The 70,965-nt window shown below is 45.1% G+C and overlaps 2 protein-coding genes across 13 annotated transcripts in view; one reads left to right on the forward strand and one right to left on the reverse strand.

The window, feature by feature from the left end:
- Nucleotides 1–9,719: 9,719 nt before the first annotated feature.
- VASH2 (vasohibin 2) lies at nucleotides 9,720–55,199 on the forward strand. 6 transcript variants are annotated; one of them, XM_057726943.1, is made up of 9 exons: nucleotides 9,720–9,913; nucleotides 10,520–10,980; nucleotides 18,904–18,992; nucleotides 22,459–22,515; nucleotides 23,013–23,087; nucleotides 39,841–40,222; nucleotides 41,411–41,526; nucleotides 44,583–44,657; nucleotides 52,313–55,199. In XM_057726943.1, the coding sequence occupies exons 2-9, from the start codon at nucleotides 10,705–10,707 to the stop codon at nucleotides 52,383–52,385; spliced, it is 1,143 nt and encodes a 380-aa protein (XP_057582926.1). In that variant the 5' UTR covers nucleotides 9,720–9,913; nucleotides 10,520–10,704; the 3' UTR covers nucleotides 52,386–55,199. The 6 variants fall into 6 exon arrangements, with proteins under 6 accessions (XP_057582926.1, XP_057582928.1, XP_057582929.1 ...); XM_057726944.1 differs by lacking the exon at nucleotides 9,720–9,913 and adding an exon at nucleotides 10,254–10,335; XM_057726945.1 differs by lacking the exon at nucleotides 44,583–44,657.
- A 2,420-nt stretch (nucleotides 55,200–57,619) lies between these two features.
- The window catches only part of ANGEL2 (angel homolog 2), a 16,142-nt gene continuing 2,796 nt past the window's right edge, over nucleotides 57,620–70,965 (reverse strand). For 4 of the 7 annotated variants that reach the window (XM_057726935.1, XM_057726942.1, XM_057726937.1 and 1 more), the window contains 7 exons: nucleotides 66,272–66,528; nucleotides 65,406–65,475; nucleotides 63,793–64,214; nucleotides 62,796–62,922; nucleotides 62,329–62,386; nucleotides 60,031–60,194; nucleotides 57,620–58,055 (listed from right to left, as the gene is read on the reverse strand). In XM_057726935.1, coding sequence (XP_057582918.1) covers nucleotides 57,904–58,055; nucleotides 60,031–60,194; nucleotides 62,329–62,386; nucleotides 62,796–62,922; nucleotides 63,793–64,214; nucleotides 65,406–65,475; nucleotides 66,272–66,528 — 1,250 coding nt within the window. In that variant the 3' untranslated portion in view covers nucleotides 57,620–57,903. Of the gene's footprint in view, nucleotides 58,056–60,030; nucleotides 60,195–60,940; nucleotides 60,997–62,328; nucleotides 62,387–62,795; nucleotides 62,923–63,792; nucleotides 64,215–65,405; nucleotides 65,476–66,271; nucleotides 66,529–70,965 lie in introns of those variants that run through there. The other 3 variants (XM_057726939.1, XM_057726941.1, XM_057726940.1) reach the window with 3 other exon arrangements.

Here is a 70,965-nt window from a genome sequence, read left to right on the forward strand (position 1 = left end):
TTTATTACATTGACGGTTTTAAGAGTATAGTATTTTGAATGGAAATTTTCTTATTTTAGATTGGTTTGATGTTTCTTCATGATTACTTTAATGTTAAGGATTGTAGCCAGAATATTGTATAGGGGACATTGTGTTTTCTGGATATCACATGTGGAGACACGTGATGTCCATCTGCCCTTAACTGGTGATATTAACTTTGATCACCTGGTCAAGGTGCTATGTAATTACTCCACTGAATAATTACCATTCTTTCCCTTGAAACTTATGAGCAATCTGGAGTAAGACACCTAAGATCGTGCAGACATCCTGTTCCTCATCAAAATGTCCCCCTAGCATGCATTTACAACTCTTGCCTGAAGAAATCTACTATGATGATTGCAAAATGATGATTTTCAAACTCTAGTACTCCTTTTACACTCTACTATAAGCAAGAGTCTTCCCTTCTTCATTTATTTATCTATTTATAATCAATACAGACTCAAGGATTCCTATTTTTCCAGTGGTTTGTATATTATTATTGTAGTTAATTATTTTGTGCTCAGATTGTCCCAGATTTGACCAATGAGAGCCCCTTCAAGTCAGCTCTTTGTCCTGGTGTCCTTGTGACATGTCCTTATCATTTATTTTTAAGCAATCACTTTCTGACATAACATATGTCACTTTCTGACATAAGATATTCTGAGCTCATCTTGTATTTACTCTGCACCCACCATGGAACCGTCCATTTCACCAAGAAGCCTTGGTTCCTTTTGGTGGGAAATGGTATTTAGATACCAAGATATGGGTTCTTGATGTGCTCATTACTACAGGAGAATCTTTGCTTCTTGACCCTTTCAGCAATGGTGTCAGTAAATGTACATATATAATACATATATACACGTAACTTAGAAATAATGGGTTCACATCAATACATATAAATCCAATTCATCCTATTGGGTTCTTTTTTGCCTCCCTCATTCCATGTTTGTATGTTCCTTCTTCTTCTTCTTCTTTGTTATGTTTTTTAAGAATAAAATACCATCATCTTTTTTCAAGAGAGGAGGTACAAATCTATTCAGTTATAAATTCCCTGTCAAGGCTGTGGCTAGTTGCAATCTCCTGGGAGACCTAAGGGAAGAGAGTCAATGGGTCAAACTATAGTCAGCTTGATTCCCACTACTACAGGTGGTTGGTTCTAAGGCTAGAATTGACATTTGTCATCTGCCTTCTCCACCACCCATTGTAGACTTCCCCCACTCTTGTCCAACACTTCAGTGGGGTTATCTAGATTGGTAGTCTTGATTGGGTGATCTTCATACCTAGAAGAGTGTCTGAAACTATTAGTTGAACTGCCCTTATAGAATTAGAATTGCTATCATTATCAAATGATTGCTTTACCAAGCATAAAGTATTAGGATATATCCCAGTGAATCCCCTGGGTTCCCTGAAATCCAGGAGGAAAAATCCAGGCTCCTTGAGGTAATTAGAATTACTATACTTTAAATCCTGTCTTTGCCCACTGGCCTGAAGTGACCAAAGCATCTAATAGCAGTCACAGCTTCCAGGTCAATGGAACCTTACTATGTCCTGTGGCAGAGCTATCTCCCTGGAAACCAGAGCCTCTCACATAACAGAGTCAAAGTTTCAGTGACAAAAAGCATAAATTCCTCAAGTAGGCCACTGGGGGCAATTGTAAAAGGGGCCACTTCTACTTCCATCTCTTGGTTCCTGGATTCATTCCTTCTAGCTACTGGGGATTAGTACCATATATTGGTCATTAGTTCAAAGTGTCTTACAACCTGGAGGACTGTGCCACAACTCTGCAAAGTGTTGTCCCCTAGCTGTGCCTTAACTGAGTTTCAACAGGCTTTTCCACCATATTATCAGGTCAGCTTATTTTGGGTGTAGGATACATGGTAAGACCAGTCATGAGCCCACTGTTGCCTCCTCTTTCACCATAAAGTGGGTCTACTGTTCTGAGGAAATGTTGTATAGGATGACATGTCAGTGGATAAGATATTCTGGAAATTCTCAAATGGTGGTTCTACCTGAAGCCCTGTGGGCAGGGAAGGCAAACAAGTACATGGTGTTTACTCTGTGGTAAAGTCAAGGCACTGCCCCTTCCAAGGTGGAAGGTCCAATATAAATTTACCTGCCAGCAGTTGGCTATCTGGCTCCCCTGAGGGATGCTGCTATATTGGGTCTCAGCATCAGTCTTTGCTGTTGGCCAGTTGGTCTCACTCAGCAACAGCAGTGGCTTTGGGCCAGATCTGGTTTAGATGTGGAAATGAGAAAGGGTCTATGATTTTTCACTACGGTGACTGAAGTTGGCCTTCTGCTCACAGTTCTCTGTTCTTTCTGATTATAAGCAACACTCTAATTGGCTGCTCATCTATCTCACACCTGGTAGGGTGACCATCCATGGGTATCAGTTTGACTGGGATGGTACTGGCGTGCACTTATTTCCCCCATGTTATCATTAGTAGCACGCTTTTCACTCTTAAAAGTGGCTCAATTTAGACAATAAATTCTATGAATACCCTCCCCCTAAGAACACCATGCTTCATTATTCAAACACCAGGAGTCCCTGCAGACAACGTCACCCTGATCTTCCCTCCTACTTGCTGTCCATTGTGGTAAATATTCCACCTTGTCCTTTATGATTAAGTTCTCCCACCTAGACTTTGAAATTCTGTGATTTTTATCAACTCCACTAAAAGTATGGAGCTCACTTCCACAGCAGCTTTCCCCCCTACCATCGACCCTGGGCTACAAGGAGAGCCACTACCACATGCTCAAAAAACCTCCTTGCTAGTACACTATTGCTTTAGTGAAGGGAGTGTCCTCTGGGCTGGCCCAGGGAACTAGTCAGTGGTGGGTTCTTGAGACATATATTATGATAGACACTTCTAATAGTCCCTCCTTCCTGAGTCTTCTGACCCTTTCCTCAACACTACACAAGGAAGTCTGGCTTTGCCACTTTGCTTACTGCAGGCCATTGCTGAGACCAGGCTTCAGAGAGCCATCTCAACAGACTATCCAGACAAACTCCAAGCATCCCTGCTAAAACATTAAATCTTGAGTTCTGTGTGAGTATCCCCAAATTAGTGAATTCTCCCAGTTGAGCTTCCTGCTTCACCCCCATCCCCAAATATAACATCGTCAAGATCCACTCCCACACACATTTCTAGAGTTCCTGCCAGTACACATTAGCCAAGTCCCACAAGATCTTTGGCAGGTATGCTTTTTCTCCCTGGAACAGGACTTTTTCTTCCCAGTGTGGGCTGTGCTACAACTTGACTCTGGGTTTTGGCGGAGGCAGTAAGTAGTGGGGCCAGGTCTGGAGGAGAAGAAGCCATGGAGAAGGGGACCTTCTTTGGGCAGGAACATTCAGGGGATTTGAAGGACCAAGGTGCCCATCCATTGAGACATGCCCATCCCAGGTCCCGGGGTCTCAGTCTTTCCCTGCAGGGCTCTGCTTTCACATGGATGCCTATCAAGGCCATGCATTTAGTCTTCTTTGCAGTTCTGCTATCCTGTGATCAGTTCCTGGGCTTGATTTTAAGTCTATCCTAAGGTTTCAGGAAATAAGACTTCTTTTCTTTTCTTTTTTTTTAATTTTTTTATAATAAACTGCATATATTTAGAGTGTACAATTTGGCATCCCAATCTCCCAGTTCATCCCCCCCAGCCCTCCCCCCTTTCCCCACTTGGTGTCCATATGTTTGTTCTCTACATCTGTGAATAAGACTTTCTTTTAAAGCTGTAGAGGCTCTCTGGCTTTCAGAGCATTCCATGAGTTGGTAATTAACGGTTCTTCTTCTTCTTTTTTTTTTTTATAAATTTATTATTTATTTATTGGCTGCTTTGGATCTTGGTTGCTGTACGCGGGCTTTCTCTAGTTGCCTTGAGTGGGGGCTACTCTTCCTTGTGGTGCCCGGGCTTCTCACTGTGGTGGCTTCTCTTGTTGCCGAGCACAGGCCCTAGGCTCTCGGGCTTCAGTAGTTGCAACATATGGGCTCAGTAGTTGTGGCACTTGGGCTTAGTTGCTCCACAGCATGTGGGATCTTCCCGGGCCAGGGATGGAACCCGTGTCCCCTGCATTGGCAGGTGGATTTTTAACCGTGGTGCCACCAGGGAAGTCTGGTAATTAATGGTTCTGAGCTTGTCATTTTCTGTTTCCAAGGTTTCTGGTACCTTATCATTATCATTGTTTCCCAACTGATTGAGTGCCACCGCCACTTGGTCTCCCACTGTCTCCTTCTCCACCCAATTCACCCCAGTTAAACAAGGGAAAGCTGTGGTGCTATATCAAAGCTATTGGCATCCCTCTCATCACCAGCAAAGGACTCTATTGATTTCAGATCAACCCCCAAATCCATCCTGAGGACTTGCTTTCTAGAACCACTTGTGCAACCAATCGTCTTAGCTCCAATCTGAAGCAAAGATTACATCTGATTGAGAAGACAACAAGGTGAGTGGAAAGCGGAATGAGGTGAGCTCGGATGAGAAGCAGTGCAAGGTGGTGTGTCATCATGCAGATAACTGCTTCACGACCCACTGCAAAGAGCCCTGGCAGGTTTCTCAGGAGGCAGGTCTGCTCAGCCACGCAGGACATCTCCAGACAGGCTGTGTTAGAAAAGCATGATTCAGATCAGTGCATAGGAGGCAGGAAGGAAAGAGAATTTATTTGCCCCGCTTCCTCTCATCTCATACTTTTCACTGGTCAAAGTGTTCCCAGAGGGAATGAGTTCTCTCACACTCCCCTTGGATGGCTGCTTGGAAACCACATGCTGCAGCGTGGCATTTCATCTGGTCTTGAAGTAGTGGAAGGGTCAGATACTCCGGACATGTGGTCAGCCAGCCTGGCTGTGCGGCAGCAGCCAAGAGGGACCTGGCTGGGCAAGTGACTATCAGTCCCAGGTGGCTGAACTGTGCAGATTTGGTTGGCTGTGGAGGGAGCTGCAGAGGCAGGAGAAAGGCATGCTCTGGCCAGTGTGATTAGGCTCATAAGATGCACCTGATACATTCATTAATAGGCTATTTTTATACTTATTTATTTAATTTTTGGCTGCATTGGGTCTTTGTTGCTGCACGTGGACTTTGGTTGTGGTGAGTGGGGCCACCCTTTTGCTGTGGTGCGCGGGCTTCTCATTGCTATGGCTTCTCTTGCTGCGGAGCTTGGGCTTTAGGTGTGCGGGCTTCAGTAGTTGTGGCACGTGGGCTCAATAGTTGTGGCTCGAGGGCTCAGGGGGTTAGTTGCTCTACGGCATGTAGGATCTTCCTGGACCAGGGATCGAACTTATGGTCCCTGCATTGGCAGGCAGAGTCTTAACCGCTGTGCCACCAGGGAAGCCTCATTAATAGGCTATTAACATCAACAGGTGGTGGAACCATAAATAAGATCCTTGGGTTAGGATCAGGATTTTGTCCTATTTATCTTTGAGACCCCAGCAACTGGCACTTGAATAATAAGATACCATTTGACCCAGTTTTTCTTGTTCCAAACCTTCCCACTATATGTCTCTGCTGTACCAGTTGTTATGCCAGCAAATGGACGTGACTGTGCTCTCAGAGCTTGAGCAGCTAGTCATCACATGTCCCTGTTCAAGTTGCAAGTTGGCCCTGCCCCACTGTGTGATTATATGGCTATGTCACTCTTACTAAGCACCTGAGCTATAGTTACCAAAAGGGCGAGGCGGGGGGATAAATTAGGAGTTTGGGATTAACATATACACACTACTATATATAAAATAGATAACCAACAAAGACCTACTGTATAGCACAGGGAACTATATTCAATGTTTTGTAACAACCTATAAGGGAAAAGATTATGGAAAAGAATATATGTATATTTATATATATAAAAGAATATATATACACATACATACAACTGAATCACTTTGCTGTACACCTGAAATTAACACATTGTAAATCAGTTATATTTCAATTAAAAAATTAAAAACAAACAAGCAAAAACAACAACAACAATCCCCCCTCCATCCAAACCCATAATCTGTCTGGCCTGGGTTCACTTGAGTGTCATGTAACACAAAATACACAAATAAACGGGGACGTCCTAGGTGGTGCAGTGGTTGAGAATCCACCTGCCTATGCAGGGGACACGGGTTCAATCCCTGGTCCAGGAAGATCCCACATGCTGAGGAGCAACTAAGCCCGTGTGCCACAACTACTGAGTCTGCACTCTAGAGCCCATGAGCCACAACTATTGAGCCCATGTGCTGCAACTACTGAAGCCTGAGCGCTTAGAGCCCAAGCTCTGCAACAAGAGAAGCCACCACACTGAGAAGCCTGCACACCACAGTGAAGAGTAGCCCCCGCTCAGCACAACTAGAGAAAGCCCATGTGCAGCAATGAAGACCCAACACAGCCAATAAATAAATTAATTAATCAATTTAAAAATTACTTTAAAAATACACAAAGAGGGACTTCCTAGGTGGCGCAGCGGTTAAGAATTCGCCTGCCAATGCAGGGGACATGGGTTTGAGTCCTGCTCTGGGAAGATTCCACATGCCATGGAGCAACTAAGCCCGTGGCCACAACTATTGAGCCCATGTGCTGCAACTACTGAAGCCCACACACCTAGGGCCCGTGGTCCACAACAAGAGAAGCCACAGCAATGAGGAGCCTGTGCACCACAATGAAGAGTAGCCCCTAGAGAAAGCCCGTGTGCAGTAACGAAGACCCAACGCAGCCAATAAATAAATAAATAAATTTATTTTAAAAAATTAAAAAAAATACACAAAGAAATGAAGAACAGAGTTGGCTGGTCCACATAATTAGCACGGTTCTCAACTGCAAAAGGATTCTGAGCAAAAGGGCCCTTCTGCCTTCCAGTCCTTTCAATGGGACAGTGCAGCTCACCTCAGAAGCCTTCTTACCATCTCTTCTGAAAATTAGCCAAATCTCACAGCTCTCTTCATACACCATTTCACTTGGCTCCCCACTGCATCCTATCCCCTGGGAAGAAGAGAACAGATAGTTGAAATATTGGAGATGAAAAACGAAAGCATTTCCCTCAACTGTCAGGGAGTCCTGAGGTGCCCGGGGTGGGAAGATGAGCTGATAATCCTCTCTGGTCCCTAGGATTTTGATTCAGGTAAAGCAGGATGCAGGCCCTGGGTTGACAGGGACCCTGTAGTTGTTTGGAATGGGCCCGAGTGGGGACACTGGGAATCGAGGCGCGGGAGAGTGACACTTGCCAGACATTCTTCAATGTTCACCAACTGGTCTAATCACTTGAGCTCTGAGAGCTCAGTTTTCCGCTGAGGGGTGGTTAGGCCACATTCTCATCCTCTGCGTGCAGATCTGCACCCTGAAATCCTAGTCTCCTGGACTTGAAACCCCGGGGGAAGCGAGGACAAGGGGACGGATTGAGAGATGAGTGGAGAAAAGAAGGGAGGAATGATGTTCAAGAAGAGAAAACAGTTTACCCTCTGAGGCATGTTTTCTCCTAATCGGGAAATGAAAACTGAGGCAATTATATATTGAAAGGATAATTCCCTTTCTTTTCTAATCTTTTTATTATTTATTTATTTATTTATTTATTGGCTGCGTTGGGTCTTCGTTGCTGTGTGCGGGCTTTCTCTAGCTGCGGAGAGCAGGGGCTTCTCTTTGCTGCGGTGCGAGGGCTTCTCATTGCGGTGTCTTCTCTTGTTGTGGAGCAGCACAGGCTCTAGGTGCGCAGGCTTCAGTAGTTGTGGCTTGCCGGCTCTAGAGCACAGGCTCAGTAGTTGTGGCACACGGGCTTAGTTGCTCTGAGGCACGTGGGATCTTCCTGGACCAGGGCTTGAACCCGTGTCCCCTGCATTGGCAGGAGGATTCTTAACCACTGCACCACCAGGAAAGCCCAGGATAATTCCCTTTCAATTCCCTATTTTTTTTTCAGGTGTGCTTGTTCCACTTGAATTATTCAGATAATTTCCTGAATTAGGTCCATTTCCTCTGTCTATCCGGACCTAAGTTACTGTCATTATGGAATCTATGAAGTCCTAGGCATGGGCTCTGTCTGTAGCTGTGCAGGACTTGTCCAGAATCTAGGTCTCCTCACCCAATGCCTGGTTCTTAGCTACTCTCCAGCACTGGCCCCTTACCATGCCCTCCAATGAAAGAGAAGTTCCAGTTCCATTACAAGCAATTCATAGGATTGAGCATACAGATAGAGATCTGTCATCAGTGGTCTTTGATGACTGCATTTTTTTTAAAGTGTACAATTTGGTATTTTTTCTTATTAGTAATGTATATATGGCAATCCCAATCTCCCAATGCATCCCCCCCACCCCCACACTCCCACTTTCCCCTCTTGGTATCCATTTGTTTGTTCTCTATATCTGTGTCTCTCTCTGCCTTGCAAACTAATTGATCTGTACCATTTTTCTAGATTCTGCATATATGCGTTAATATACAATATTTGTTTTTCTCTTTCTGAGTTACTTCACTCTGTATGACAGTCTCTAGGTCCATCCATGTCTCTACAAATGTCCCAATTTCATTCCTCTTTATGGCTGAGTAATATTCCATTGTGTATATGTACCACATCTTCTTTATCCATTCATCTGTTGATGGGCATTTAGGTTGCTTCCATGACCTGGCTATTGTAAATAGTGCTTCAGTGAACATTGGGGTGCATGTGTTTTTTTGAATTATGGTCTTCTCTGGGTATATGCCCAGTAGTGGGATTGCTGGATGACTGCATTCTTAATTTGAGGTTAACTTAGCATTGCCATCACAGCTGCTTCACCCCCTCAAGGGCAGGCTGGCCTGGAGTTTAAAGAGAAAGGATATTACGGCCAGGTTCCCAAGTGTCCACAAGAGGGGAAGTCAGAGGGTCACAGAATCTTAGAGCCAGAACAGGCCTTGGAGAGCGAGGGGTCTGCTCTCCTCTTTTCAGGAAGAGGCTAAGGCCCAGAACAGGCAAATGGCTTGTCCTGGATCACACAGCTTAGCCAAGTGAGAAACCTGGACTTGGGGCCAGTCCTCAGGTCAGTAGTCTGTGCTCTGCCCCCCTACCCCCCCACCCCCCCTTTTTTTAAGAAGAAGATGCCGTTAAGGAAAAGGTGTTTCCCTGGGGAGTGTGGGAGGGCCTCCACTGCACCTTGGCTCTGAAGTATCTCTCCACCCTCTCCCAACTCAGCAGTTGTGACAGAACATTGGGGACCTGGCTGACCTCTTGGGTTTTAGTGTCACATATCAGCTTGGGTTTAAAGGGACTTTATTAATAGTGACTAATGTTAGAGGGTATACGGCTGTGTCCCCTTGTTAGTTTGGGGGAATATGTAATGTAGGATTTAAAAAAAAAAAAAGATTTGCTGTTGTGCCGTCTTGTGAACGGCCCTGCCTGAACCACCCATCACTGCCTGGTAGCCGCAGGTGACTGCGTTCAGCCTTCTGCAGGGAATGCTGTCCTATGACAAGCCCTCCTCTACCCTAGGGTCACTTCTTGGGTGGCTTTACTTCTCCTCTGCTTCCCACAATTGCAACCCCCGCAGTGCAACGACCCCTGAGGAAACTCGGTCTTAAGTCCCAGGGACAAACGCTCCTGCCCCGCGGGGCTCCCGGGACACCACTGCGATCGGATTTCGCGCGGCCGCCCAGCTGCCCCTACTCCTCTCCCCTCCCGCCCGGGAACCCCCGGAGCCAATCAGAGCGTCGCGGAGCTCCGGGTTGTAGAGTCCCGCGCCCGGGACCCGCCCCTCTTTGTTGCGGTGGCCAATGGACGCAGTCGGAACATCGGCGGCTGCCCGGGTGACTCGGTTATATGTCACAGAATAACATTCGAGAATGGGACATGGAATGAGGCGACGACCGCAACAGCCCCAGCCGCCCCAGGCCCAGGCCCAGCAGCAGCAGCAGCAGCCCCCACCACCCCCGCCGCCCGGAGAGGCTCTGCAGCCATGAGGCCGACTGTGCAGAGGTAGGGTCCCGGAGCTGCGGCGCGCCCATCCCGCGCCCCGCCTGCTGCCGGTCCCCCCGGATGCCTGGCGCTGGAACTCGGGAAGGGGGCGGGTGGTGCCTGGGGGCCGCGGCCGCCCCTCGCCCGGGAGGGCTTCTTGGAGGAAACGCGGCCGCTTTTGCAAGCGGAGGCTGCCGCTGCGCCCTCGCGGCAGCCCCGGGCGCTCACGTGCAGGCACGTTCCGGCTCGGCTCGGCGCTCGGCCACATCTGGCGACCAAGGAACGTGTGGAGCTTTGCGGGGACCCCCGGTTCCATCCCGCGGCACACGCTGTCTTTCTTCCCTCTACCACGTCCACTCCGCAGCCTCCACGCTCCTTGTATTTCCCTCCCGCGGTTTAGCTGGGTGTGAAGCTTTGTGGCAAAATTCAAGTCGCCTTTCTAGGTAATTGCAGGGCTGGAAGCTCGCGTGCAATTCCCTGGGTGGGGGAAGGTCTGTCCGCTCGCGGGGGGCAGCGGACAGTGAAGTGGGGACACTTCGACGCCGCGCCGCCTTGGCCACGGCCCCCGCCGCGGTTCCTCCCGGCGTGCACTTACCCGCGGTGTGTGTTGTGTCTCACCGATTTCAGGCACGGCCCGTAAGCGGAGCTCCAGCCGCCGCTCCCCCTTCGCGCGTCCTGCGGCAGCGAGAGGCATGGAGAAGGCCGCCCCTGCGGGGCGCTGATCCCCGCGCCGCGCCCGCGCGCACACGCCCCCCGCTGCCGCCGCCGCCTCCGCGGGCCCCCAGCGCAGCTCTCCCCGCCCCGGCCCCGCCATGACCGGCTCGGCGGCCGACACTCACCGCTGCCCCCACCCCAAAGGCGCCAAAGGCACCAGGTCCCGGAGCAGCCACGCGCGGCCCGTGAGCCTCGCCACCAGCGGGGGTTCGGAGGAGGAGGACAAAGACGGCGGGGTGCTGTTTCACGTTAACAAGAGCGGCTTCCCCATCGACAGCCACACCTGGGAGCGCATGTGGATGCATGTGGCCAAAGTGCACCCCAAGGGGGGAGAGATGGTGGGCGCCATCAGGAACGCCACCTTCTTGGCAAAGGTTAGTGGCTCCGAAGGAGGGGGTTGGGGTGGGCAGTGATGGGACCATTTTGCCTGTGCGTCGCAAAGAGAGGCAATTTCCATTTTCCTGGGCCTGCTGCAAACTCCCTTACCCTCCCTATTCTTCCCAACCCCCCCTCCCCACCCCCCACCCCCGTTTGCTTAATTGAGATGTTTGTCTTGGACATCTTAGAAATGGGGGAGGGAGAGGAAGGGGGCTTGCTGTCCTGGGACTGTGTAGTCGGCTTGTGCCAAGGTTTCTTTGAATCTGGAGCCAAACTCTATTATTTTCTTAGCCCCGTGTACATCCTCCTTCAGGGAATACTGTAGCCACCAGGTAGCACCACTGGTGCCAGGAATGCATAGGCGTGCTAGGGATCCCATCCCGCTTATCCTCTTTGAAGTCTCTTGGTCCTCTCTGTCCCCACTTCCTTGCAAATGATTTATTAGGCTGTGAATGAATTTGCAATCAACCACTCAGACTTCTCAGTGTGAATCATTCCTAGACTTTTTGCCAGTTTTTTTTTTTATGACAGTGACTTTCACCTCTGAAACTTGCAAAACAGTCAACTCTTTTCCCAGCTTATCTGGGCTCCGAGAAAAACGAGTTTTAACTATGGCTTAAAAGGTACTTTCCAGTACACATGATAAATGAATCTCACCGGATAAAGAGGCTGAGGAGTGAAATGCTTTCTACCCTGAAGAGAAGCCAGTGAGCCAACTGGGTTTGGTGGCCAAGGATAACGTTAGTAAAGTGGAGGGAGATGTGCAGTGGTCGCTGTGTGAAACATCAAAATGCAAACTGGCAGAGAAATGCCGCAGAGCCTGGGGGCGGTAGCATGGCAGATGGTTTCCCGTGCACCCTGGGGACACTGGTCTGGACGAGAAGATGCCTACACAGGTCTAGGAATGCCAGACCTGAGACCTGGAAGGCCATCTGCTTGAGTCCCCAACCTGGAGCATCTGGTGACCTGAGCCTCTGAGCCTGCAGGCTGGAAAGCTGTGTGTGCTCTTGGGAAAAGTGACAGAGCCTGTAAACTTCCTGCCGCAGTTGGTTACCGTGTTTTATTACCCTGCTGGTCAAGGAGATCTTCGTTATGCCCAGCGAGAATCTTGTCTGCTTTAGTGTCACCCATAACTACCCTTGCTGAGGCTCAGAGCCTGAGAACAACCCTGGTACTGGAGTACAGTTCTCACTTCAGTGTTTGTCCTCCCTTAGGTGAGCCTTTCTCATTTAGCACCCTCAGCACGCACCCTGCTTCTAATTGTGGCTTCATCCTTCTCCCGACATTGTGGGTGGGGCCCCCCTTTCTCTGTGGGAATCAATGTTGTCTGATCAGTCATTGTTGGTAGAGACCTATCCAGTACCTCTCAGCAGAATCCCTTCCTCTTTCTGAAGGCCTCCTGGGAATGGGGGGCTCCTCGCCTCACAGGGCAGCTCCCAGACCTGGCCAGATTTGGTTACTGGGAAACTCTTTTCTTAAACTGAACAGAATTCCTCCTCTTCCCCCCTCGGTCACATGTCACCACTGATTCTTGTGTTCAAGAACCAAAGGGCAGGGCTTCCTAGGTGGCGCAGCGGTTAAGAATCCGCCTGCCAATGCAGAGGTCACAGGTTCGATCCTAGCTCCAGGAAGATCCCACATGCCGCGGAGCAAGTAAGCCCGTGTGCCAAAAAAAAAAAAAAAAGCGTAAAAAAAAAAAAGAACCAAAGGGCAGCACACGTCGACTTCATATGCTACTCACAGCTCCCTCAAATATTATAAGATCGTTCTCTTGGAGTAAGGAAAGGACTTGGACTAAAAAAATGAAGGGACTGAATTCTGGTTCTGGTTGTGCAACCTCTAGCTTTGTGGCCTTAGTCCCTCAAAATCTCCAGCCTTAGTTTTCTCATCTATAAAATGGGAGTAGATCAGATTTCACGTAAAGTTCTTTCCAACTCTCAAATCCCGTGGTGTTATGACCCATTAGTCTTCAGGTTGCTGGTCATCTGTGTGACACTAGAGGTGCATTGGGTTATTCTGCATCTTCCTTTAATTGTCTTTGTCCACACGTAGTTCCTTTCACCTTTTCTTATGTGTCATAATTCCCAGATCAACTCACTTTTCTTGTCCTCTTTCTAGACAATTGCTAGTTTATCATCACTCAGTCCCCGAAAACAAGCACAATTTGAAACACAATATTCTAAATGTTGTCTGAGCGGCTTGGAATATAAATTACTACTTTCTGAGACCTGTACTTGATACTTCGCTTATTGTGGCTGAATCCTGGGTTCTTAAAAAAAGAGCTTTCTTTTCTTTCTGTTCTTTTTTGTTGTTGTTTGTTTGTTTAATATAGTGGCCATATCATATCATACTTTCACAGTAACCTGAAGGTCGCATGAGAACTCCTGCCAAGCCAGGGCAACTCCTGGCTGAACATGGGCATCGGCTTTTTGAACCTAAATAAAGAGCTTCACATGTCTCTCTCTTACATTGCATCATAATGTTTGGTTCTCCATCCTCACTGCCATCACAGCATCCGCTCTCTCCCTGGTCCTGACATTCCCCAAACCCTGACCCCTGTGCGGGCCCTGGGATGGGAACAGCTTTGAAAGCTCCTGTTTCCAGGAGCCACTCCTCTCTGACTTGAGACTATTCCTGCACTCAGCTCAGCAGACTTTTCCCTTTGGGGCTAAGTCCTTTTCTCCTTTAATCAAATCAATGTCTTGCTGAGGAATCTGTACAGAGGAGGGGGGTGGTGGGGTGGTGGTGGAAGGGTTGGAGAGTTTCAGGGAGATGAACCTTTTTTTTGCCAATTGAATGTGGACTAAGAAGCAAAAGAAGTGGCCAGGGGAAAGTGTCAGAGGGCTAAGAGGAAGACTGAATGACACTTTCTTTGACTGCAGGACATTCTGTTAGCAGCCGTGGTCAGTTCTGCCCAAAGATCCAGGTGCCCCCACTGGGGAAAGGGGGACAGGGGTCACCTGCTCTGCGATCCTAAATGTGTGCCTGCAGACCTCTCCCCTGGTGGTTACTGGGTCTGAAGGTAACAGCTGATGAGGTGAAGGCCAGGGTTTTTCAGGGTTAGTGCAAGAAAGCAGCGCAAGTCAGTTGGAGGATAATAGAGGTTGGGAAGGGAGGGGCAGAGAGGATGGCTGGCCCAGAAAAAACAGCGGGGCCGACTGGGAAACAGCACCTTCTGCTTCTTGACTGGCTGAAGCCCGACTCTCCTGGGGCAGACGACCAGATGGATTTAGCAGGAAACACCAAGCCGTTTCTTGCAGACACCACGTGTTTGTGCTTCATTCTCACGTAGATCCCAAATTGGGAAATAATTCACATTTAGAGGGCTGAGCTTTGCCTGAGTGAAAAAGTGTGAGGGCTTGGGAGCCAAACGTTGCTGCCGTCAGGGCTCCGCTCCTGCCCTCTGCTGGCGCAGATGGGCAGTGCACTTTATCCCCGGTCCTGCGTTCAAAACCGTCTGTCGGAGCTTCCTGCTCAGCCCAAGGTTGTGGAGGACCAGGTCACCATCAACAGATTCCTGGCTGCCCCTGATGCAGGGGTCTGGGGCTCATCCTGGGCCCTAGAGTGATGTTCCGTGTGCTCCCTGTCAGGTTGCCAGAGAAAAATGCTTCGGCCTGGCGCATGCGCAGTGTAAATACATGTTCAGAGCGGGGACTGCAAAAGGCTTTGCTTTCTCCTTGTACTTTTTTGTTAAAGACTCCTGGTCCCTGGGGCTCTCGCTGCCTCCCTGGCTTCTTCCCTGGTTTCCCCCTTCTCTCCACACGGTGATGCACGGTGATGATACACACTTGTGTCCATCCACGTTCTGTCTTGCATTTTTCTGAGAGGTCATTGCGTTTGGCAAGGATGGAGTGAAAGCTCGCCTGCCTGTGGTTTGTTTTATTTTTCTTCTTGAACAACCATCTTCCTGTCCACTCCCCTCTTTCTGCCTATTCCCCACCCCCAGGGACCTCTCCCCCTAACTGTAGATGCAGTGCCTGTGTGCAGAGGGTGGTTTTAATCAGTGTCCTCTAGATTCTGCCTTCATCAGCTGGGCTGTGGCTTGAGGGGCCTGGATGCAGGAGGCAGGAGGGAATCTAGAGGGACAGGAACAGGGGAATTCTAGTTGGCGTCTCTGGTGAAACGGGACAGGGAAGTAGCAGGACAGACTCTCAGGACCTCAGTCAGGGAGAAGAAAAAAAAGTGTGCTCTTTTCATAAAAAAGTTGTACCAGTTTTCCCATCCTGCCATATGAGAGCATCCTCACCAGCACGGAGCATCCACATTTCAGAATACCTCTGCTAATTGGAGAGGTGAAAAATGACATTTTGCAGTGGCTTTAATTTGCATTCTTAAATTATTAGTGAGCTGGATCTTTTTAAAAAATATCTATTCACTGTTTGCATTGCTTCGTTTGTGAATTGTCTTTTCACAGTTTTGTTTTGTGTTTTGCTCTGCCGTGCGGCTCGTGGGATCTTAGTTCCCTGACCAGGGATCGAACATGGGCCCCCTGCAGTGGAAGCACAGAGTCCTAACCACTGGACAGCCAGGGAATTCCCTTCGTGGCCATTTTTTAAACTGTGATAACATAATTTATCATGTTAACCATTTTAATTGTACAGTTCTGTGAAGTAAGTACTTTCACATTGTTGCACAACCATCACCACCTTTCACCTCCAGAAATTTTTTTCTTCCTCAGCTAGAACTTTGTACCCATTAAACACTGAGTTCCCATTTCTCCCTCTCCTCAGCCTCTGGCAACCACCCTTCTATAATACTTTCTGTCTCTGTGAACTTGACTACTTTAGGAACCTCACATAAGAGAAATCATCCAATATTTGTCCTTTTGTGATTGGATTATTTCACTCAGCATAAGGTCTCCAAAGTTTTGGCATGTGTAGCATGTGTCAGAATGTCCCTCCTTTTTAAGGCTGAATAATATTTCATTGCATGTCTACTACATTTTGTTTATCCACTTATCTGTTGATGGACACTTGGGTTGCGTCCACCTTCTGGGGCCATTTTCTTCTCATTGAGGCATAGAAGGTTTTCTTATCACTTTGTATAAACTCTTCATGAATTAAGGGTATTAGCTCATGGCCACCACGTGTCCCCAGGGGAAGTGGATGTTTTCGTCCTCTTCCATCAGGCTGGGAAGGCATCTTGGTGATGCTCCTGAGTTGAGTGTCCAGGGGCTCAGGCCCTGCTGATGCTGTTTTCCAGTCCCTGAAAAGTGGAGACAATTCAGGCTTCCCCATCCAGACCCCCGAAAACACCCTGTTGATGAATAATGATAGCACAGCTAACACTTAAAGAGCACTGCGTGCCAAGCCCCAAGTTGCCTGCTTTCTACATTGGGTCACGTAGTCCTCAAGACAAGCCCAGAAGGTTTGGAGTAGGTGATATCCTCTCCTGTTTTATCAGGAAGGAACTGGAGTCTCAGCGAGGACGTGCAGCTGGCCCAGGCTCCACAGCAGTAGGTGACATACTGCCCCCTAAGGAGGCCTGCCTGGTGTATTGTGGTCGTCCTGTGGGGCGTTGGCAGCCGGAGGCGCTGTCGGGAGCTGACCCAGCCTGAGCCCCCGCCAGCTGTCCCAGACGGCAGGGTGGGTTGTAGCCGGATGACATCATCCCCTCAGCAGTCTCGGCTCCTCTCCCACCGCAGCCCTGCTCCCCCGCTGGGGTCTGGGGAATGTGGCTGCAGCTCCTGCACTCGCTCTCAGCAGGGGCTGAGGTAACCAGGCAGCTGTTTGTAAAAGCCCTTGGGCGCCCCTGGGCTGCTATTCTGAGGACCAGCTGCTGCCTGCCTCCCAGCCCATCCCTGGCTCTTGTGGGCTCTGCTGGGCTTGGGGGAGTTCAGATAACTTGGTGGTTGGCCCCCCAAAGCGGACTCAGAACCGGGTCCCTCTGGCTTCCTCAGGGCTTTGGCCAAGGGGACCCCTCAGGTGGCCGGTGCATCTACGGGACGTCTTCCCCTGCTCACCAGCTTTTCTATCAAACAGGAACCCACCGCACTTTCTCGTGTAGATGTGTGCTCCTGTCTTCCTAAGCTGTGTCATTTCCCTCCTCCCTTCCTCCATGCCTGGGCCACCTCCCCCTTTGTACCTGGCCCAGAGCTCGGAACACGGGACATGCGACAGCAGGTTGTTCCCGTTTTCCTCACTTCTCTGTGAAAGCGCTGGCACATTCTCACACGGAAGTCCAGGTGTGGGTAGATCCGTGGACGTTACTGCAGAACACAAGGACAAGCTTCCTCGTGTTTGCTAGGGCAGAAGCCCAGGGACACGCTTCGTATTTTGACTCTGGGGTGGGGCGGGGGGGAGGGCTGTGGGGAGGGCCATGTAAGCAAATGTTCACATGGGAACATTTTGCTCCCAAAAGTGACTCTCCAAGACAGGAATGGGATTTGAGTTGATCTGTTGTAAACAAAATGTTTGCAGGACAGCTGTGTGAGTGTGTGCACACACAGTCTTATATCCTGTCTCTCTCTCTCTCTCTCTTGCTCACACACACACACACACACACACACACACACACTCTGCACCTTGGCTGTGAAATAGAATGTGTGACTAGTTCCCTTTTATTTTAAGTAAAAGCAGCGGAAGGTGCAGAAGTATGAAGAGCCTCCTGCTTCAGGCCCGGGGGGCCGCCTCGCCCTCCAGCTTGGCCGTGGGGCCTGAGCCTGCAGAGCCGGGAACAGACCCGGGGACCGTCTGTGGGCAGCGTCTGGCCCTGGTGCCCAGCCAGGCTGCCCGGCGCCGTCTCCAAGTCCGTTCGCCAGCGGCTTTACCTTCCATCAGCTGAGCACTGAATCCCCAGGGCCTCCCTTTCCCTGTTTGCTTAGAGGGTGGAACTCCTCTGACCTGGGGCCCCTCCTGCTCCTCCCTGAGCGGCTGAGGTCTCCTCTCCTTCCTGCGGGAGCCGCAGACCCACACGGGCTGCGCGTCTCTGTCACCAGCGGCCCCCACCCCCAGGAGAGAGGCCAAGGTTAAGGGGCTGGGAAACAGGGGAAGGAAAGCAGAACCTGCTTTCTCCTTCCCAGGAGTGACTGGACTGGAAGCCCCTGCTTGTTCTCGCACTTGGCCTGGGCGGCAGGGTTGCTCAGAGCTGAGTGGTGTCTCAGCTCTAACTTCGCAAGAAGAGGCACCACCTCCCCCTTTCCAGGCCTGACTTGCCCCTGCTCCCTTCTCTTCCCAGCGAAGGTTAGAACTTCGTGACTGTTGACCACGAGGCGGACTAGGAGATGAAGGGGCGACTGGGCAGCCAGGTGGGGTCAAAGGGTAAGACGGCTCATGAGTGAGAGGAGCTGCACTTACCTGGGAAGATTCGCGGCAAGAGGGGAATCTTTCCTGATCCTCTTGGGGCTGGACTTGGGAAATGGATGCGATGGGCCGTGCAGGGGGTGATGTTGAGGAGACGTGGCCTGTGCAGCGCCAGGTTGCATTCCTCCGGGGCACCGTTCATCGTGTATTCGGTGGGGCCCTGGCGTCAGGCATGTCCAGGGGTCACACCAGCCCTGCAGCAAAAGTGTAGTTGTGCGGTAGAAGTGTGGGGACTAATGGAGCATCTCTGAACCTCCTGGACCAGGCCTGGGAAGGGGGACACTACAGGACATGGCCCTTGGCCTCAGGAAGGGCTGAGGCCCCCATGGCGGGGCAGGCCCCGTTCACACCACAGCACAGGGCGGGCCAGAGAGAGCCAGGGCGACCGAGTGGAGGGTGTGCCGAGGGAACGCCGAGAGGACGTCAGCAGGGGACTGACCGGTCTGGGGAGACCTTGTCCGAGAGGCACCAGCTGAACCGGTGCCCAGGCCAGGGTGGCCGTCTGCACTCGGGAGCAGCTCTGCGGGGGTTCCCGCCCTGGGCTCGCCCCCAGGCACTGGTCTCGCCCCCAGGCACTGGTCTCCTTGATAAAAACAATCTCTCTCTACTTCTCCGTAGCCTTCAGTACCCCAGGTTCCAAACTACAGGCTGTCAATGACGATCCCAGACTGGCTGCAGGCCGTCCAGAACTACATGAAGACGCTACAGTATCCTTCCGACCAGGGTCTGAGCAGACCCAGCCCGGGGCCGGGCGCGGTGATCGTGAGGCTGATGGCGTCTGCTCCCAGCTGGTCAGCAAATGCTGTGTGAGGTTGGTGGGGCCGGGCGTGGAGGGACGCCCCGGTGTGAGAGTCTATAAGGAGAGACGTTGGAGCACACCGTTGTGATGATCAGAGCCTCTTCCTTTAAGCGGGGGTGGGCCGGGCCAGCAAGGGGCAGCGAGGTGGTGGTGGGCGGCGCACGCCCCCTTCCTTGCGTCTCCTCCTCTTTCTCCACCTCCTCGGTCATCCTTGGCTCCCTCCATCTCTCTTCCTGTCCCAGCTTTCTTTCTTCCTCTTCCCCCCTAGTCTTTCTGTTTCTTTTCTTTCTTCTCACTTTTTGGCCTGATCCTGACCGCTCAGCATCTCCAAGAGTGCCACGTGGCACTGCCTTTGGCGCCCGATGCCCTTGGTCCGTTCCGCGTGAGTGAATGGGGCTCTGGGCTGGGGGCCCTCTCTCTTCACGTGAGTTTGAAGAAGAGCTGGGGAGCCCTGTGGGTCTAGGCTGGGTGCGCACCAGCCAGCCGGTGGCCCTTTTGTCCTCCGGTGTTCGCAATCAGGATTAGGTCAGTTCTGAACGCCCACATGAACTACATTGTAAGAACCAAGGGGCAGGGGCAGGTGGTCCCCTCGCCATGGTTGGTGCTTTACCAGGGATGGGAGTCAGATGGGAGCCAGGCCGATAGAGGTGCATGTGAGCGGGACAGGCTGTTTTGCCCAAGCAAGTCAGTGAGCATCTCGGCTAAGCCAGCACCGGCCTCCCTGCCAAGGCAGCTGCCGCCATCCAGGCCCCAGCACATTGTGCAGGGGGTCAGGCCTCTGTTTGCGCTCTGTCCTTCCTCCCTAAAGACATAGAACTTAGCAGAAAAGATGTCATGGGGCACTGCACACGTCCCACATGCCCCGGAAGAGCCTCCCCTCTCTGTGCTGTAGGTAAAGAGCTTTCCTGTGGACTTTTGTGTTTTCCCTGAAGGGGAAGGTCCCACCAGATGAGAACTGCCGCTCATTTGGGCGGGCAGGTTATTTGATTAGCCTCTCAGTTCCCACTTCACGGACTGTGAGCTGCTCTGCATGGCGTCTTCCCAGTGGAATCCCGAGGCGGTTTTAGAGAGAGAAGGTAGCACCAGCCTCCAGGGGGCAGTCGGGCAGTCCTCGCCCAGGGAAGGCTGATGTCAGTGCTGATCGCCAAACAGGGACCCTACATGGGGGGCTCCACGTGGCCCAGAAGCATAAACGTCTGCCAGAGTCGCCCTGGACCCCAAGAGCTGAGCCTTCCTGGATGTGCCCAACTCCTCACAGAACGTTCCAGAAGGTGGCAGAAATTAGAATGGCTCTCCCCTTCTATTTAGGATGTGGTCTTCACAAGGATCATCTGGTCAGAGATTAAAGAGGATGAGCCTGGCCGGGAATGCACTGATGGGGCAAGTTTGCACGTGCTTTACCTATCATTGGCTTGTGCTCCCGTAGACCCTGCAGCCCATTCTCAGTCCTGAAGGATCCACTTTTTCATTTCTCTCTTCACTGACCCATTGTGGTCACCGACCTGGATCACGGACTGCAGAGAGGGCTGGAGAAGGGAAAGCACCACCATGCTGCTGGGATCAGGCCCCAGGTCACCTGGCCGTTGGAGTGGCCTCTTTGTTCTGCCTTCTAACCAGACGTTTATTTAGTTCCTTGGGGCCTTCCTACTGCTTTGTCCTGGATGCGGTGAGTGGTACTAGGACCGCTTCGGGCCAGCCCTGACCATAGATATCCTCAGCTGGGGACATGAGAAAGGACAAATCCTGCCTTCCCTCCTGACAGCCTCACAGCACTGGCCAGCAGGAGTGCTGACCTGGCACAAGGTTCTGGAAAGAGCAGTCCTCACCCCTGAGCTGTGCTGTGTAGGGAGCAAAGGTTGATGTCTCCCTTCCTGAAGGCAGCGCTTACAGGAGGCTCTCCTTCCCAGCCCGCTTTCAGGGGCTGATAACTGTGAGGAACTGGGAAAGGATGGTCAGGTAATTTTTTATTATTTTATTAGAGGTTTGTCTTACGCCATGCACTAGATGTATAAAGTAGATAATGTGAACAGGGAGAAAGTTGGGCATATAGATAGAACCTTTGCCAGTTGCATTCTGCTTTAAATATGCCAGGAATCTCACTATTTGAATGAAATCTTGGTAAAGTGAAAAATCATTTCACAATGAGACTATGTAGCCCTTCATTTTTCACTCGTATCTAGGGTTTTGTATGTTGTATTTTTTAAAAGCTGGGCAAGCCTGTATTGTTATTGGTTATTCTTATGGCTCATGCTGGTAATTTCTAGACGGATGAGTTTGTTAAAATCATCCCCTGCCCCTCACCCTGGAACTTCCAATTCAACAGTCCCAGGTGGGGCGACTCTGAATGACATCAGGGGCTGAGAGCATGGCCTGAAACCAGAATCTCCAGGGGTAGAGCCCAGGATCTGCTTAGAACAATCTCTCCAGATGGTTGTTAAACATGCTTGTGTCTCAGCAGTTAAAAACGCCTTTGCCAGGAGAGGAATCGCAGCCCTTCTGGGGAGAGTGTGCAGTGCCGTGCGGTGATCATTGCCACCTTCTGCAGCTGCTAATAGCACTGTAGGGCCACACATCTAACCTCCTACTTCCCACCCGGGCTACAGGTTCATGCTTCATCAGCACCTTCCCAATATGCACTTTTTCTGTAGGATTTTGTTTGAGTCAGGAAAGAAAAACACACAAAGCAACTTTTCTTTAGGCTCAAAAAAAAAAATCAAGATCCAGTCTCAGAGAGCCTGGTAAGAAGAGAATCTGCTTCAGAATGAGCGGGTCCAGGCTTGCCAGTCCCTGAGACCCTGAGGGCAACCAGCTGAGTCCCAGGTTGTGGATAATGGTGTTGTCTTCTCAGATTTAGTAATCAATGTCAAACGTCAGTCCAGGCATGAAATGAAAGTGATGTCTCCATGGTAAGCTCTGCTGCAGAGTCTGTGTGCTCTTGAGAAACCCTACTACCATCTATCCACCTTCCATCCATCACCCTTCCATTCCTTCCATCCATCCATTCATATCCATCCATCAACCTATCCTTCTGTCTATCTGTCCAGCCAGCCAGCCTTCCATCCATCCATCCACTCTTCTATCAATTCCATCCAGAGCTTATCGTCTAGTAGGTGAATTAAGACATGTATTCAACTAACCAAAATACAGAGCAGATTGAAAATAGCTATTATATAGATCCAAGGTGCTTTGGGACCTAAGTTAGAAAGTAGATTTCCAGGGCAGTACAAGGAGGAGGAAGACGCTGTTGGTGATCTTCAGGCTACTGGCCACCTTCTGGAAAGCCCCCACTTCCTCATCCCTTTGAGAAATCCCTCTGCTGGATTACTGGGACCTTTGGAGCTTTCCGTCACTTTCCCTTTACATACTTCACACAGATACAATCATACAGGGACCCAGTTCTTTGAAATTAGGAAAATGAGACCGCTGAGTGGGTAAGTGGTGCATGACCTGTGGGCCAGGTGACCACACTCCTGTCTGAGAGCTGCTGTCTTTCTCTCGCACACTCTTTCTTTCATCCCAGTGTTCACGTACTCTGGTTTGTAAGGAGTGGGGGTGGGGGTGCTTCGGGGCCAGGTTGGAGGTGGGGCTGAGGTCTGGGCTACTCTGACAGCTAAGCTCAGGGATGGGCGAGACCTGTGAAATCTGTTTCATGTAGCCTTTTGCACTTGCTCCATTGTCACACCCCTTGTCCTGGGTTAGTGGAAGGGGGCCGCGGAGTACGGGCACTAACTTCCCGAAATTGCTTCTTGGAGGGAGGAGTGGAGAGTGTAGGAATTGAGTTCTGCCAGGTGTGGAGGCGAGTTCTTCCCTTTCCCTCTATATTCCTGCATGCTGCCTAGTGTGGAGACGGGCATGCTGGTGGATTGACACACAGACCGACTGCGTAATTAAATAAGTCTGAGATCCTTTGCTGTGCTCTACCCTACAGGTTAATGGAAACAGCGAAAGAAATGACTCGGGAGTCCTTGCCTATCAAATGCCTTGAAGCTGTCATCCTGGGCATGTATCCTTAAAATGATGGAAGCTTTAATTTACTCCAGACACGGGGCTGGTTGTGCCGTTAACATCCTAGATCCACAGAGATGATGCCCGTTGTCTCCTGGGAGGAAAGTGTCAAGCTCCCCTGGTGCTTCTCTTGAACTTTCACCATCTGGAGTTGAACCAAATCAGAGCTTGGACCATCATCAGTGTAACCTGTGAGCTGAAGCCTGCATCAAGGCCAGCTCCTGGGCCAGATGCATTAGTCATGAGTAGAATTCTAGCTTCGAGAGACTAGCGAGAGAGAGTATATCATTATTTTTTGCGTTAATCTGGCATTGCAACAGGAGAGACACTCCAGGGGAAATGGGATTATTCAAACTCATCTCCAGGGAAAATTCTAAGAGTGGGTTGTGGAGGAGCCCATTGGTGTAGTTTCCTGACCCTACAGGACATAAAGCTGAAACAAGGGTCTGGCCTCTGCACACTTTGTTTCATTTTTCACTAGACTCCTGGCTCCTTAGCCTGAGGGGGAATATGGTCCCGCATAACTGTGATGGCTCTGACTTATCAGTGATGGTGGCAGTAGAACATGATCTAGTAGAAAAGCAAAGTAAATCCCAGTTCTGGGGTGGACGGCTGGGGTGAATTGGCCAAGGGAACATGGTAACACATGAGCTCCAGAGGTGCTTCCGGGTTAGAAGAGGTAGATCCTTGAGGGCTGTGCTGAGAAGGATGACTTTTTCCAAAGGCAGTGGACAGCCCTGCCAAAATCTCTGGAGCAGAGACAGGATGTGATGAGGTGTGCACTTATTATTTTTTAATTTTTTTTATTTTTAGCTCTTTATTGTAATATAATTGCTTTACACTCTTGTACCAGCTTTTGAGGTACACCAAAGTGATTCAGCTGTACTCATACATATATCCCCATATCTCCTCCCTCCCGCACCTCCCTCCCACCCTCCCTGTCCTGGCCCTCTAAGGCATCACCCATCATCGAGTTTCTCTCCCTTTCTCATACAGCAACTTCCCGCTAGCTATCTGTTTTACAGTTGGTAGTGTAAATATGTCTATGCTACTCTCTCACTTCGTCCCAGCTTCCCCTTCGCCCCACGCCTTCCCAACCCCGTGTCCTCCAGTCCATTCTCTGCATCTGCATCCTTATTCTTGCCCTGTCACTGGGTTCATCAGTACCATTTTTTTTTAGATTTCGTATATATGAGTTAGCATACAGTATTTGTTTTTCTCTTTCTGGCTTACTTCGCTCTGTATGACAGTCTCTAAGTCTATCCACCTCATTACATATAGCTCCATCTCATTCCTTTTTATGGCTGACTAATATTCCATTGTATACATGTGCCACATCTTCTCTATCCATTCATCTGTTGATGGTCATTTAGGTTGCTTCCATGTCCTGGCTATTGTAAAGATTGCTGCAGTGAACATTATGGTACATGTTTCTTTTTGGATTATGGTTTTCTCTGGGTATATGCCCAGTAGTGGGATTACTGGATCATATGGTAGTTCTATTTGTAGTTTTTTAAGGAACCTCCAAACTGTTTTCCATAGTGGCTGTACCAGCTTACATTCCCACCAACAGTGCAGGAAGGTTCCCTTTTCTCCACACTCTCTCCAACATTTATTGTTTCTGGATGTTTTGATGATGGCCATTCTGACCGGTGTGAGGTGATACCTCATTGTGGCTTTGACTTGCATTTCTCTAATGATTAGTGATGTTGAGCATCTTTTCATGTGTTTGTTGGCCATCTGTATGTCTTCTTTGGAGAAATGTCTATTTAGGTCTTCCACCCCCATTTGTGGATTGGGTTATTTGCTTTTTTGGTATTAAGCTGCATGAGCTGCTTGTATATTTTGGAGATTAATCCTTTGTCCGTTGCTTCGTTGGCAAGTAATTTCTCCCATTCTGAGGGTTGTCTTCTTGTCTAGTTTATGGTTTCTTTTGCTGTGCAAAAGCTTTTAAGTTTCATGAAGTCCCATTTGTTTATTCTTGATTTTACTTCCATTATTCTAGGAGGTGGGTCAAAAAGGATCTTACTTTGATGTACGTCATGGAGTGTTCTGCCTATGTTTTCCTGTAGGAGTTTTATAGCGTCTGGCCTTACATTTAGGTCTTTAATCCATTTGGAGTTTATTTTTGTGTATGTTGTTAGGAAGTGTTCTAATTTCATTCTTTCACATGTAGCTGTCCAATTTTCCCAGCACCACTGATTGAAGAGGCTGTCTTTTTTCCATTGTATATTCTTGCCTCCTTTGTCAAAGATAAGGTGCCCATACGTGTGTGGGTTTACCTCTGGGTTCTCTATTGTGTTCCATTGATCTCCTTTCTCTTTTTGTGCCAGTACCATGCTGTCTTGATCACTGTGGCCTTGTTGTATAGTTTGAAGCCAGGAAGCCTAATTCCACCAACTCCATCTTTCCTTCTCAAGATTGCTTTGGCTAATTGGGGTCTTTTGTGTTTCCATACAAATCGTAAGATTTCTTGTTCTAGTTCTGTGAAAAATGCTGTTTGTAATTTGATAGGGATTGCGTTGAATCTGTAAATTGCCTTGGGTACTATGCTCATTTTCACAATGTTGATTCTTCCAATCCAAGAACATGGTATGTCTCTCCATCTGTTTGTATCGTCTTTGATTTCTTTCATCAGTGTCTTATAGTTTTCTGCATACAGGTCTTTTGCCTCCTTAGGCAGGTTGATTCCTAGGTAATTTATTCTTTTTGATGCAATGGTAAATGGGAGAGTTTCCTTAATTTCTCTTTCTGCTCTTTCATTGTTAGTGTATAGGAATGCAAGCGATTTCTGTGCATTAATTTTGTATCCTGCTACTTTACTAAATTCAATGATTAGTGCTAGCAGTTTTCTGGTAGAACCTTTGGGGTTTTCTATGTACAATATCATATCACCTGCAAAGAATGACAGTTTTACTTCTTCTTTTCCAGTTTGGATTCCTTTTATTTCATTTTCTTCTCTGATTGCTGTGGCTAAAACTGCCAAAACTATGTTGAATAATAATGGTGAGAGTGGGCACCCTTGTTTTGTTCCTGTTCTTAGAGGGAATTCTTTCAGTTTTTCCCCATTTAGAATGATGTTGGCTTTTGGTTTCTCATATGTGGTTTTATTATGTTGAGGTAATTTCCTTCTATGCCCATTTTCTGGAGAGTTTTTATCATAAATGGATGTTGAATTTTGTCAAAAGCTTTTTCTGCATCTATTGAGATGATCATATGGTTTTTATCCTTCAGTTTGTTGATATGATGTATCACATTGATGGATTTGTGTATACTGAAGAATCCTTGCATTCCAGGGATAAACCCCACTTGATCATGATGTATGATTTTTTTTAATGTGCTGTTGCATTCTGTTAGCTAGTATTTTGTTGAGGATTTTTGCATCTATATTCATCAGTGATATTGGCCTGTAATTTTCTTTTTTTGTGACATATTTGCCTGGTTTTGGTTTTAGGGTGATGGTGGCCTCGTAGAATGAGTTTGGGAGTGTTCCTCCTTCTGCTGTATTTTGGAAGAGTTTGAGAAGGATCGGTGTTAGCTCTTCTCTAAATGTTTGATAGAATTCACCTGTGAATCCATCTGGCCCTGGGCTTTTGTTTGTTGGGAGATTTTTAATCACAGTCTCAATTTCCGTACTTGTGATTGGTCTGTTCATATTTTATATTTCTTCCTGGTTCAGTCTTGGAAGTTTGTACTTTTCTAAGAATTTATCCATTTCTTCCAGGTTATCCAATTTATTGGCATATAGTTGCTTGTAGTAGTCTCTCGTGATCTTTTGTATTTCTGTGGTGTCCGTTGTTACTTCTCCTTTTTCATTTCTAATTCTGTTGATTTGTGTCTTCTCCCTTTTTTTCCTGATGAGTCTGGCTAATGGTTGATCAATTTTGTTTATCTTCTCAAAGAACCAGCTTTTAGTTTCATTGATCTTTGCTATTGTTTCCTTCATTCCTTTCTGATCTGATCTTTATGATTTCTTTCCTTCTGCTCATTTTGGGATTTTTTTGTTCTTCTTTCTCTGATTGTTTTAGGTGTAAGGTTAGGTTGTTAATTCGATATTTTTCTTGTTTCTTGAAGTAGGACTGTATTGCTATAAACTTCCCTCTTAGAACTGCTTTTGCTGTGTCCCATAGGTTTTGGGTTGTTGTGTTTTCATTGTCATTTGTTTCTAGATATTTTTTGATTTCCTCTTTGATATCTTTAGTGATTTCTTGGTTGTTTAATAGTGTATTCTTTAGCTTCCATGTGTTTGTATGTTTTACAGTTTTTTTCCTGTAATTGATATCTAGTCTCATGGCATTGTGGTCAGAGAAGATGTTTGATATGATTTCAATTTTCTTGAATTTACCGAGGCTTGATTTGTGACCCAAGATGTGATCTATCCTGGAAAATGTTCCTTGTGCACTTGAGAAGAAAATGTATTCTGTAGTTTTTGGATGGCATGTCCTATAAGTATCAATTAAGTTGAGATGGTCTAATGTGTCATTGAAAGCTTGTGTGTCCTTATTTATTTTCTGTTTGATTGATCTGTCCATTGATGTAAGTGGGGTGTTAAAGTCTCCTACTATTATTGTGCTACTATTGATTTCTCCTTTTATGGCTGTTAGCATTTGCCTAATGTATTGAGGTGCTCTTATGTTGGGTGCATAGATGTTTACAATTGTTATATGTTCTTCTTGGATGGATCCCTTGATCATTAGGTAGTGTCCTTCCTTGTCTCTTGTAATAGTCTTTACTTTAAAGTCTAATTTGTCTGATATGAGTATTGCTACTCCAGCTTTCTTTTGACTTCCATTTGCATGGAATATCTTTTTCCATCCCTTTACTTTCAGTCTATATGTGTCCCTTGGTCTGAAGTGGGTTTCTTGTAGGCAGCATATAGAAGGGTCTTGTTTTTGTATCCATTCAGCCAGTCTGTGTCTTTTGGTTGGAGCATTTAAGCCATTTACATTTAAGGTAATTATTGATATGTATGTTCCTGTTACCATTTTCTTAATTGTTTTGGGTTTGTTTTAGTAAGTCTTTTCCTTCTCTGGTGTTTTCTACTTAGAAACGTTCCTTAAGCAATTGTTGTAAGGGTGGTTTGGTGGTGCTGAATTCTCTTAACTTTTTAAAAAATATATATTTATTTATTTATTTATTTTATTGGCTGTGTTGGGTCTTTTTTGCTGTGCACGGGCTTTCTTTACTTGCGGTGAGTGGAGGCTACTCTTCATTGTGGTGTGCAGGCTCCTCATTGCTGTGGCTTCTCTTGTTGCGGAGCACGGGCTCTAGGTGCATGAGCTTCAGCAGTTGCAGCACATGGGCTCAATAGTTGTGACTCGCTGGCTCTAGAGCACAGGCTCAATAGTTGTGGCGCAACGGCTTAGTTGATCCGCAGCATGTGGGATCTTCCTGGAGCAGGGATCGAACCCGTGTCCCCTGCATTGGCAGGTGGATTCTTAACCACTGTGCCACCTAAGAAGCCCCTGAATTCTCATAACTTTTGTTTGTATGTAAAGCTTTTGATTTCTCCTCTGAATGAGGTTCTTGCTGGGTAGAGTATTCTTGGCTGTAGGTTTTTCTCTTTCAGGACTTTCAGTATATCCTGCCATTCCCTTCTGGCCTGCAGAGTTTCTGCAGAAAGATCAGCTGTTATCTTTATGGGTTTTCCCTTATATGTTATTTGTTGCTTTTCTCTTGCTGCTTTTAACATTTTTTCTTTGTGTTTTAATTTTTGTTAGTTTGATTAATATGTGCCTTGGTGTATTTCTCCTTGGGTTTATTCTGTATGGGACTCTCTGTGCTTCTTGGACTTGATTATTTCCTTTCCCATGTTGGGGAAGTTTTCCACTATAACCTCTTCAAATATTTTCTCAGACCCTTTCTTTTCTTCTTCTTCTGGGATGCCTGTGATTCGAATGTTGGTGCACTTAATGTTGTCACCAAGGTTTCTGAGACTGTCTTCCATTCTTTTTATTCTCTTTTTTCTTTCCTGCTCTGTGGCAGTTATTTCCCCCATTCTATCTTACAGCTCACTTATTCGTTCTTCTGCCTCCATTATTCTGTTTACACCACCTAGAGTATTTTTAATTTCGGTTATTTTGTTGTCCATTACCGATTGCTCTTTAGTTCTTCTGAGTCCTTATTAACTGTTTCTTATATTTTCTCTATTTTGTTGTTGAGATTTTGGATCATCTTTACTATCATTACTCTGAATTCTTTTTCAGGCAATTTTCCTATTTCCTCCTCATTTATTTGGTCTTGTGGGTTTTTTTTCTGCTCCTTTGCCTACATGGTGTTTCTTTGTTTTCTCATTTTGTCTAATTTATAGTGTTTGCTGTCTCCTTTCCCTATGCTGCCTAGTAGTAATTCCTCTTGTTTCTGCCCTCTGCCCCCTGTGGTGGGGTTTGTCCAGTGTCTTGAGTAGGCTTCCTGCTGGGGGAGTCTGGTGTCTGCTTTCCAGTGTGTGGCTCTGTGTCTTTTCTCTCTGATTAGTGGGTCTGTGTCAGGTGGTGTGCTTTAGGGTATCTGTGAGGTTAATATGGCTTTAGGTAGTCTGTGTGCTGATGGGTGGGTTTGTGTTCCTGTCTTGTTTGTAGTTTGATGTGAGGTGTCCAGCATTGGCAGTTGCAGACAGTTGGACAATGTCGGGTCTTAGACTCTGATACAGGGCTCCATGAGAGTTCTCTGCAGTTAACCTTCCCTGTGTCTGAGGACTCCCTAGTAGTCTAGCATCCTGGATTCAGTGCTTCCCCCCCAGAGCCTCCTACTTGACTTCTGATGAAGTGGTCCAGACTTCAGAGGTTGCTTGCCCTGGCAATATAGGGGTTTAAAGAAGACTGTCCAAGCTCCAGACTAATGGCAGAGTGTTGAGTCAAACAAATACTAAATCAAGGAAACACATACATGTATAAGACACACAAATACTGAATCCAATAGAACATAAGGCACTAGAATGACCTGACAGAAGAACCCCAGTATACAATCATACAGTCAAAGAGAAAACCAACAGAAAGTCAAAACCAAAAAACAAACAAACAAAAAAGCACAAAAAAACCCACCACACACACACAAACACAAATCTAGGGAGATTTTGAAAGCTAGGATCAAATATGATAAAGAGCGAGAGTACCACCAGACAGACTGAAGATTCTCAGAATGAAATCAGACAATTATACCTAGAACTACGATAAAGACAAAACCTAATAATAAAAACCAAAGCAGTGTGTCATCTGGAGAATAAGGCAAGGATACAGAGCAGACTGATAATATTGCTTAAAAGTATATTAAGATAAAAGAAACTAAAAAAGGATAGAAGACAGGGCAACAGAAAAGTGTAGTGTGACTGGAAATATGAAAAGAAAAAGAAAAAAATCGAAATGTATAAAAGTGATGAAAAGAAGGTGGGAGAGATACAGTCAGCACTACAAAAAAACTTAGCTAGAAATAGAAATATATAAAGAGGCTAAAAATAAAAGTAGAATAAAAAATAGAATAAAAATGCTGTAAAACATGTAGATCCCTTAGGACTCAGATCATAATTAATTAAAAAAAATAAAGCTTAAACTGACCCCAGAATGGACCAGATCAATAGAATTAATAATAATATTTCTGTTTCCTTGTGGTCTCAGCTGTAGGCGTCTTCTACCCACTTTGGGCTTTTTGTATCACTCTGCAACCAGCAGAGCTTCCTTTATTGTTCATCTGTAAGCTCCGGTGTGTGGGGGGAGAGGGGGTACAATAGTGGCTCCTTCCCCTGGGAGTGAGTGAGCAGTGGCACCCTGCCTGGGTCATGGTGGCTTGGGCGGCTCAGGTTGAGAGAACGACTACAACCGTGGCTCCTCCCCCCTGCCATGACTCCGCCGGGGCGCCCTGCCTGGGTCATGGTGGCTCAGTTGGCCATGGCAGTGCCTGTTGCAGAGGGATGCTGGCGGCTCAGGTGTAAACAGAATGTCTCCAGAGCTGAGCCACTCTGTGGGCTTTTGGCTCTCGGCTGCAGGCACTCTAGGCCAGCCCTGTCCCAGGGGCCTTTGTTATCCCTGAGTGTGTTAGCCAGGCCCACAATAGTCCTTCTGTCCATCGCAGTCACCAAGAGAGCGGCTACACCTACGGCTCCTCCCCCCGCTTGTGAGTCAGCAGTATCGAGCTGCCACCATGGCCGCCCAGCTTTCCACGGTAGGCACTCTCCGCTGTGGATTTCTTCCCTCCTGTCCTCTCAGTCCATCTCCTCACTGCCAACAATGTTTCTCACCCTAAACCAGTTCTCCAGTTCCCACGTTCCAGCTCCCAGACCCCCTGTTCAGCTGTGAACCGACCTCTCAGTCTGGACACGCTGAGCCGTGGTGCAGACCCTCTGTATGTTTCTCACTCTTTCCCGTCTGCCGCAGCTCAGCCACTTCACCCTCTTTGAAGAGTTGCAGGTGCCTCCCTTCTGACCCTGGGAAGTTCCCCGTTGGAGAAGGGGTTTCCCTGTCAGATAAGGGACATTTCCCTGAATTTGGCGATTTCCCTTCTGTTTCAGCTCCCCCCACCCCAGGGTGTGGGACCTGTCCCTTTCCTTCTCCTCCTCTTTCTCCTTTATTTTCCCCCCTCTGTCCTACCCAGTTATGTCAGGATCTTTGCAGTCCTTTCTGGTGTCCGAGGTCATCTGCTGGTGTTCAGCTGGTTCTCTGTGGGAATTATTGCGTCTTTTGGTGTATTCCTGATGCATCTGTGGAGAGGGATGCATTCCACGTCCTTCTACTTTGCTGCCATCTTTCTCTTCTATTTTTATTTTTTTTAATAAATTTATTTATTTATATTTACTTATTGGCTGTGTTGGGTCTTCGTTGCTGCACATGGGCTTTCTCTAGTTGTGGTGAGCAGGCTCCTCACTGCAGTGGCTTCTCTTGTTGCAGAGCATGGACTCTAGACACATGGGCTTCAGTACCTGTGGTGCACGGGCTTAGTTGCTCTGTGGCATGTGGGATCTTCCTGGAGCAGGGCTCAAACCTGTGTCCCTTGCATTGGCAGGTGGATTCTTAACCACTGTGTCACCAGGGAAGTGCCAGGTGTGCACTTTAGGGAAGTAGTTCTTGGGGCCATTGAAGGGCAACTGGAGAAGGTGGGGCTGCATCAGCAAAGCCAGTTAGGAGATGTTACATGAGGGAGGTGGTGATTCTTGAACCATGGTCCTGGCAGTGGGAATGGATTTGAGGGGACAGTTTCAATAGATCTCAAGGAGATAGAATGTACAGGACTTGGAGGCCAAGTGGGTGCAGGAGTTGATACAGAAGGAGTCAGCAAGTATAGGTTTCTGGATCAGGTGATAGATGGCAGTGGGTGGGCTGGAGGGATGAGAGCAATGGGGAGATGACAGACTTGGGCGCAGACCTGAACTCAGACAGTAGCCACGAAGGTGGAAGGGAGGGGTTGATGGTGACATCAGCACCACTCGGGGACTCTGTGTGCAGGGCTAGAGGAGAAAGAGGCCGTGACTCCACATTTCTCGTTTGGAAAATTGCGTGATTGGGTAGCAGTGCCACAGTCCAAGGGGAGGACTTCACGGGAGGCTCAGAGTTAGAGGGAGGTGAGTGCAGATTTGGATGTGTTGAATTTGAGGTGCCTGTGGGATGTCAAGACGGAGTGTGGAGCTTGGTGGGTGTGGATCCGCTCTCGACATACAAACTTGGGGGGTGAGCGTTTAGGGGTGGTCGTTGTTTCATGGGTGACATCCCACTGTTTTTTGGTCTAGTTGGACACAAATGGCCCATGGCAGAGACTAAAGAGGGAAGTTAAGAGAAGTAGAAGGAAAACTGGGAGAGAGAGGAGAACAGAAGTCAGTGGGAGAAACAGTGACTCAGACTGGGGACAGTAGGCTGAGTCTGGTCTGTTTTCCCAGCCCCCTGCACATCTCCAGGGGAGGGGAACTTCTGCCCTCTAGGCTGTAGAGCGCTGGCTGGCAGAATCTGAAACAGGGCTGTCCACAGGTGCCCAGGCTGACGTCTGAAAAATGGAAACTTGAGCCTTGTGGAGGCCTTTTACTAGCCGTCCAGTCATACCTCCACCCTGTTCCCCACCAAGGAAATGGATTGTGTCTGGGAGGGCAAGATGCGGAGGGTGGGGGACGGCCAATGGCTTCAGGCCCCACCATTTGGAGGAGTCAGCACAGCTGCTGGGCAGAGCCTCCTGCAAGTTTAATAGGGTGAACAGTTGTCGGGGATTTGCTGGTGATGGGTGAGGAAGCCCGTCACCGTGGACACCAGCTGCCTTCAGACCTGTGCTGACAGTGGTCGCAGGGCCCCTGGACGGAACTCATCTTGCTTCACATGGCGGTCCCCTACACAGTAGTCTTGTCGCCGAGCAATTATATCAATCCAAGCTGAAATTAGCTTAGATTACTGGGGTTACCTAAAACCTTTGGGGTTGAGGGGATGGACCTGTGGCCAGCCTCTGGGCCTGTCCAAATCAGAGGATAGTGTGTTCTGGGTTGTCTTTTGTTCTTACCGGTGTGTCATTTCTGAAAAGTGGAGGGAGGGTGGAAAAATACAGCTCATACTGCTGAACTCAGGGAAATTCGACTCTTGCACAGACAAGAAACACAGCTGAATTCTGAAGGTTCCGGCCTCTCTGGCTTTGCTCTGTGTCAGCATCCCTGTGGCCTGCTTTCCCCCCGGGCACAGTGAAGGGCGGACCTGGGCCAATGGTCTGCCTCCCACGGGCCCTTCTGCAGGTCCTGGAGGACAAGTGGTGCGCTGACAGCTCTGAAACAGGTTGGCTTGGCAGCTGTTTGGAATCCTGTGTCTGTCAGCTTGTCCTCGTTTTCTCTTGTTGGACGTGAGCTCAGAGTGCAGGATTCATTCGTGAAGGGACACTTCTTTTGATCTTGCTTTTTTTTTTAAGCTCTTTATTGTAATATAATTGCTTTACAGTCTTGTACCAGCTTTTGAGGTACACCAATCAGCTGTATTAATACATATATCCCCATATCCCCTCCCTCCCGCACCTCCCTCCCACCCTCCCTGTCCTGGCCCTCTAAGGCATCACCCATCATCGAGTTTCTCTCCCTTTCTCATACAGCAACTTCCCACTAGCTATCTGTTTTACAGTTGGTAGTGTAAATATGTCTATGCTACTCTCTCACTTCGTCCCAGCTTCCCCTTCGCCCCACGCCTTCCCAACCCTTTGTCCTCCAGTCCATTCTCTGCATCTGCATCCTTATTCTTGCCCTGTCACTGGGTTCATCAGTACCATTTTTTTTTAGATTCCGTATATGTGAGTTAGCATACAGTATTTGTTTTTCTCTTTCTGGCTTACTTCGCTCTGTATGACAGTCTCTAGGTCTATCCACCTCATTACATATAGCTCCATCTCATTCCTTTTTATGGCTGACTAATATTCCATTGTATACATGTGCCACATCTTCTCTATCCATTCATCTGTTGATGGTCATTTAGGTTGCTTCCATGTCCTGGCTATTGTAAAGATTGCTGCAGTGAACATTATGGTACATGTTTCTTTTTGGATTATGGTTTTCTCTGGGTATATGCCCAGTAGTGGGATTACTGGATCATATGGTAGTTCTATTTGTAGTTTTTTAAGGAACCTCCAAACTGTTTTCCATAGTGGCTGTACCAGCTTACATTCCCATCAACAGTGCAGGAGGGTTCCCTTTTCTCCACACCCTCTCCAACATTTATTGTTTCTAGGTGTTTTGATGATGGCCATTCTGACCGGTGTGAGGTGATACCTCATTGTGGCTTTGACTTGCATTTCTTTAATGATTAGTGATGTTGAGCATCTTTTCATGTGTTTGTTGGCCATCTGTATGTCTTCTTTGGAGAAATGTCTATTTAGGTCTTCCACCCCCATTTGTGGATTGGGTTATTTGCTTTTTTGGTATTAAGCTGCATGAGCTGCTTGTATATTTTGGAGATTAATCCTTTGTTAGTTGCTTCGTTGGATCTTGCTTTTTTGATTATGCTGGAGAGAGAGAATTTTGGTTCCAAATTATTTTCTGAATCATGGCAGCTCTTTGGGGGGACCTCACTGGCCCTGGTGGGGCTTAATCATGGTGCTAAAATCCTGTGGTTTATTCAGTAACAGGTGTGTTATTAGAGGCAGGGTAGGATGCTGGGCAGATCTTCCCGAGCTTGGGGCAGTGCTGCTCCATTTTCCCTAAAAAAGCTCAGGGTACTTCCCAGCTCTCATCCACACCTCCCAGTCTCCCTCTCTGTTCACAGAGTCTCCAGGTGTCAAGGCTTTACTGATTGCCATAATGATGGAGCAAATCTGAGTGATTGGTAACTTGTCACAGGATGAACTGGTGGTCCCTCCGGTCTCCTCCCCACTTGCTCTTCTCCCCTTGGCCGACTCTGCCTATCCTGTAGGACTCATTCCGGTGCGGTCACACTGAGGCCTCTTCTCTGCTCTCCCTGAGATGGCGGGGTTGCCTCTCTCACAGAACACATCACGTTGGGATGGCTTTTTTCAATTTGAAATAAAATTGACTGACTTATAGCACCATGTAAGTTTCAGGTGTACAGCATAATTACTTGACACATATATTGTGAATGCAGGGTTTCTAAGAATTGTAGTAAAATATTCATAACAAAACTTTACCATTTTAACTGTTTTTAAGTGTACGATTCGGTGGCATTGGGGACATTCATGCAGTTGTGCAATCATCACCACCATTCATCTCTAGAACTTCCTCTTCCCCAACTGAAATGCTAAGCCCATTACACACAAGGTCCTCAGCCCCTGGCAACCACCATCCTACTTTGTCTCTGTGAATTGGAGTACTCCAGGTACCTCATAAAGTTGAATCATACAGTATTTGTCCTTTTGTGACCGGCTTATTTCACATACCTTAATATCCTCAAGGTTCACTCGTGTTGTAGCATATGTCAGAAATTCCTTCCTTTTAAGGTTGAGTAATATTCCGTTGTGTGTATATGCTACGCTTTGTTTATCCAATCATTTCCTGATGGACCATTTGGTCATTTCCACCTTTTGGCTATTGTGAATAATGCTGCTGTGAACATCGGGATGCAAGTATCTGTTTGAGTCCTTGCTTTCAGTTCTCTTGGGTAAATGCCTGAAGTACAGTTGCTGGGTCATATGGTAACTCTGTGTTTAATTTGCTTGAGGAACTGCCAAACTGATAGTATTATGTCCATTTCGAGTCTGCCTCCCTACCAGATTTCCAGGGAGGGGCTGTATGCTTTATCTTTGGCTCCACAGCCCCAGGTAGCAGTCTGTCTGGCACAGGAAATACTCAGTGTTTGTTACACTGACTTAACTGAGGAATGCCCTTGTTCCAGCCCGGGAGAACTCTCCCCAGAAAGCAAGTAAGAATTTATGTGAGAGGATTCAGAAGGATGTGATTTCACTCCCTCACTGCCAGTTAATCTCACATGATAAAGTGAAGAGAAAGCAAGTAACCATTTTTATAGGGAGGAGCCATCTGTGGTTAAATTGAAGGCAGAGGACAAGGCTTGCTTTCTTGCTTGCTTTCTTGCTTTCTTTTTCTTTCTTTTCTTGAAAATAAGTTTCTTATTAATCTATTCTATACATATTAGCATATATATGTCAACCCCAATCTCCCAAATCATCCCGCACTGCCCTCCTTCCCCCACCCTCCTGGCTTTCCCCACTTGGTGTCCATATGTTTGTTCTCTACATCTGTGTCTCTATGCCTTGCAAACCGGCTGATCTGTACCATTTTTCTAGATTCCATATGTATGTGTTAATATTTGTTTTTCTGACTTACTTCTCTCTGTATGACCATCTCTAGGTCCATCCATGTCTCAACAGATATCCCAATTTTGTTCCTTTTCACAGCTGAGTAATATTCCATTGTATATATGTACCACATCTTCTTTATCCATTCATCTGCTGATGGACATTTAGGTTGCTTCCGTGTCCTGTCTGTTGTAAAGAGTGCTGCAGTGAACACTGGGGTGCATGTGTCTTTTTGAATTACAGTTTTCTCTGAGTACATGCCCAGTAGTGGGATTGCTGGATTTTTATACAATTGTATACAATTTTTAAAGGTTACTATCCATTTACAGTTATTACAAAATATTGTCTATATTCCCAGTGTTGTACAATACATCCTTGACCCTATCTTACACCCAATTGTTTGTACCTCCCACTCCCCAATCCCTATATGGCCCTGCCCCCTGCCCCCCACTGGTGACTACTAGTTTGTTCTCTATATCTGTGAGTCTGCTTCTTTTTTGTTATATTCACTAGTTGGTTGTATTTTTTAGATTCCACACGTAAGTGATATAATACGTCTTTCTCTGTCAAGTGCTGTCCTTTTTTTTAACATTGACAAATTTTTTTTAATTCCTCGAATTTTATTTATTTATTTTTATTTATTTATTTTTGGACACGTTGGGTCTCTGTTGCTGCGTGTGGGGTTTCTCTAGTTGTGGCGAGTGGGGGCTACTCATTTTGTGGTGCATGGGCTTCTCATTGTGGCGGCTTCTCTTGTTGCGGAGCATGGGCTCCAGGCGCTCCGGCTTCAGTAGTTGTGGCACATAAGCTCAGCAGTGTGGCTTGCAGGCTCTAGAGTGCAGGCTCAGTAGTTGTGGTGCACGGGCTGAGTTGCTTTGGGGCTTGTGGGATCTTCCCAGACCAGGGCTCGAACCCATGTTCCCTGCATTGGCAGGCAGATTCTTAACTACTGCGCCACCAGGGAAGTCCAGAGTGCAGTCCTTTTAGGTGTAAGGTAATATATCCTTACAACCTAAGGTTCATCCTTTCAGCAAGCACAAACCGCACACTTCTGTGTGCCGGGCCTGTGCAATGCCCATGGATACCAGCATGCAAAGCACAACTTCTGTCATTACAAGATACGGACACACACTCACACACACTCACACACACACAGTGCCAGATGAATAAGCACCAAGTGCTGTGGGAGTTCTTGCAGGCAGTGGGGAACCCACACTGAGGAAGGTCAGGGAAGGTATCACAGCCAGGAAGTGAGGCTGTTCCAGTCAGGGTGCAGCCTGCGTAAAGAGAGAAACCCCATAGCATCTTTATGACTCATGATTCTTAGGAGACCACGAAGATCTCTGCCAGGTTTGAGTCCCCCTGATATAAAACTGATGTGTGAATGAAGCCATAAAAGAAGTTATACTGCGATAGGGACATGAGGTCGGGTATAGTGGGTTTAGTAGCTTATCTTTAGTAGCTTATCTTTGAAAGTTTGATAAGTTTCATAGGTCACTTTGGTCTCATAGCTTTGTGATGTAAAGGTCATTTAAAATTTTCAGTTATATTTGACTTCACGTTCTGGGGGAATATGTGTGTTGAGGGCAGTGGGCACAGACCTGTGGGCTCTTTATGGTCTCAGGGTGTATCCTTCAAAAATGTCACGGGTTGGGGATTCCCTGGCAGTCAAGTGGTTAGGGCTCTGCATTTTCACTGCCAAGGGTGTGGGTTCAATTCTTGGTTGGGGAACTAAGATCCTGCAAGCTGCGGTGCAGCCAAAGAAAAAGGCACGACTCAACTGTAGGTCAGTGTGTGGGCCCCGGGTGTGGGGCAGATGAGACAGTACAAAGGGATGATGAACGGGGGCTGAATCGTGGCAGGACTTTGCTGAGGGGTTTGGACCAATTCCTAGAGAAGCTGAGAGACACTGAAAACTTAAGCAGAAGAGTGACGTGTACCACATTTTGGCTTCAGTAGAGCATTCTGGCCACTGTGTGGAAGATAAACTGGAGCAGGGGCAAGAAATGGTGAACAAGTTCTCCGAGAGCAGAGAACGGTCCCCACTTACCGAGCACTCACCATGCACAAGCCACCGTGGTGAGAGCCTGCATTGTTATTTACCTTAGAAAAGGTCTGGAGACGCCAACAGTTTTCAGCAGACTGTGTTTGGCTTTCCAGTATCCCTTTCCAAAGAGCTGGGTCTTTGAGTCATCACAGCCATGCCAGGGCTGTCCAGAGACTTCGAGGTGGACTTGAGGATGTGATGGCTCTTGTCCATCTCTGCAGAGTGTGGAGTCAGCGGGGTAGTTACTTCAAGCTGCACCATATGGGGTTGCTGGGCCCAAACTGAGTTAACAGTAAGAGGCTGGGTAGCTCAATCCAAACAGGCCAATACATGGAGAGAGCTGAGCTGTGACACCAAGTGGGTTGGGGACTGAGGGGAACCTGAGGTTCGGATGCTGCAGGCAGCTCTCTGTGTGGTACCCAAGGCTGCTGGCATGGGCATGCCAGGGCCCATGAGAGGAGCAGACAAAGTGCAGATTCGACCCATTCTGACACCATCCTGTCTCTTCCCATCCCATCAGCTGGCCTGTGTCTTTTACATCTCCACTGCCTTGCCTTGATGCTGGTTGTCATTTCTCCCGCACCACTGTGGAGGCCTTCAATTCCTGGTCTGTCCTACATACTCCAGCTAGAGTTAATGACGGGAACATCATTCCAATGGCATTAACCAACTTTTGATAGCTCGTCACCCCCTGTAGAGTACCGAGGAAGGAAAAAGTACCTTGTTACGGTTTTGTTTACATTTATTTAATTACTAAAGAAGATGGCAAATCTTCCTTCTTTGTCCCATATTAATTTGGTCTGGTTAACACCATATAGCAGGTACTCAAAAGTATCGAGTGAATCCTTTTATAAGAGGCTTGGTCTGGAAAGGTTAGGTCGGGCCTGCTCAGAGGCAGAGGGGTGGACCCAGTGACCACACGGGCTACTTTCCTCTCCTGGAGTCCAAGTTCCAGTATCTTCAAGGCCTCCTTTCTCTTCCTTGACTCAGATTGTCTAAGATACTTAACCAATGGACAGCCTTCCATCGAGAGATTCCCCATCAGCTTTAAAACCTACTTCTCAGGAAACTACTTTCACCATGTTGTGCTGGGGATTTACTGCAGTGGCCGCTACGGCTCGCTAGGCATGAGCCGAAGGGCTGAGCTGATGGACAAGCCGTTGACCTTTCGGACTCTGAGTGACCTCGTCTTTGACTTTGAAGACTCCTACAAGAAATACCTGCACACAGTCAAGAAGGTCAAGATCGGGCTGTATGTCCCCCATGAGCCTCATAGCTTCCAGCCCATCGAGTGGAAGCAGCTGGTCCTCAATGTCTCAAAGATGTTGAGGGCTGACATAAGGAAGGAGCTGGAGAAATATGCCAGGGACATGAGAATGAAGGTAGGTGCCGGGGAGGCGAAAGAGCAATGCGAGAGAGGTCTTTCCTTTCTCTCTCTCTCTCACCACGTGCCTCCTGTTTCTGAGATGGTGAAAAATTTCTTGAGGTTATCTTGCTTAGAGCCACCCTATTAAAAAAAAATCATTCTATATTTGACATGGAGAATTTAAGTCTCTTTGCATTTACTACTTTAAAAACCAGAGCTAAAATGAATTTAGATGTTGTAGCTAAAGCAAAGTCTTGGCCTGCAGTTCCTTCTATGAGTCAATCTAAAATGTTAGTCATTTTGTACTAAGGCTCTAGTTTTGTTTTGTTCTGTTTTGTCTATAATAAGAGTGGCCAATCATCTCCGTTACCCTGAAATTGAGGGATTTCCCAGAACATGACATTTTCAGTACTTAAAGCCAAGAAAGTCTCAGGCAAACCAGGATGAGTGGGTCACCCTGCTGTATAATCTGTTTCAGAGTCGTGTTTTATCTCTGCTTTGCTTTTTGTAAGTTGCAAAGCCCTTTGGCATAAAATTCTGACCTGGTGTCACAAAGCAAAGGAGCATGCGCTCTGCTGGCTTTATATAAACTACACTCATAAGCCCTTCTTCCTTCTACCATGTCACTTCCAAGGTGACAAGATGCCTGTTTGTCCTTGCTCCTCCAGGACTCATGAGTCACTGAGAGAAAGCCTGTGTGTACGTCGAGGCCCACAGGGGAAAGGGATTATGCCGAACTCAGGCTTGGTTGTGTTTAGCACCTGGGGACTTGTCATCTTCACTCCGCAGGACCTGGGATGGAGATTCTTGATCCGTTGGACCCACTCTGCGCATGCGTGGGGGGTGGGAGGGTCAGAGGAGGAACAAGCCGGTTTCTGGGGGAGCGTGGATGGAACTTTGCCTTCACGAGAGGGGAATTTACTGAGCAACCAGCCAGCCCCTGGAGGCTGAGGCATTGGGCTCTGCTCCTCTCTCTGCCATGGGGAAAGGGGCACAATATAATCATAGTATCCTCTGGGGAGTGGTACCTGTGCTTCTTGTCAGTGCAGCATGAGAGAGACACATGTGTGTCTCAGGCCTCCTCCTGGAAGTCTTCCAGCTCAGGGCCTTCTAAACCCCGGGATCATGAATGGGCAGGGGCTGGGATGCCAGGCTGTAGGAGGGCATTAGGAACCAGCGTGGTAACTCCTCGTATCTCCTCCAGATCCTGAAACCTGCAAGTGCCCACTCTCCAACCCAAGTGAGAAGCCGGGGAAAATCCCTGTCCCCCCGAAGGAGGCAGGCAAGCCCCCCGAGACGGCTCGGCAGGCGAGACAAGTCGTGAGTAGTGTTTCCTCTTCCCCAGCTCAAGGGCCAGCACACACATTTGTGAGGTTGTCCTGGCCGGTGGGGACAAAGCTGTGTCCTGGGCTTGGCATTTGAACCCAACAGTGATCTCCAAGAGATCTGCCCTTTGTTTGGGGGACATCTCTTATCACAAAGGATCCACCACGCAATCATCCCCAGTGCTGTCACCCTCCTAACTGTCAGATGTGGACACAGCTGGAGGGGTAAGCCCCAGACGGTGTGAGACGGAGAACAGCCCGAAATCCTGGCAGCAGGGAAGGCGCACTGGCCTTAGGGTTAGGAAACCTCGGTCTGGAGCCAGCTCAGCTGCTTAGGGAGCTGTGGGGCCTTGGGCACGTTACGCAGCCTTTCCGGGCTTAAGGTCTCTCATCCCCAAAATCAGATTGTTATAAGTGATGAACTTGCCTAAAACCTTAGCCCTCTGCACCCAGCAGAAAGCGCGATTGTCCTCCGTGGATGGTGGCATCGGAAATATCGCTAGGTTCATCCTCGTCCCTGGCTGGCTGTACCCTCCCCAGTTTTAGCCCCGAAGCTGATGAATTCACACTTACTTCTTAGGTCAAAATGACCCACTTAAGAAATGATGGATTGGAGATGCTGAGGCTGCCTGCAGTAACAATCCACTGGCAAATATGCGGGCCGTAATTGCCTTGGGAAAAACCGCTACTTTGATTAATACCAGCAGCGTGCTGTGTGTGTCACATGGGCTGTCACCGTGCAGGGGACCGAGTGTCACAGGGCGCAGAGGTCTGGTTTGGGCCCCGACTCTGCTGCCCTTTAGTCTTGCAGCTGGGGCAAATCCTTCAGGAGCCTTAGTTTCCTCATCCATTGAAGAGGATAAAAGTGCTTTTCTTGCCTATCTCCCAAGGTGCTGTAAGGGTCAAGTTAGAAGCTGTAATGAGAGTGATTTGTTAATGGTGAACTGCTTTACGCAAGCATATTATGGTCACGTCAATCCTATAGAGGGAGAAGGCAGTTTCCCTTTTCAGATGAAGAAACCAAGGCACAGAAAAGATTTGTTATCTTGTGCTGTATCATGTAGCTGGCCAGTGATGGAACTGGGGTTAGAACCCAGCTCTCTTGACTCTGGGAAGGTGGCGGGGAAGGGGAGCATTGCTTCTGTTTTTTGAAGAACAGGACGGGACGAAACATTGTCAGTTCCGAGGAAGTTTTCCTATTCACCTCCGTTCTACCTCTCACTGCCAATCCCAGGCTCGGCATCTACAGCCAGGAAGACCTTGGGCAAAATGACCGGAGCCCAGGGCTTGAAAGGGGAGGAATGACCCAGTGGGAGGGTCAGGTGCTCCTGTGGCTGAAGGTCAGGGTGGTTTCAGCATAAGTTTGCCCTTTGAGACAGCAGGATGGCTTCAAGCCTTTCATCCCTGGCCTCTGACCCTCTTCCTGCCCCTGATGCTGACCAGCACCCTTGACCCTAACCCTGTCCCTCCTCCTCTCTGATTCAAGCATCCTTTCATTGCTGTCCCTGAACAAAGCAGTAGTTGTCTCAGAGGACTATGGACGTGTAAGCCCTTCCCGGTGGCCATTTGGCACAGAGTGAGTGACCCAGAAATGGGAACCTGGTGGCTCCTGAAGCAGGGAGGGGGCCCTTTAATCGGATTGATTATCCTTTCTGCCCCTGGAGGCCCGAGTCCTTCCCTGAGGGGCTCCCGCTCTTCAGCAAACGTTGGGTGGTCCATAAAGTCTTGCTCTCCCCTTGAGACTGGTGTCCAGGGCACAGGAAACCCTAGGCATTCTACTGGACGGCTTTATGGGCAGAGTGGCAGCTGTTGGTTTTTAAGGCAACTCCTGTTGGAGCCATTTTACTTGGATCCACAGGAACTTTGCAGTCCATAGCAGATTGAGGTTTTAACCAGAAACGGTTACCATGATTGCCCAGGGATGGTAAAGCCAGTAAGATCTTAGACACTAGTCGTAGAGACAAACGTCGGGATGACAAGCTGCTGGGGATGGTGGTGGTGGTGGTGGTGGTCTGAGTGGAGGAAGAAGGTGAGTTTGAGTTTGGACTGCGGACTTTGAGGTGCTTCTTAGACGTCTGGGGGGAGGGGGAAGTATTATAGAAGTTGCCGAAAGTGCAGATCTGGAGTCGGAGGATGCTGGGGAGTAGAGATCATGCTATTAGAACCATCTACTCAGAGGTGACCATTGAAACAACAGCTGGATAAGTTTGCAAGGAAAGGAGAGAGAAGAGAAAGAGAAGTGATGTCGAAGTCCTGAGTGGGCCAGAGGCAGAAGACCCAGAACAGGAGATGGGGAGGGAATAGTCAGAGCGTGAGAGGCAGGATCCGGAGCGTGAGGGGACAGGCCTGTGCCCACAGAAGACAGCGGGGAGGAGGGAGGGCTGAAGGGAGACGAGGCGGTATGGGTGGACAAACGGTCCGGCAGATGGCTTCGACCCTTCTGGTGAAGGAGGCTGGGTCATCTGGTGGGAGTGAGGGGGTGGGTTATCAGTACAGGTGAAAAAAGGGCCGCACACAGGGCCCAGCTGGGGAGAGGCAGAAGGATCCTATAACCCTGTCCTCAAGCTTGAGCAAACCTAGAACCACCCGGAGGGCTTGTGAAAATGGATTGCGGGCCCCTCCCCCAGCGGGTCTGACTCAGCTGCTCTGGGCGGGGGGCGGGGGGAGGGCTGAGAAGGTGCCCTTCTAACAAGTTCCCTGGTAACGCTGATGCAGCTGGTCCAGGGCCCGCAGCTGGTCCAGGGCCCACACCTGGAGAGCCGTGTGGGAGAACCGACTTGGGGCTGGACCTTAAAAAATAACAGAACATCAAGGTGAAGGTCCTGGGTCTGCTGAGAGGGGTGGTTGAGGCCACGGAGCGTGGTTCAGGGGCTCAGCCCCTGGGCCTCTGGATAATGAGGTCGCGGGGGTGAAGTTAGAGGGTGTGACTCTGGCCTGACCCCATGGTTGGGCGCCACTGGAGTCCTTCTCCTGTGGGCCAGATAGAGAAGTCCTGTTCTCAGTCATCCCCAGGCCACGCCTGCCCTAATCTCCAGCTGCTTTGTCGTGCAGCCAAGGCAAGCGACCACGCCGACCACGCCGACCACACCGGCGCCAGCAGAGGACAGCTGTTAGACTGCTTCGGATGTGAGTTCAAAGCCACCCTCTAGTGTCAGGGCCCCACCTGCACTCCCCCTTCCCCTCCCCCCCACCCTCCCGAGGCGTGGGAGTGAGCCTGGGAGTGGAGAGAAAGACTAGGGAGAGGGCAGTAGTCACTGAGGGGTCAGGAAGGAAGACCTGCCAGGAAATGGGATTCAATTCCATCACCCTGCTTTATCCCTGAATTGGTCCCAGCTCCAGCTGGACGGGCCCCCAAGATCATAGAAGTGATGGCTCATGGTTCCGTGAAAATGTAAAGTTCTCCAAAATGATGAAGAGTGGCTGCAGGCAGCCCCCGAAATCTTTAAACTCATAACCCTTCCCCGCAGCCTTTTCTTCTGGGCAGAGCACTGGTTGCCAGGAGTCTTCCTTCATAAACTCCTCCCAAGGGTCAGAATTTGGGGATTTTTTTTCCCCCCCACAGCTAGGGCCAGGTGGTCTTGGTTGATTGACTATCAAGAGCACCCAGGCGGCTTGTGGGTTCCTGTGGACAGTTTGATGTGAGCAGATCCAGTAAGACCATGGTTATTCTTGGTGGTGGAAGTCCCTGCTGCTGCTTTTCTCTCCCCCCAGTTGTTTGGAGGTCAGCAGAGGAATCTAGAGGGCAGATATCTTGGCTGGAGTTTCACAGTGGATGGAGGCGTTACAAGGAGGAAAGAGTCTCTCCCATTTCCCCCTAATACCTGACTTCTGGGTTGCAGGGCTGGGTAAGGGATGACAGGGGCCACCATGTAGGAAGAGAGGGAAGAGAGATGCAGGAGATGAGAGTAGAATGAAGGCTGTGAGAGGCGGGGACGACGGGGAGAACTGAGCACCAAGCCCCTCCCTCCCTCTCCAGATCCCAGCTTCCGCCGTTGCAACAGACTAGAACCCAGGACAGCCTGGTTCCTAGAGGCGTGTCTGGAGCTTCTACCCTTGGCCTTCATCTAGCAGGCTTTCCTCCAGGTAATCTTGCCTCTGGCAAGGAAACGAGAAAGTGACAAATTTGGTTATGATCCAATAGCTCCATCACACTCTGGGCTTCCTACTGTAGCATGGTCAGGACAAGGAAGGGTTCGGTGACTGTCACTGTGTTATTATTTCAGCATTACCTAAGGCCATCGAGTCATTTCTAAATGTGTTGAGTGCCACAGCGAAGCTGGGGAGTGGCCCAAAGGGTGGAAAATTACCGTAACAGGCAAGAGGCCCATCAGCTGTGGGGTCCCAGCCCCTGTCAGTGCGGGGATAATTTTAGTGGCGCTACATCCTCCCTACAGCTGGAGCTACTTCCAGCCCTGCATTCCTCTCCATTTTTGCACTTGTCTGAATAATCCTTTTAGAAAGGAGGATCAGTGTCACTGGGTTGACAAAAGAGTCAGCTGAGTGGGAGGGCAAGTAGCCGTGACTACAGTAGTGTCAGCTGAGACAAAGTTCCAAGAGACGGGGACTCCCCCACCGCTCCACCCACGAGTCCTTTCTCGTACTCTCTGTTCCCCTATAGGAGCGTTTAAAAAACTTTCCACACAGAACAGTCAGGTTGTTTCCTGTGGTTCTTAAAGAGTCAGGGAGAGGGAGGTTGAGATCTAGGTGTAAAAGGCCGTCTGTGAACTTAAACCATCTCCTTTACAGCTCCGGGCCTCAGTCTCACTGAGGGGTGTTCCTAGCAGGGGCCAGAGCGCCCCCTGGGGGAGAAGGGTTAGAAGCGCAGCGGGAGGGGAGGGTTTTGCTTATCTTAGTGGTGATGCTCCCCATGAGGGCCTGGGGGCCGAGACGGTAAATGTCCTGCAAAGCTCGGGATCATCCTCCCCCAGAAAGAACCATTGCACCCAAAATGCCCCCACTGAGAACCCCGAATGCTCCCCGGGGTCCTTTCCATCTCTGACAGTCCATGGCTTGCTGCCCGTGACCTGAACCCGGGAGAGTGGGGGTGAGTGGACAGCGCTTTTCTGGCTAGGCTGCCTGTGATCGCGTGAAGGCGGCTCCTGCCAATTGGAGTGACCTCGAGGAACATTCTTTTGCATTGGGGCAAGCGTCCCTCGGGACCCACGAGGACATCTTTGTCTTCTCTCCCTATCTGTCTCCTTTTTTCCTTGTGTCTCATCTCTCTTCTTTGCTGTTCATGATTTTTTTTTTCCTCCTCTTTGATTTCTCTTCTTTGTCATCTATCTGGAGGGTGGTTTGTGGCTCCAGTGGGCTTCGCTCACCCTGCTGGAGACCCTCAGGGTCGCAGAGGTTACTCAGCCCAGTGAGAGGTCTCCTTTCACTGCTGGACCACAGTTGGACGAAGGAATTCCTGCTCCATTCTGTCACCAGGGTCATGAAGGTGCCTCCAGGCAACTGGTTGAGTGAGGCCCTCAAGTCATTTCTAAATGAAGTCATAATGAAGCCATAGAGAAGCAGTGTTAGTTCCATGGTCTAATCACATTGAAGATATTTTGAATGGGGCCCAAGAAGTCATTCTCTTTGGATCCCAAATGAGAAAATCTCCCCAGGGGTGCAAATGGGAAAATTTCCTTCACATGGAATGTGGTGGGGGGGGCTACAAAAAGGGAGAGAAAACTAGGAAGGTTATGGAGGGAGAAGTAAAACCTCCAAGATGATGTGGGGTTTCTTTCCAAGAGTGCAGAGAAAGTAGTTTCCAACTCAGAGCCCCGCCGCGCTCCTTCATTCCCCAGGGGATTTCGTGTGGTCAGGGTCCCCAGAGATGCTTGAAGAAACCAAGATGGAGTGATGGGCCTTATCAGGAAAGACCACCTCTGGCAGGGTGAGGCAGGAGCCTCCAGAGCTGATGACTGAAGTCAGTATTGCAAGGTTGGGGTTCCTACAGATGTTCTCTGCCACAGAAAGGAGAGGTGACATCAGAGCCTGGAAGCTGTGCCCTGGAATCTCAATGGCCCCTAACTCTTGGTCTCTGGCCAGAGCTCCTGCCTGCGGAGGGCTTGGGAGGAAGGGCGAAGGGCTGGAGGATGTCTTCAGAACCACATCTCTCTTGGCTGAGGCCTGTCTGTTCACATAGCAGCCTCAGCTGTCTGCCCTGTCAGCTGCCAGCAGTGGTGCCTGCGGGCCTGGGAAGTAAGGAATGTGAGTGAGAAGTAGGACTGGCTTTGAATGAGGGTGACAGGTGGGAGAGAACCACCCCCATCCCAGTGTTCCTCCCTGAGGCGTACCCACATACGCCATGGGTCCTACATCAGGGCCTGGCCTGACTCCTACCAGACTATACGAGAGGAGGGCCTGGGTCTCCTTGAACTTGTTTTTCTGTTTTGTTTTGTTTTAAGTAAATTTATTTATTTATTTATTTATTTATTTATTTATTTAATTGGCTCTGTTGGGTGTTCGTTGCTGTGCGCGGGCTTTCTCTAGCTGCAGCGAGCAGGGGCTACTCTTCATTGCAGTGCGTGGGCTTATATTGTGGTGGCTTTTTTGTTGCGGAGCACAAGCTCTAGGCACATGGGATTCAATAATTGCGGCACGTGGGCTCACTAGTTGTGGCTCGTGGGCTCTGGAGCACAGGCTCAGTAGTTGTGGCCCACGGGCTTAGTTGCTCCATGGCATGTGGGATCATCCCGGACCAGGGCTTAAACCCGTGTCCCCTGCATTGGCAGGTGGGTTCTTAACCACTGCGCCACCAGGGAAGTCCCTCCCTGAACTTGTGAGTGCTGGGCCAACACCAGCCCTGATTTAGTCTGTTCCACACCCTTCACACTGAGGACTGAGAGATGAACATTGCTCCTTTATGATATATCCCTTCCTAGACTCTAGAGACCACAGAGAACCCAGCTACACTGGTCCTGTGAGTGTGTGGTGTGTGAGGGTGGTGCATGTGAACACGGGCATGTGCACCCCCACCCTTGTGGGTCCCCATCAGGTAGCCCTGAGCTGGACAGAGACGCGCCGTGTCCCTGACTCAATGTCTCACGCTTGTAGGGGAGAAGCAAGAGGTGAATTGCCACTGGAAGAAAGGGAATGGATTTTGGCTCCACTGAGTTGCCGTTTGTCTTGGTAACCCCAGGGCCCGCAAGGTGCTTGGCACAAAGTGCTGCTTGATAAACTGGCAGATAAGTACGTAGCGAGCAGGTTTCAGGAGCCCTGCTGTCCGGCTGTCACTCAGGCCCTCTGACCTATCCTGCCCAGGGGCAGCATGGGGCCTGGGGTGTTGAGACGTGAGGAGAGGAATTGCCCCAGACACAGCCTTTTGTCAGAGGGACAGAAAGGGGACTGGGTGGTTTAGGGAGAACCCTGTAGGCTTTTCCTCCACTTACTTCCTCTTTCCCGAAACCCACTCTCACACAGACACATACCAACTCCTTGTTTAGCCCCAGGATCTGGTTCTGAGGCTTCTTACGGCTTCACTGATGCCAGCATCCAACCCAGCTGAGCTCTTCCTCGGCCCTGAGGCTGCCTCAGGGTGTGTGAAAGACAAAATGTGCCGCCTGGCACGTGCGGGAGATGGTCCGCTCTCCCCCGAACTGTCAAGAGCGATTTAGCAAATACTAGAGTACGTGGTAAATAGCAGTGGCATGTCCCCCAGGACACCTTCTCTGTGGGACCATCACCCTGTCCTCCCCAACCCACCTCCCCCTCTGCACAGCTCCTCTGCAGCCGACTCCTGGGACGCAGGCCTGAGGGTGGGGCTGAGGGTGGACCTGGGACCAGGCCATCAGGCAGTCACCCGGCTTCACCCTGGGTACATTGTCGTGACAACAGATGCGGCTGGGATTGGCCATTTATACGCAGAGAGGCGTGCCCTCCCCTTCTTCCACAAAGTGCATCAAAGGAAATCTGAAGTCCCTATCCCACTTCCCCTAAAATAGAAGGTGCCCGAGAGCCTTTCAGAAGGAGAATCCTTTGATTTCTTTCCCTTGTTTGGACTGGGGAGGGGTTTGGAGAAATACATTGTCCTAAAATAATAACCCTGGGTCTGATGGGAGGTTCTGGGCAAGTGCAGACCCGGCTGAATCATCCTCCTGGTGCTTGTGCTTCTTAAAAATAACCCCCCTTGCAATATTCTAATTATAGCCGGGGGAGCACTTGGAAGAGGCCTCTCCACACACAATAGCTCCCCCAGCTCTGGCCCTGAGACGAGCTGGCAAGGACCGAACAGTATTTCTGGCTGGGCCCACGGGCAGGTGGCATGCTGTGATAACCCACTTTTGCCCTTCGCCAGGCCAGGAAACTTCAGCCAGTGTTGCTGTGAAAGAAAAGGGTTTCACCTTACAGACAGTTCACCAGGAATCTCAGCTGAACTCATTTTCTGCCAGTGTTCGCCTCTTTTTTTCCTCACCTGGGTTCTGGGCCCTTGGGGGAGGCTGGAGCAGTGGGGATACAGAGGAAGGAGACAACTTAGTCCTTTTGCTTTTGAAACCCCCCAGCTGTCTGTCGTTGCAGAACCACATTCAGCTATATGAGTAGGCAGATTCCCCGAGTGGCTTTCAGAGATAAGGTAAAGCTGCTCCTATACAGAAAAAAAAAAAAAAAATCTTCCTACTTGTTAATTCTTAGAATGTTGCCATGGTGGCTTGACTTCTTGGCTTAGGACTTTGTCTCTGTTAAAATAAAAATATCCCATGACAAATGTAACAAAATGAAGTCCTATCAGCCATTTACACATTAGTAAGAACTAGGCCAAACTTTATCGAGAGGTACAAGGTATTCAGCAGTGGGGATTCACAGCTGAATTTACTTGATCCCAGCTCTGAAGTTGTTTTCAGTCTCTGAGGCAGGCACAAGGATTATGAACCTTCAGGATTCTTTAACAGATGTACAAAAGGAAATGCCAGAGCATACAGAGCAAGGAGCGGTGTGTTGTGGGGAGAGGAAGTCAGAAAATACTTCATGGGAGAAGTGGCATCTGGGTTGGTCCTTGAAGGGATGAAAAGAAAACATGTGGGAGTCATTCCAGAAGTCAGGGTACAGAGGCAGGAGTGGCCTGGTGTCATCCTCAAATGCTTGGAGGATGTTTTGTGTGGGGAGTGGGAGGATGGGGTCAGTTTGCGTCTTGGTCAAGGGCATGGGCTGTAGATTCTGGGGAAGAACTCTGGTTTCCACCACGTGTTAACCATGCAACTTTGCTTTGAGTGGGCTTCCTAACTTTCCGTGCCTCCTTTTCTTCCTCTGTAAAGTGGGTAGTAACAGTATCAGCATCATAAGGTTATGGTGAGAATGAATTCATCCATGTGAACCACTTAGAACAACTCCTGGTACAGAGTAAGTGCCTAATAAATGAAAGCTATTTATAACAGTCATTTCTCAGCACCGGGAAGGCATGGGGAGCTGGCGGAAGTGATAAGGAACGGTTTAGAAAAAGGAGGCCAAAGAGCCCCAAGTCTTGTCTTTTCTTTTTCCTTTCCTCCCCTCTCCTCCCCTCCCCTTTCCTCTCTTTTGAGTTGATGAAGTACCTTACTCTTTTTTTTTTTTTTTTGGCTGCATTGGGTCCTCTTTGCTGCATGTGGGTTTTCTCTAGTGGTGGCGAGCCGGGGCTACTCTTCTTTGAGGTGCTCAGGCTTCTCATTGCAGTGGCTTCTCTTGTGGCGGAGCATGGGCTCTAGGCACCAGCTTCAGTAGTTGCAGCACATGGGCTCAGTAGTTGTGGCACACGGGTTTAGTTGCTCCACGGCATGTGGGATCTTCCCGGACCAGGGCTTGAACCTGTGTCCCCTGCATTGGTAGGCGGAATCTTAACCATTGCACCACTAGAGAAGCCCCTAAGGAAGTTTTAAACAATTATATTTTCATTTTGGTCTCTCTCTCTCTCTCTTTTTAAACACTTAAGACAAGGTTCATGTGTAACCTAAAAGTGTCTTTGATCTTCTTATAAAAATGTGAAACTTTTGCATTAGAACTCATTAGACATACTGGTTTACAACCTTGGTTATCTCTTACCAAAGGTGAGAGGAGGCTTATTTTAAAAAATGGAAAAAATTGTGAGATAAATCATGAGAACGCTTAGGCATAATTTCATATTGGGAAATCACCCAGGAAGTATCTTTAATGAAGACAGATGATGTGCTACTGAATGATTTCTTTCCCCAACTTGAGGTACTTTCTTACATGACTTCCCATAAATGCTTGGGTGTTGTGTCATGTTGGAAAGTACTTGAGAAGATATATTTAGGGAAGACACACGATTTGCCCCTGAATGATTTCCCACATTGACATGCTTTTTCAGATAAATTCTGAAAGATTCATCCTGATTTTATACCCTCAAGCCTGGAATAGTGACTGAGAATCTCCACGAGACCCTGAATCACCTGAGACATCTTGTAGGTGCAGGGCTTCCCCAGGGCACTGACAGGCAGAAGCCAAGGTTCCTAGGAGAATTTGGTTCAGATGTTTAGTTCTGCTGTGGTTGAACTTTTTTAGACCCTTGTGATGGTTACGGAAACTTGGTTTCAGAAGTTACAATGTGACCGAATGTCGGCTTAAAGTTGAACAAACCTATTCAGCGACCTGTAAACTTTATTTGAACTCTGCATCGAAAGCCTGTTAAAAGGATCCGTAAAACCTTTAAAGGTGGACTTCAGAACAAGAGGGAGTTAGGAGCTAAGGCTGGTGTGTGTGTGTGTGTGTGGGGGGGGGGAATACCAAAAGGGTGGCGGCCCCTGAGGGCACTAAATGATCTTTCTGTACCCCTTCCCCTCTCCGCCACCATCTTTTACCCTTAGGCCTGCACTGCCTGAAAAGAAGGTAGCTGATCTCAGCACTCTGAACGAGGTGGGCTATCAAATCCGAATTTAGGCCAGCCGTAACAGCCAGCAACAGGGCTTCTATGGTGCTTCTCTCTGCACTTTACCCAGCATCTTCAGGAGGAACTGCAACTATTTATTAAGAACTTGTGAATTTTATTTTTGCGGATTCACTCGTAAATAGCCTCTGAGTGGGTGGTAACAATAAACTGTAAAAAATTCACAAAGGAACAACCATGAAAAGGCTAATAATAAACCCCACTGGGGTTGGATTGTGTCCCTCACTCCAGATGGAAAGGGTAAGACCGTAACTGTTGTTTTATATCTTCCCATTTACCTACTTTCTTTTACTTGTTTTAAACACCGGTAGTAAATGTTCATGAAACCCTCCCTTCCACTTTTGATATGGTAAGGTAACTCAATCAGTATTAATGTCTTTTTCAGCAATAACAGAGGCAAAGATTGGTGGGTTTTTTTTTTTAAGAAGTCAACATTACCTCAGCATCTTGACATCAGATATGCAAACTTAATAGTGGTTTGTTTGGGTTTTTTTTTTAATATTCTATTTGTATTGTTTCCCCAATATTTCCCATGGGGAGCTCCACAAGGTTTGGAGTTTTTTTCCTGGTGCACACATGCGATGAAATTTAAGGTATTATATGCAAGTGTTTTACTCAAAAAGCACTGAAATTCTTCTGGCAATACGGGAAACCAATTTCAGGACCTTGGAGTTACTTCTTTCTTAATCTTTCTTAAAGCATTCACTGATAGCAGTTTTTGTTCTTTTAAAACAAAGCACGTTCAGAAGCTAGTCTATGTTCTGTCACTAACATTTAAACTTTGCAGACTCCAGTAAAAAGCACACGAGGTCATGCACTGTTACACAAATTGAGCAGTATTGCAATTACCTCTGACAGTAACACACTCAGAAAGGCAGAGGCCAGGAGTGAATCAGGTCTTGAGAACCAGGTAACCTTTCTGTTCACATTTCATCTGATCTTTAAACTCTGGTCAGGCCTTGATTCTGAAGGACTCACTGTTGCACTGTTGTTAGAGATGTGTTCTGATGTCTTATATTAAGACCAAATACAGCACGATGTGATTATTTTCTAGTACCTTGCTTTTAGGTACCACTTCATGATATTTAGGAACCGGTATTGGAAAATACAGTGAATTAGAGAAGCAGAACCTTTTTTTTTTTTTAATGAAAAGTCTTCAGGTACAGTGTTATACCTTATAGCGTGACCTACTCCATAGAGCACAGGATGAATATCTGGCCTGCACGTGGTAGTTACAGTGTAATTTCTGGCTGCAGACCACACAGAATAACTCTTAACAGCACACCAAGTCTGTATGTCACCAGGAGCTCAGCTTCTATTTCACTTGTTTGATTTCAGCAACCATGCCAACGCGTGAGACCAAAAGGCACATTTAAGTCAAGTCCACTAGTCAACAAAAGTGTTATTTCAGTCTCAGTGCTTCCCTCTCTGGCTTTCTTTGACTGAAGTGTACATCCCAATTAGATTAAAAAATACAGCATAAGTTAAAAATTTGGAACTTAACCACTTTCCTTGAGAATAGTGCTATCAGCAGAATTTAAAATGAGTTATCTTTAACCCTCGTAAGATGAACCCATTTGCAGTCTCATGACTACATGTATTTAGATGTTGGGAGTAGTCAATGAATCATTTCATTCTCATGCTAAAATACTGACCTCGCTGTCTCTCTAGATGAAATATAATCATTTATTTATCAATATGAAACTTTATTCAATAAAGTAGACTACTTATTCAATAAGTAGACTACTTATAACATTGCAATCATTCTAAGAGCTTGGAACAGGATTTTCTAAATATTAAGTACTGTCCAGTCTAAAATATGGAATGCCAGTAGTTGCACAGCTTCTTGTTTCCCACAGAAAAGGGGAAAGGAATAGGAATACAACCTGTTTCTATTATGCTGATGTATAAGCCTTAAAACTGCCAACTGGCTTGATGACCCAATTAGTAACCTGATGTATTCCACACTCGCTTGTTGATTTTAAGATACATTTCCCCAAAGCAAGAGTTGGTCACAGAAACATGAAAATTAATTTAAAACGCTCTTAGTTGTTGGTCTATTTTTATTGCCTATGCAATGTTAATTTCTAAAAGATATGAGAAAGGCACCAAATTCCTACGTTCTGGTGTAGTAACTTAATTGATAAGGCAAGAAAAAAAGACATGATTTACCCCCCGGAACTGATTTTAAAACTGGCTGTAATTCAAAAGATAAAGGAAATGACCTGAAATCTAGTTTTTAAAGTTATTAATGCAAGAGGAATTTTATGCTTAAGCCGTTATGGCAATACATGCAAAGTTTAAATGAATGACAGAAATTTTGATTCTAGACTACATGTTGTGCTGTTTTGAGTACACTTTATTTCAGAAAGTGATATTTAGTATTTTCTATATTCTCTGAAATCATAAGCATTTCACTTTTTCTAAGTCAGTTATTTCATAAGGATTTTATTAATAGATATTGGTAAATAGAACTTTGGAAACCTTAATTCAGTATTCTTACTATACCCGAGGCTTTTGTAAGCTATAGTTTTATGTACAACCCTGTACAGTTTTTTTGACATACAATTCAGAATCTTGTTTATTCTCTTGGACTTTGTTCTGGCCAATACATTTTTTTTTAAATCTTTTAAGAAAAACTGTGATTGTTTTAGTGGGTATTTTTCTAAGTAAATGAAAACTTGTATAATGGTATTTTAGAGAATGCCAGATAAGTGCATGTTTCAAGTTAATGTTTTTCTCATCACTTGTATGTTTATACACAGCATGGGACTTTAATAAAACCATCCTGGAAACTCAAGGATTGTTTTTCTTCTAAAAATATAAACGGTGTGATTTTTTTCCTTATTCCTCTTATTACATACTTGTCCTAGTAAACTAATTTATCACTCTCTCACCCTTGTTGTCTTCCACAATTTTCAGACTATTAAACATCACTCTATTTTGGTGTATCTTAATTCACTTATATTTTGGTATCAGCCTAAGTAATAAAGGCTGCAAAGGGTCATGAAACAGTTTAGAAGAAGCAACAAGTCAGTTACACAGCTTAGTACATCTACCACAAAACCTTTAGGCACAGATGTACTAGTACAATAGTTTATTAGGTAACTTACAGGGACAAAGTGCAAATGACTTGACATGAATGTTTCTCTACCCCCTGAACTCTCTGGATCTTTAACTTAGTTGTTTTTTTGTTTGTCTGTTTTTTAATGAAAGCACAGGGTTAAAAGCAGACAGCTGCTAAATTCCAAAAAAGATGATTTCAAACACGCATACAGGTAGCAAAAGCTATAGTAAAACCAAAATTTCATTACTCCACAACATACCCCTTTCCATTTAAAACCTTGGATAGCACAGGGAATTCCCTGGTAGTCCAGTGGTTAGGACCCAGCGCTTTCACTGCCATGGCCCGGATGCAGTCTCTGGTCAAGGAACTAAGATCCTACAAGCTGTGCAGTGCAGCCGAGGAAATTAAAACAAAACGAAAAACCCCACACACTTGGGTAGCACAGCACTCCAGACTGGGAGATCTGGTTTCAGCAATTAACCAAATTTAATTGCTTTTGGCAGATAAATACAAGGCTCCAACAGAGTTATTAACTCTTTTGACCAAAAAAAGACAGTTAATTTTAGTGGAGCTTTAAAAACCTGTGAGAAGGTTACGTGGAGGCTCTGGCCTCCGTTACACAAAACACTACTTCATTCTATAAGCTACAGTAGAAAGCAGCTGTATGGATTAGCTCTACTGAAGTGAAAACGCATGGAAAGGGCCTAAAATCACAATATATTAATCAGGATACAAAAAGTTAAGTTTTCCCAGAGGTTTTCAGGGATGTTTGTCAACAATACCTGTATATAAAGTTAGTTGTTAATAAATTCGCACAACACAAAGTAGTAACCAATGAATCTTCATTTTTCTTTCCCAATACTAAAAGGGGATAAGTATATTATCTTCTGTTATTATTTGATAATGACAATAGGACAATATCTGCTAATCAGAACATACAATTTTCTGAAAACTGTTACTACAAAATGAAAAATTCTAGAACTCTAGTTAATACTGTAAGTAAGAGACAGTGAGACATTAAACAGTTAAAAGTACTTGCTTATCACTATAATTTTTACTACGCAAATCCTTGTAACCCATAGGCCTTTTGGGGGTATTTATCTGGTTTATTTTTTAAAAATTGTAGTAAATACTTTAGTAGAAAAACTTTTGACGTCCAAGACTATAAAGTAACTACTGCTTTCTAATTTAAGATGAAGCATTCTATTAAAACCCATTTTAAAAACTTTTATAATTCAATATAAAATTACTACTTAGTAAAAATGTACATAATTCTTTGATCCCAACATCTAAAAAAGAGGAAAGTTTCTTATGTTTAAAAATTTTTGATTCAAACACTTATACAGAGCCAACTGCAGGATTTTTTAGACCTGCTCTTAACCACTTTATAAAAAAAAAAAAATCAGCATCATCTCACACTGATGCATCATGATAAAACAAAACATTTTAGAAACAAAACCACAACAGTTAAACCACAACAAAACAAAACAGTTAAAGTTACTACTTAAGAGTATTAGGTCTCCAAGTTGGTATCTCCCCTCTAGAGTTTTGCTGGCTTCCTCTTATTTCTGAGGCAAAATAAAAATAACCTTATAGCTGCCACGTTGTGCCGAATATAAGTTTCCTAAGAAAATAAATGTCTACAGGATTAGTTAAGTAAAATAAAATCTCTCCCCCAATCCAGGGATCTTCTCTTGAAACTTGAATAGAAAAAAAAAAATTACTAGGGAAACACTCCAGTCTCTGCCTCTCTTAGCATCCTGTAATGGTCTATCACAGGATGGAGAGTCGGCTTGTGTAAAGCACCTCATCCTACTACTCTTGGTGACCTATACTTCCCTAATAAAATGCAGGCATATTACATGGCTCAGGATAGCCATAAAATGGATTAAGTAATCTGCACAATTTTAAAAAGCATTATTGAGCCCCCTCAAAAACAAACTAAAGTGGTTGGTTGGACACTTGTGAACAACCCGGTGATTTCCGAGATGAACTACTTAGGACTCAACAAACGTATGATCCTCATGATGAAATTGGCCCTTCTGAAAGGGAAATCAGTTGTGGTTTTCAAGAACTCAAAGATATTTTGGATGCACTGTAAAGCTTGCCAAAAACATGAAAAGAAATTCTTACTAAGAGGACTAAAGAAACTGCATTATATTTAAAAATCACTGTCAATTTTACTGGCATTTAGAATAAATATTTACAACTCTTTTACAATAAAGAGCATTTAGATCTCACTTGTCAGGAAAATATTTTTTCATTATTAAAAAAGAAAATTGTTGTAAACTTGTTTCTTCTGATACCTGTTTCAAGCATTTAACATAACCTCTTCAGATACACCATAGCGCAAAAATAAATAACATGCAAAATCTTAACAACTTTACATTCTTTGAAAAAGAACATAAATGGGAAAACAAAGTATATATGTAATCAAAGACAAGTCAGAGCTCAAGTCTGAATTTAGCCAATAAAGGCAGATGATCTGAAGAGTTATTTTCATTTGGAAGTCCATTAACAGTCCATAAGTCTTGTTCTGTAAGAAGTGACAGTCTAGCTAGAAGTTTCAAGCCACCAACCAAAGCGACTTCAGCTCCTACATTAAAAAAACATATACATATTTAGTGAAACAACAGGTTATCGTAAATCATAGAAATCTTTTTTTTCTTTTAAAACGATGATATATAACTTGACGCCCCCTGGAAGTCTAATATGAAACAATTTTTAGAATATGGTTAAATTTTTATTGCCTTATAACCTGATTATGTCTTTGACAAACAGCAGTTTCAGATGCTTGTTTTTTCTATTTCAGATTTTTTTTCTATTTCAAGTTCTGCAAATAATCTTTAGAAAATATCAATGTAACATGTAAGAATGTTAAGAGTAATCTGAGATTGACAACTACCTAAGAAATTCACCCATCAATCTTTCTGTAGTTGTTTAAAATCAGAGAAACCAAGCCACATCTGAATAGGACGTTTATGAAGTGACTGTAGGATAAATTAGTATAGCTTGGTCCCAGAGACTCAGTACCCACAGAAGTAGAGTAAAGAGAACATGCTCTTAATGTTCATATTAGCGATGCTGGTCCATGGCACCCTTCTGCCACCTAGTGAGTGTTTACAGTATATGACAACTACAAAACCGTACTACAAATTCAAAGCAGCAAGTGTATTTAATAGAGTTCACCTAGCAGAGAGGAGTAAGCCATCTCCTGAGTGTTACTAGTAAGGCTATCCTTGGAAAGGAAGAAACAAACAAACAAACAGAAGGGAAGAGGAGAAAAGAAAAGCAGCACCGAAAAAAAAAAGGAAAAGAAAAAAGAAAAAAATCAGAAAAGACAAAATAGCTGTCCACATTTAGGATTTTCAGTTTTCTGAATATATTTTGACTTCCAGTTACTTTAAATGGCACTTTCTTCTCCATGTTAAATCATTTGATTAGTATTTAAAACCTTATTTTCACTGACTCATACAAGGAAGAGTGTATTATCACCTTTGCTTTTTGAAAACACATATAGACTTCTCTTTCCAGAAAGAACCAACACTCCAGGCTCAATATGACAAAGTTGTCAATTGTTGGCAGTACAAGCAAGGCCCTGCAGTGAAGGCAGCATACCTCGGTAAAATTTAAGTACAAAGCTGTATGATGGACTGCCCTGGGGGCGCAGTGGTTAAGAATCCACCTGCCAGTGCAGGGGACATGTGTTCAATCCCTGGTCTGGGAAGATCCCACATGCCGTGAAGCAAGTAAGCCCGTGCGTCACAACTACTGAGCCTGTGCTCTAGAGTCTGAGAGCCACAGCTACTGATGTCCCTGCGTCTAGAGCCCATGCTCTTCAACAAGAGAAGCCACTGCAATGAGAAGCCCGTGCACCGCAACCAAGAGTAGTTCCTGCTCATAACAACTAGAGAAAGCCTGCACGCAGCAATGAAGACCCAAAGCAGCCATAAATAAATAAATACATAAAATGTTAAAAAAAATCCTAAAAAAACCCAAAACAAACAAACAAAATAACCTGCATGATACTGCTGTCACAAGAAAAACAATTAAGTTTATGGTGAGTAAAACCAAAGGCAATATGAAAGATCTGTAACTCAGAAGCTGACTGGGACTAGAGGGGAGAGCTGAGGATATAATTCTTGGGTACTAATTTGCTTTCGGGTGTTTCACTGCCTCCATCTTTTGCAGCTGATAAACTGATTTACTCAAATATGTTACCAATCTGCCAAATATATTACCAATTTAAAAATATTTTTATTTTTAAAAAACATTTACTTATTTGGTTGTGCTGGGTCTTAGTTGCAGCTGACTCCTTAGTTACAGCAAGCGGCCTTCCCAGTTGTGGCATGCATGTGGGATCTAGCTCCCTGACCAGGGATCAAAACCAGGCCCCCAAGCATTGGGAGCACAGAGTCCCATCCACTGCGCCACCAGGTAAGTCCCCAAAATACTTTTAATTTCTATATCTAGAACTTCATCTAGACGTTTAGCTAACTTTATCAACTTTAGCCCCGAAGCTTGAGCTACTGTGTTCTCAAGTAGAATTGAAGATTACATGTGTTCTCTACCTGGCTGCCCAGCAACACCTTCCTTTTCAGCAGAATAGAAAATATAATCCACAGTTATGGCACTTCGGGAATGACAGGTGGTCACTTCTGGAATTCCAGTGTCAGGAAAATAATGTGAATAAACAGATGACAAGCTGAAACAGTGCTGTAAATGTGAAGGTAACCTAAAATGAAAAGGAAAATTTAGCATCCATCAAGTTCTTCATGATTTTTATAATTCCTCATATTTAACCACTTTTTCACTTATCTTCCAGATAAAACCAGACATTAGGACAGTCTTTATTTAAACAGACCATATCACAATTTTGTATTCCTTTATTTATGCGGTGATATCCAAAACCCATTAACAGGGCTGTGATCCAGGCGGGGGCGGGGGAGGGCGCCTTTAAAATTAACATACTAATGTGATTTTTAAAATTTATAACATATTTGAGAGCCTCCACTTACAAATGAACACATTCTTAAACAATTTATAAGTTTTTTGTTGTTTTTAAGAAAGAAAATTAAAGTGGCCTTGAGGAATGCTATTTAGAACTGACAGACTTTTGATGTTGGGCCATATTTTTCCATGATAGTTCTTGCTATGGTATATGAGATAATTTTGTACTGTATCTTTTTTTTTTTTTTTGGCTGTGCCACACAGCTTGTGGGATCTTAGTTCCCTGACCAGTGATCAACCCTGGGCCCTTGGCAGTGAGAGCTCTGAGTCCTAACCCCTGGACTGCCAGGGAATTCCCTCATACTGCATCTTAAAAGAGCTTCTATAATGGTTTACATTTACCCCACACTACAAATGCACGTGATGTTATGGGTAAAAGGTTTAAAATCACTTCCTATTAACACATCATGAACTTTAAGGATGTTTTATGTCACAAAAGAGAAGTTAAAAAAACTTTTTTTTTTTACTCACCCAACAAACATTTACCAAATATGTACTAAGTTCGAGGCACTATCTCATCTTAGGTGCTGAAAATACACAGATAAAGATGTTGCTCTGCTTTTAAAGAGCTCATTTGTCAATAAACAAAGGTAATTGCTTCAAAATGCTCTTAAGTTTTAGGAACTTTTTATGTCTAAGGACTTATATTTACAATATCATTAAATGTAAAATAGGTCTCCTGCAAACTTATCTTACTACCAACATTTCAGTTTACAGATAGAAGCTACACGTATAAACACACTATAACAGATACTCAAAAGTATATTTTCTTATACCCTATTTTGTTATAAAAAGATTTTAGAATTACTCAAAACTAAGTATTGGTTAGTAAGAGTAGCCTCTTTATTAATCTTACTCAGGGAAGCTTTTACTTTGAAAGGTTTAATCAGGAATTTTTAAATATTCTTTTTTAAAAGTTAAAAAAAATTGCTTCATTTCTTACTAGTTCTTATATGTGAGATTTTTTCCCAAAACAAGATACACAAAATAAAATAAGACTTAGAAGAAAGCAATAAAAAGAATAAGAGGTGGTCCCAAAATTTAAATGTTAAACAAAAGCCAAAGCTATAAAAGAGCCACAATATGAAACAATCAAGACATTTCAAGAATCTCCCAAGAAGACTGGGATACCAAATTGTACACTCTAAATATATGCAGTTTATTGTAAAAAATATAAAATTAAAAATTAAAAAATCTCCCAAGAGACATTCTGTTGCATTAATATACATCTGTTTCTCAACCATAGCCCTAAACATCCATGATTCTTTAATAAAAAGAAATCCAGGCATCTTCACCTGGCTACCTCTGATGACCTTTTCCTGTAGTTTAAGTGACACATATAAGTAATCATCTTTTCTGCAGACATATTCTTTTTTGGATCAATTCTCCTATAGATTGGTTTTGAGATCCAGTAAGTCAAAGGAGGCTAAAGATCCTCTCGTACTCTGAAAGATATTTTTCTGTGATCTTGACTTTTGTTTAAATATGTAATAGCAATAAATTTTGAAGAGTACTAGCCAGTTCAGGTCCATGGATAAGCTGTTTCTATAAATAACACTGCTTAAGCACTAATTATATGTCAAACACTGAGTTTTACATGCTTTGTCTCATCTAATCCTCACAACAACCGAAATTATAAAGAAACTGAACCTCTGAGGTGTTAAATTTCTTGCTCCAAAATCACACAGCTGAAAAGTAGCAAAGTCAGGGTTGGAACTCAGGTCTATTTGACTTAAGGGCCAGCATTCTTCACCAGCACAAAACATCATCAGCTTCATTTTCATCCAAGTGATTTTTGAGAAATGTTTCTTTACTGAATTAAAGTCAGCAAATGTCTATTGTTGCTTTCCATAACTCACTTTTCAGCTGTTACTAGGACCTCTGTTTTGTCCAGCTGTGTCTGTGTCAGATCACTGTCTGTAAGAACAAAGAGAAATATATTAATACTATCAATGTATTGTTTTCCTCTAGTTTGCCTTAGGATAGCCCTTTTACTCTAGGAACAATATTTAAGACATATCTAGTTTAGATAGATGCCTGTTAAATCGTGCATCCTGGAATCTGTGTTTTAATGATCTCCAGAATTAGCAGAAATAAAACATAAACATTTCCAAAGCAACATGCAAGTAATTCATGCAAAGATAATTTTGGAAGTTGAATTTTAAAAAGGTGAATTTAGAACTCTTAAAAAAAAGGAATAAGCAAACAACTATATGCTTTTATATATGAATATTCATCCCTGAGATCCCTTTAAAATTTTAGTTTTATGTCTTCAAAGGGAACATTATTATCAAGAAGACTGCCAAAATGTATTGCAAACACTTACCTGTCTTTTCTACTTTTGGTACCTGCTGTACCTCATACACACAGTTCTGTGAGATACCTAGGTTTGGGGGCCAAATTGGAATAGATAAAATTCTTTGTCCCCGTGAAGACTGTTCCTGGCCAGATACCTAAACAAAATTTCAACAGGTATCTTAGGTGAATAGATTTTAAATAGTTTATGTAGTGAAAAGTTTATTTCTTAAATAAAAGGGAATCCAAGAATACTAAATATTACCCTTTATTCATTATATTAAGTGATTATTTGTGCTTATAAAATCTTGTTCAAATACAGTTCAGAAAGCACTTATTATTTACATGAAAATGGCAATCTTTTCCTATGCATGTTTTTCTCTAATTTGGAAATCTAAATGATCTATAGTTTTGGACTAATATTGCTCCTCCTTTTTTACTACCTGCAATATATTTCCTGTTACATAAAAATACTGAGAGAGATCAATTCATAAAATTTTAAACTATCATTCAAAACTGTGGTGGAGAGCTTATTTTGGTTAAATATACTGAAGATGAAATGATCTAAAGTAAGCAGAAGAAAGTACAATGAAAATAAAAACATGGCATAAATTATACTCAGCTAAAGAATTAAAATATTTATCACTGTATAAAGGAAAATTTATATCGTAAATACTAAATTACTGTTTTGCCAATCACACTGCCCACATCCAGCATTCAAAAGTCTATTCTGCCACCTTGTGAGCAGTTCCTTATTTGTGACATACTCATATCTGTCAATGCTTTTTTGTTCTCCTCCCCCATTCTGAATTTTTACTGCCTGTCAATTCCTCCAGGCAGAATGTTGCCACAAATAGATGGAAAAGCTGAAATTCAATCAAGTAAATATAATTACTTATTAGTAGCTGTGGATCATCATCATAGGTTGGTAAAGCAAGTACTGACTCATCCAAGGTTTTCAAATAGCTCACTTTACAATGAATAGAGAGACGAAGTCTACCTCCTAATAACAGGAAGCAAGCACTTACCTTTCCTATGGCAAGTCCTTCATAATTCAATTTCCCCTCCTTTATAAAACTATAGAGTGGGGAACCAGGAACAGAATTAAAGTCACCACACATAACAATGGGGCAGAAGCTGCCGTCTTTCTGATGGGCAACACTGGAAATCTCTGCCAGAAGCATTGCCAATTGGGTCAGCTTAATATCACCTCGCCTGGGGTTATACAACAGATGTGTGTTAGCTACACAGATCACAGGGAAGGCAGCACTTGGAATTTTGGGCTGCAAGAGTAACACTAATCCAACATTGTCTCTGTCCAACAGAGGAACATCACGGCGGTAGAATTCCACTGGGTTCACTGATAAGAGGGAAAATTTGGAATGTTTGAAACAAATGGCACAGCCATCAGGTTTCCTTCCTGTCCGCATCTTGTATTCACAGTGATAACCTATAAGAAAGAAAAAAATTTTAAACAAAGATGACTGGTTTTTTTAATATATATAAGTATTAGAAGAACTGTGTTTTGCTACACACACACAAAATTATGTATATGGCAAAACACAGTTCTAATTTTTTGAACAATGTTTAACATTAGTAATGTAGGATGTTAATAAGTGTTAGAATCAAAAAGTCTGGGACTGGGTCAAACAGATTTTTTTACAGGCAGACTTCAGTGTTACATACGTGTACATTATCACATTCTAATTTCCATCCTAAAAAACGTCAGAGTCATAACAAAGACAGTAAGGCCTTATAGTAAGCTGCTCCCTCGCTCCCCTGACCCCATATCTCTCACCTTTTCGCCTCTAACTCTTCTCCGCTCCCTCCACTCCACACACAGCAGCTTCACTTGACTTAAGGCACTCCAACCTCAGAGCCTTTCCTTTGCTATCTCCACTACTAGGAAAGCTCTAGCCACAGCTTGTTCCTTCACCTCCTTCAAGTCTTTACGCAAATGTTACCTTCTCTGATCATTTTGTTTAAAACTGAAACCAGACCCATTTCCCCTTTCCTGTGCTTTTCTCCAGAAAACTATCATTACCTAAGGCACTATTTACTTGTTTGTTCAGTTCATTCTTGGCCTTTCTCCACTAGAATGTATGCTCCACACGGGCCGAGACTTGTTACCTGTTTTGCTCACTGCTGTATCCCCACTGTCTAGAACAGTGCATCGTGTATAGCAGGCACTCAAAAAACATCAATATTTGCTGAACGAATGAATGCAAAGTAGGCAGCATTTCTCAGATGACCTGTTTCTAGAGGTATTCATTCATCAAAAAGATTTTTAGCTTCTATCCATTAGGCATAGTGGACACTGGTATTATACAGTGATGAAGCAGACACAATGGTCCCTGATCACACGTAACTCAAAATCTTAGGGGTCTGGGAGTAGGCAAAGCAACTCCTGGAAAGGAAGCTATTAAGAGATTCTTGCACACCTTTCCATTTGAATTAAAATTATATATCAACACAAAAATTTTCATTTGAAATACCCCAATCTTTTCCTGACCTTTTGAAATGGGTATTAAGTTTTTTCAAAATTAAGATTTTTGGCCCAAATACACCAAGCATCTTTGTTAGCAAGTTAAGATTTAGCAACCTATTAAGTAAATCTGGCTAAAAAAAAGTTACATTGTACCCAATGATTCCAAACTTGGCCTGATCTCCGTTCCATAATGATCTTCTTGAACTTCTTGCAAACAAAGTACCTTAGAAGAAAAAAATGGCTTGAATTAAAACAAAAAAATGTAAATATGAATTTTCTGGTGCTTTTGTCTTTAAAAATAGGTTTCTAAAATTCTAAAAACCTGATGAAAGCTGAAATAAAAGAATTTTTTTCTTGCAATGTATAGATCTACCAAATTAATGTCTTCAAATTTGATCAGTCCCCAAAACCCTGACCTTTAAATCACATGAAGCCCTCTTATAATCCACAACTGGTATTTCCCAAAGGAAATATTTATAATTTGTATGTTGGAATATTTTTCCTGAATTTACATGTTCATTAGTACTAAATCCTTCTAGTCCTTTCTTAAGAGAGAATTTGAGTGCTATCACCTAAATTAATTTTTGCACGAATTATTTAAACTTTGAATCGAAAGTTAATACTTAATATGGTGCCAGTCCCTGTCTCAGAAATGACTGATACTTAAATCTTTTTGCATCTTTTTTGAAAAGTTATATAATTATTTATATCAACAACCATTAGCAAGTAATTCCTCCAAAGTTATGATACCTTGTTAAAAACTATTCCATCACTATATTTTAATTTTTTGGGGGTCACACTGTGGCTTATAGGATCTTAGTTCCCCAACCAGGGATCAAACCTAGGCCTTTGGCAGTGAAAGCATAGAGTCTTAACCATGAACCGCCAGGGAATTTCCCCATCACTATATTTAATGCTTTCCCTTCTTACCCCACAAACAAAAGGGATAAAACCATTTAGTTCAGAAATGAATCCAACTTTTCCTTATGTGAAGAATTCTGATGATATTTTGCACTTACATCTGCATCAAAGTGTTTAATTTCTTTCAGAATATTGGGGAACCTAAAACTCCAGTGTAATACTGGCCGCCGGCAGTGTTTATAAAGGTGTGAATTATCTTCCAATAAATCTTGAGAAAGTATATTATAGGACATCACTGAAAAGTCAAACTTGTTCTCACTGTCTTCACATATGGGCTCAACATTTTTGTCTCCTAGGATCTTCGTTTTTTCTTTATTATGATTACATATATATTCCCAATGCCGTTTTATTGTGCCTGTTAAAACATATTAGACAAAATAGAAAGAATTAATAAAAAAAGATCATATATTTTCCTGTATGTAAGTACTTTCTTGCCTTTTAAAAATTCCTATAGGCAATGAACATGATGTGTTCCCCCAGGAAATGGCAATATAGCACTTAATAACCAGAAGCTGTCATCAAATTGATCACAAAGGCAGTAAAATGATACAATGACTGACCAAGAGGTACAAAACAGTTTAAAAGGGTCTAGCAAGTCATTCTGGAGGTTGAGAGTGTGTGTTAATAAAGCTAAGATTATATTGGGGTCACAGTTTCCCACTTCCCTGTGGTTACAAAGTCGCTCTGTCACAGACATGCACAGCAACTTCATAACTATGATAATATATTTGTATGTCACAGCTGGCCTTTCAATAAGATGATTTCACATTGTATTTTATCGCCTATTAGTATAAGATCATCAAATGCTTAACTAAGTTCCAGAACAATTCATCCGAGAAATCAAGTTTAGGTGTGAATGAAGGATATATAATGACAATAAATGGAAGCAGTATTTACTGGAAGAATGCAAACAAAATGAACAAAAGAAATATTTTTAATGCACACTAAAGCAAGTTAAATGTAATATAGCTACAGAATGCTAGTAAATGATAATGCCTGATTGACAAACCTAGCATGCACCAACCAGGAATGAGTGATAGTTTATTCTGCAAAGACACCGTATACCCTGAAAAAGTGATGAGAAGAGGATCAAATAGCATGAGATTTTGCAATTATAGGCAGTCTTTGACTCAGAAATTACTAAAATAACTATATATATATATACACACATATGTCACTATAGATACATACACACCCTACTATATGTGTGTGTGTATCTATAGCCACACATACACCCGTTTGATCTTGTCTTCCTCACCCCACTATTAAAGAGGATACTCCCTCCTGCCACGGAAGCCATGAAGAAAAATGTGGAATTTTTTAGAGAATCTATAAGCTGAGAAGAAGGGAAAAACAAGAAACAGAATGAACTTGGGAAACAAAAAGATCTGAAGATGGACTTTCAAGCATGATTAGATGATATGAAAAAAAAATCTCAGTCCTAGAATATCTCCCCTTTTCTGCAAGGTTTCCACTTCACTGGATTACAATCCCTAAAACTTCACCAATTAAAAATTAAATTGAAGAAAAATATTTTCTACATGGGCAAAAAAAGACTAAAAGGCAACATACCAATATTTTTAATAGTAATTATCTCTGAGAGGAAGGATTGTGGAAGATCTTTCCAAATCTTCCACAATGACAATATATTTACAATCAGAATATCAACATACTCTAGTGGGGAGGGGGAACTGATTGAAGGCAGTCAAAAGGTACAAACTTCCGTTGTGAGATAAATACTAGATGTATATACATGTAATATACAACATGATAAATTTAATTATCACTGCTGTATGTTCTATATGAAAGTTGTCAAGAGCGTAAATCCTAAGAGTTTTCATCACAAAGAAAAAATATTTCTTTTCCATTTCTTTACTTTTGTATCTCTATGGAATGACAGATGTTCAACAAAACTTATTTTGATCATCATTTCATGATGTATATAAGTTAAATCATTATGCTGTACACCATAAACTTATACAGTGCTGGTATGTCAATTATATCTCAATAAAACTGGAAGAAAAAAAGAATATCAATACACTCTATAAAAATGCCAATGAAGTAAAAATTTTTAAATATACTCTGGTAAGTAACTAATCAGATTTCTTCCCTCAAAATCTAAATGCTAATATCTGCTGCACTGAGGGAATATAAATTTTGACCAGAGGAAAGAAGAGGAAGATAATTTTCATGAATAGTGAGGTCTGGGTGGAACAGGGGAGTTGGAAATCTGATACCATGAAGGTATTAGGGGCTTGAGGAGAAAGGTAAAGAAAAAATGGTGGAAGGAAAGAAAACCAAATTAAACAAAAGTGTTCAATTATTACATAAGCTAGCCTAGAGCTTGTCCTATGCCCAGGAAAGGGAAGAAAACTATCCCTTTCCTTACCCTTCACTGAATATGGAGAATCCCACGCCTGAAGGCCAGAACTAAAGCAAATTATACTGACTCTGCACAGCTACCCTGAGATTTATAACATAGTCTCTATAAGGAAAACAGAACTGATTTTTAAGAACTGATTATCTAGAACACAATTCATTCATAAATTAGGGACTGTCTATGGTTTTACCCACAAATCATTTGTCTTTATATGTATATGAGATGGTAAGAACTCTAGTCATACAAACAAAATGTAAGCTATCATCACAAACTTATAGCACTACCCTGGTGGCACCACTGCACTAAAACATGAAAGATGAAAATCTAAAATAATCATTCATACCTTCTTCTGAAATATGTATATATAAAGGCATATAAAAGCATTAAGATCTGTACAGTCCTGGCAATTAAGAGTTTGTAACCAAGTCTTTTTGCAATTCCATTTTTTAAATAACCGAGACCATCAGATTATCAAATTAATACAGTGGCTTTCAGATGCTACAGCTTGTACAACCCTTTGGCATAACTTTTCACGTCATGACCATCAATCCCTGGTATGTTGGGACTGGAGCTGGGATGACGGGGTAAACACATTTTATCCTGACCACACTTGCTTTCAATAAACATACAGAAATGTGTTCGAATGCTAGGGTTCCCTGGAAGATAATTTGAAAACTACTGAAAGAGTGGATAGTCTTTGGCCTTCACATACTTCACAACATAAATTCACACTACAAAAGCTTATATACCTTCCATGTCAGGAGCAACAAGGTGATCACAGCAGAGAAGACAGATGAATCAAAGAAAGTAAGCAACAGGCCTGATCGGGTTTTTAGGGTGCCTAATTAAAAGGTCATAATTGTGTCACACAAATCCTTCAAATACCACTTTAAAGTGATAGGCAAGTTAGCAATGCTGTTCTCTTGATTGAAAAGTAGTATTAGTGAAATATCAGAAGTCACAAATATGGCTTAACGAAGAGCATTTTCCTTATTCACAACACCTAGGAAGAACGGACATATAAAGAGTCAGGTTGCAATCAAAGTTTATCAGTCTGTAAATGTAATTCCCCATCCATTAAAGGGAAAACACCACCACCAGGATTTTCTGAGTACCTACTATGAAGCCAACATTGTGTTAGGCACTTTGACATATTCACGTCACACATAGGCACTTCAATCCGCCACAGGCTTTCAAAGCAGGCATTATTTTACACTAGGAAACCAAGGAGCAGAGAGGTTCAGTAACTTATCCAAACTCACACAATCAGTGGTGGAGCTGAATGAGGGCAGGGAGCGGTTCCTAAGCCCATGCTTGTGTCACTACGCCACCGCTCCATCCGAGAGCACACCGGATTTATTACAAAAGGCTAACAGAAGAGATGTGTACCAACCTCACGAACAATGAATACGTGAGTGAGAAGCTACCTCATGTCATCACATAGCCCTAGATTTATAAATTACGGGTTGTTCGCAGGAACATAATTTTAATGTCTCTAAATACCTTTTAATTATTCAAACAAATATTTGTTTATAAACACATGTGGTGGTTAAGTGCTATACAAATAGATTTTCACTTTTGAGTGGTAGAAGTTTTACTTAAAAGAGCACTAACTAATCTAGCTCTGACTTCCAGGTGAGACACACTGAATGCCTTCCTTTGACAAACTCAGGTGAGCTCCCTACACACTAACACCCACACAGCCTATTTTCATATCTTCAGAGGAATGATCTTCACTGAAAACCACAGCTCAGAAAGAAAGGCAACTCCAAACTTACTTAGACAACTCATGTATACTTTGGAGGGTGGGCCAGGCTGGCAGCACAGACAGTCTAGTGAATTGTTTAGAGTAAAAAGAATATGAGAAAAATAGAAATAATCAAGATATCTAGAAAAAACTGTCGCAAAGTTGAGTAAGATACGGTTAAAAGATGAAACTTCCCACAGACTCCTGAGATTGTCTATAGACCCCAGTATGAGAAATATAAATTTAATAAGCTAAAATCTGATTCTGTAAGGAAAGAGCTTTCATGTATGATTGTTTCTATTTAAGGAAATTCTTTTGTCTTATATAATAAAGCTAACCTGAAAAATGAAAACATGGTATGTTTTTAAATAGATCTGTGGACTCCCAAGAATATATCTACCACCTCTAAGAAGTCGAAGGACCTCTGTTTCAAAAACACTGAGTTTGAAAATTAGTCTTAAATTAAACTTAATGTTTAATCTAGTCCTCCATTGTTTTCCAACTTTAGTCTATATGTAAAGTCACTGCTATTTTTACTGCCAGAAACACACAATTAATTGAAGATTTTTTTAAAAGACTTAATTTTAAAAAAGAATTTCCCTTTTCCTAACAGAAAACTACTGGCTAAAAATAAACACCAAACACTTCTAAAATCTGCAGGAGGT

The sequence above is a fragment of the Hippopotamus amphibius genome, chromosome 3, assembly GCF_030028045.1.
Source record: "Hippopotamus amphibius kiboko isolate mHipAmp2 chromosome 3, mHipAmp2.hap2, whole genome shotgun sequence".
Lineage (NCBI taxonomy): Eukaryota > Metazoa > Chordata > Mammalia > Artiodactyla > Hippopotamidae > Hippopotamus > Hippopotamus amphibius.

Coding starts and splice junctions, on each gene's coding strand:
- VASH2 (XM_057726943.1), top strand. CDS start 10,705: ATGACCGGCTCGGCGGCCGACACTCACCGCTGCCCCCACCCCAAAGGC. Junction 41,527..44,582: donor CTCGGCAGGCGAGACAAGTC/GTGAGTAGTGTT, acceptor TTTGTCGTGCAG/CCAAGGCAAGCGACCACGCC. Junction 44,658..52,312: donor GCTGTTAGACTGCTTCGGAT/GTGAGTTCAAAG, acceptor TTTTACCCTTAG/GCCTGCACTGCCTGAAAAGA.